Source organism: Cnephaeus nilssonii, assembly GCF_951640355.1.
Source record: "Cnephaeus nilssonii genome assembly, chromosome: 4".
In the NCBI taxonomy this organism is placed as follows: domain Eukaryota; kingdom Metazoa; phylum Chordata; class Mammalia; order Chiroptera; family Vespertilionidae; genus Cnephaeus; species Cnephaeus nilssonii.
Genome location: NC_137075.1, coordinates 88,030,813 through 88,102,080, shown reverse-complemented (window position 1 = coordinate 88,102,080; position 71,268 = coordinate 88,030,813). Strand labels below are relative to the sequence as shown.

The 71,268-nt window shown below is 50.0% G+C and overlaps 1 protein-coding gene across 2 annotated transcripts; it reads right to left on the bottom strand.

Annotated features, from left to right (window-relative positions):
• Positions 1-11,504: 11,504 nt before the first annotated feature.
• On the bottom strand, positions 11,505-52,381 carry JDP2 (Jun dimerization protein 2). Of its 2 annotated transcripts, none has more exons than XM_079769945.1 (4): positions 52,168-52,381; positions 43,070-43,290; positions 20,177-20,281; positions 11,505-12,572 (listed from the first exon to the last, which is right to left on the bottom strand). In XM_079769945.1, exons 2-4 carry the CDS (start codon positions 43,268-43,270, stop codon positions 12,387-12,389), a joined length of 492 nt encoding a protein of 163 aa, XP_079626071.1. In that variant the 5' UTR covers positions 43,271-43,290; positions 52,168-52,381; the 3' UTR covers positions 11,505-12,386. The 2 variants fall into 2 exon arrangements, with proteins under 2 accessions (XP_079626071.1, XP_079626072.1); XM_079769946.1 differs by lacking the exon at positions 52,168-52,381 and adding an exon at positions 51,823-51,951.
• Between the last annotated feature and the right edge of the window lie 18,887 nt (positions 52,382-71,268).

Below are 71,268 nucleotides of genomic sequence, written 5' to 3'. Positions count from 1 at the left end.
TTCTTTTTATTGCTAAACATTTCATTGTCTGAATGTACCACCGTTTGTTTATCTGTTTACCCAGTGAAGGACATCTTGGTTATTTTCAACTAGAGGCCTGGTGCACAAAATTCGTTCACGTGGGAGGGGGGTGTCCCTCAGCCCAGCCTGCACTCTCTCCAACCCTTGAGGAATGTCCGACTGCCTGTTTAGGCCTGATCCTGGGCAGTTGGACATTCCTCCCACAATCCAGGACTGCTGGCTCCCAACCACTCACCTGCCTGCCTGCCTGATTGCCCTTAACCACTTCTGCCTGCCAGCCTGATCACCCCCTAACCACTCCCCTGCCAGCCTAATCGATGCCTAACTGCTCCCCTGCCGGCCTGATTGCCCCCAACTGCCCTCCTCTGCCGGCCTGGTCACCCTCAATTGCCCTCCCCTGCAGGCCTGATTGCCCCCAACTGCCCTCCCTTGCAGGCCTGGTCCCTCTCAACTGCCCTCCCCTGTTGGCCTGCTTGCCCACAACTGCCCTTCCCTGCTGGCCATCTTGTGGAGGCCATCTTTGACCACATGGGAGCGGCCATCTTGTGTGTTGAAGTGATGGTCAATTTGCATATTACCTCTTATTATATAGGATTTTTGGCAATTGTGAATAAAAGTGTTATCAACTTTTGGAGGACATAACTTTTCAACTCATTTGGGTAAATAGCAAGGAGTGTGATGGCTGGATTGTATAATATATGTTTAGTTTTGTAAGAAACTGCCAACCTTTTTTCCAAAGAGCTTGTACCATCCTGTATTCCCACCAGCAAAGAATGATGTGGTCAGTGTTTTGGATTTGGCCATTCTTATGGGTGTGTGGTATCTCATTATTGTTTCTATTTGCCATTCCCTGATGACATATGCTGCTGATCATCTTTTTATATGTTTATCTCCCATTGGTATATCTTCCTTGATGAGGTGTCAGTTTAGATCTTTTGTTCGTTTTTAATTGGGTTGTTTGTGTTCTTATTGTTGAGTTTTTAGAGTTCCTTGTATATTTTGGCTATATGCCCTTTTTCAAATATTTGTTTGGCAAATATTTTCTCCCAATTTATGGCTTAGCCTCTTTGTTTGTTTTTTGTTAATCCTCACCTAAGGATATTTTTTCCATTGATTTTTAAGAGAGAGTGGAAGGGAGGAAGGGAGAGGAGAGAGAGAGAGAGAGAGAGAGAGAGAGAGAGAGAGAGAGAGAGGTGAGAGAGATACATTGGTGTTGCTTCCCACACGCACCCCTGGCCGGGCTGGGGATGGAACCCACACGTGCCCTGGACCAGAATCGAACCTGAGACCCTTCAGTGTGAGAGCCAATGGTCCAACCACTGAGCCAAACAAGCCAGGATTAGCCTATTAATTATAGACTATTTTAATCATTTTTGTATTTTTCAAGTAAATATTTATGTAAAGAAGATGAAGGTGAGCAGGAATAACTCAGCTTAGCCCTCCTGGCCCGGCTAGATTACTCCTAGAGAGGAGGAATTGTCAGCAAAATGACATTCACACCTCTGTGTTATACTTGTGAACGGTTTTTGTGTTTATGTAACTGATTTAGTAAATCCCATTGTTTACCTATAGTTTGTGATAAAAGAAACCCCTTTTTTTGCAAGACCCAATTAAAGAGGCACAGTCCGGTGTGTGGCAGGGATAGAGACTGTGGACGCCAGGGGACCCGCGAGACTCATCTGCTCCTTGGTGGGGAGCCCGGCCAGGGGTGGAGGCCACGTGCAGGGGCTGCCTGCACCCCCACCTACCTGACGCAGAATGGAGTGCGGACCAGGCCCCGAACATCAGTTCCCTGAGAAGCGGAATGCTTCACTCGAGCCTGTTTCATGAGGCAGCTGTGACCTTGGACTCCCCTCTACTCTCTAACGAAGGAAGGAAAGCCTCTAGAGTGCGAGCTGGAAGCTCCTTATACATGCAAAGGCTCAGCGACTTGAAGGGAATGCATCTGAGGGAAATCTCTTCTGGCTTCCCCTTGGCCTTCAAAGAGGAACAGAGCTTCTCAGAAACGCTGTACTGTACCCTAGAAAGGCAGGGGGTTCGGAGGCTCAGGTCCCTGGGCCCAGAGGAGGTTCCTCCCAGGCAGTGTTATGCAAATCTGGCTTCATAGACTCAGCCTTCGGCTCAAGCAAAGAAAGGCAGCGAAGGAGAATAATAACAGCCTTCACATGTGGGCTGTACACGCCACAGTAAGGAGGGCTGGAGAGAAAGCAGCTGGGGCCTTGGGGAGCTTGAGGCCTGGGGCCGGTTGTCCGGGTTTCTCCTCACGGGAAGGATGATACAAGCTGGGACGGAGGGACTGGGACGGGCACCAAGTAGGAAAGGCTCCCCAAGGACACGGCCTCCATCCAGGGCAGCCTCTTGGTCACCTAAGAGGGGCAAGGACAAGATGGCTGAGAAGAAAGCGGTTCATGCCCTGGCCACGGGCCGTCGGGATCAGAGGGGCCAGAACTGCTGTCAAAGATGAAAATGTTGACCTGAGAGTGACATTTGGGGAGCAAAGTGATAAGATGGTCACTACACCGGGGTGTATGTCCAGCCAAAATGAGGTTTTATTTTCCCTGAGATGACATGAACACACTCGAGAGTCCCCTGATCCAAGGTCACCGATTGCCCCAGACCTGGCCCTGTCGGCCTCACCAAGGGACTGTGACCTCCCTAAAGGCAGGGCTTTTGTCGGTCCATATTTGGCTTCCAGCCCGGCTCAATAAATGTTGCTTGGGTTGAATCCAGTGCTGCTAACTGCCTCAGTTTCCTCATCAGCAAAATGGGATGCATAGTTATAACACCCACCTGCCAAGAGCCCAGCATATGGCTGATACTCAACGAAAAGCACTGTTCTCTTCAGTGATGCAGAAGTTCCTTTCTTTATTTTTTTTTCTTTTTTTTTTTTAATAGCTTGGCAAGAGGAGTCTGGGACCCTTTATAATCATCATCTACCCTTTCACTCCAAAAAAGTAAAGTTTTGACCAAGACACCAAAGCGCAATAAATGTGAAGCCACATCATCAAGTACAGGCCTGATGAATTTTAAAGAACTGGTTCCAAGATGACTGAACCCTTATGCACTTTGAGGATATGGGGAGATAGGAGAAGCATGTGTAGAGCCATTTCTTGGGAGAGAACTGTTGAGGGGCGAGTCCTTGCCCTCCACCAGGCAGGAGGGAGGGCCTGCTGCCTCCTTTCCCTCAGGCCCGTGGTCGGCAAACTGCAGCTCGCGAGCCACATGCGGCTCTTTGGCCCCTTGACTGTGGCTCTTCCACAAAATACCACGGCCTGGGCGAGTCTATTTTGAAGAAGTGGCGTTAGAAGAAGTTGAAGTTTAAAAAATTCGGCTCTCAAAAGAAATTTCAATCGTTGTGCTGTTGATATTTGGCTCTGTTGACTAAGGAGTTTGCCGACCACTGCCTCAGGCCATGTAAGGAGGGGGCTGCCATGGGGCATCTTGAAGAAGCACTGGGCGGGCTGGGTCTGTTATGCCCCGAGTGTCTCTGGGCAAGGGACTATGGGAGCTTCCTGGGGGCAGTGTGGGCTGGTGTGGGCTGACCTGGGGCTGTCTGGTAAGGCCACGAAGGATGCCAGGATGTACTCAAAAGAAGCTGGAGGTGAGAGGCACTCTCCTGGGCCTGAGGAAAGCACTTCCTACAGCCCTGTTTCTCTCTCTCCCTTCCTCTTTCTCTAAAAATCAATAAAATCTTTAAAAGAAAGAAAGAAAGGAAGGAAGGAAGGAAGGAAGGAAGGAAGGAAGGAAGGAAGGAAGGAAGGAAGGAAGGAAGGGACTTCATGCACCACACACACACCTCTGGCTGCACTGGGTCTGCAGGTGATGAGGTGACTGCTCATGGCGAAGGGTGTGAGTGCTGAGCTGGAGCTTCAGCCCGAAGCTGCTAGAGTCCTCTTTTCTCTCGGCCCCACGCAAGCCTGGAGGCGTTCTAGGTCCCTGGGAAGTGGGTTAGAGCAGTATTCCTAAGTGAGGTATATATGTCGCCTCCAAAATCCGAAGAGTTCCATGAGGTCAAGGAATTCTAGGGCCTCCAGAGTATCCTTTTAGGCAAATGTCCCCATTTCAGGTGTCGGTGTTCTACATTTTTCCCTTTTAGCACCTTGACGAACATAGAACATTTCTCCAGGTGGACATTCATTCTCCTTAATGTGCCTGCCACCTTCCAATTAGACTGCGGGCCTGCTTCTCAGCAGCGTCCCTGGGACTGGGAGAGAGAAGTGTCTGCTTACACGCTGCCAGGGATGCCTTCCAGCTTTCACAGCCATCTTCAATTGAGAGCTGATTGGACTTGGTTTGTCATTTCTTTTCTTTCAAAATATATTTTTACTAGAGGCCTGGTGCACGAATTTGTGCACGGGTGGGGTCCCTAGGCCTAGCCAGCGATCAAGGCAAATCTGTGGGGTGACTGGTGGGACGACTGGGGGGCCCCTGCTGGCACCCACCTTGGCTGGCCTGGGGCCTGTGGGCTGGGAGGAGCTCCTGCATTGAGCATCTGTCCTCTGGTGGTCAGTGCACATCATAGCAACCGGTCATTCCACCGGTCGTTCTGCCGTTTGGTCAATTTGCATATTAGGCTTTTATTATATAGGATTGATTTCAGAGAGGAAAGGAAAGGGCGAGGGAGAGAGAGATAGAAACATCAATAGAGGGAGAATCATTGATCGGCTGCCTCCTGCATACCCCACACTGAGGATGGAACCCCCAACATGGGCATGTGCCCTGACTGGTAATTGAACCGTGATCTTCTGCTTCATAATCAATGTTCAACCACTGAGCCATGCCAGCTGGGCTCGGTTTGTCATTTCTTTTTCCTTGGCTTCTGAAACAGTTAACAAAAGGCAACCCACTCAAGCTTTGTAGCTACCCCCCTACCATTGAGGTGCCATAGATATTGCTTCACCTTCCACCTGCATCATATGCAATCCACACGGGCAACTGAGGAACAGCCCCACCCCACTTCCTATCGGGCCATCTGACTGGCAAGTGATTCAGCTGTAAACATTTCATCCTGAGGGGCTGATTTCTAGGGCTACTTCTGATACCAACTGTTTTTGCCTGTTCTCCCCAGAGAGCCGGAGACAAATGCCTGTGCTCAGGTGGTTTATTTGGGAAATGGTCCCAGGGAGCAGGGGCGTGAAACAGGGAAGGAGAGAAACCAACACAAGATGCACTGCTGAGCTGGGCCACCTCTCCTGGTCATTTCTACAGGTCTGGCCTAATCCTGCAAGTCCCTTTTAGGAAACTTAGGAAAAGCATCTCAGAACTCTTCACCTGGAGAATGAAAGGGGAAAGCATGTATCCATTGTCCCCTCACCCCAGTGAGTCAACGGAGACCCTACAAACATTGACGCCTCTGAATTCCCATGTTGCGTGTGTACAAGTGCCAACGGGGTGGCCATGGATGTCCCCTGGGGCAGGAAGGGACTCAGGTACAGTGCGTGTGCCTGTGGGCGGCCTTGTCAGTCTGCACCTGTGTGGAGTTGCTCAGAATTGGAGTCAGAGAATTTTAAATGGGGCACAACAGGTGAGTCCACCCAGGTGAGTGCTGTCCTTCAGGGCGGCAGAGGCTGATGCTTCAATGTTCATTTCACTGCAAATGGCCCAAAGCATTAAAAGTCATTTGTTTAAGAATCACCCATAGAGCCAGCTTAGGAGCCAAACAAACCCAGTCTCTCACAATGTTTAGTTTTTTGTTTTGTTTTTTAATATATTTTTATTGATTTCAGAGAGGAAGGGAGAGGGATAGAGAGATAGAAACATCAATGATGAGAGAGAATCATTGATCGGCTGCCTCCTGCACGCCCCCCACTGGAGATCGAGCCCGAAACCCAGGCACGTGCCCCTGGCCAGAATAGAACCCGGGACCCCTCAGTCCGCGGGGCTCAATGTTTAGTGTTTAAGCCAAAACAGTATGCTCAGCTTAAGTAACCTCAACATTAACCATAATTTAGCTCTTCCCCCAAAAAAAGATGATTTGCTAGTATGGAGAACAAGCTCATTTCAAAGTTATAAAAATGTATATAAAGGAGTAAGACTGGCATCAATCTCATTACTTTATGCTTGGTCACACTTTATATGAATAAATGTGTCCGTATCTGAGTTTGTATATGTGTGTCTGTGCATTGTGTGTGTGTTGACCATCGATATGTGCCAAGCACTGTGCCAGGCACTGGGGATGCCCCATGTAGAGACTCCATCTTCATGACACTTACACAAAGAAACAGCCTATCTTGTCAGGGAGTGAGGAGGGCCATAGTTAAGAACCTTCAACTCTTAAATTTTATTGTGTTAGGCAGAACACTGGCCTCCCAAAGATAGAAACTGAATACATTATATCACATGACAAGGGGGAATTAAGATTGCAGATGGAATTAAAGTTGCTAATCAGTTGACCTTAAAATAAGAGTATCCTATATTATCCAGGTAGGCCCAATATAATCACAAGGGTCCTTAAAAGATGGAAGGGAGAAGGCAGAAGACTCACTGTCAGGGCCACATGAAGTAAGAAAGACACAACCAGCCATTGCTGGCTTGGAAGATGGAAGGGGCCACCAGCCAAGAAATGTGGGCAGTCCCCATAAGCCGGAAAAGGCAAGAAAATGGATTTTCGCTCTGGTCGGTTTGGCTCAGTAGATAGAATGTCAGCCTGCGGGACTGAAGGGGCCCAGGTTCGATTCTGGTTAAGGGCACATGCCTGGGTTGTGGGCTCGATCCCCAGTGGGGGGCATGCAGGAGACAGCTGATCAATGATTCTCTCTCATCATTGATGTTTCTATCTCTCTCTTCCTCCCTCTCCCTTCCTCTATGAAATCTCTCTCTCTCTCTCTCTCTCTCTCTCTATATATATATATATATATATATATATATATATATGGAAATGGATTCTCTTCGAGAGCCTGCAAAAGGTACGCGCAGGCTTTCTGACACCTTGATTTTAACCCAGTGATATCCATTTTAGACTCCTGACCTCTAGAACTCTACCATATTAAAATTTGTATTGTTTTAAACCATTATACTATACTAGAGGCCCAGTACATGAAAATTCATGCACTGGAGGTGGGGGGTCCCTCAGCCCTGCCTGCCCCATCTCACAGTCCAGGAGCCCTCAGGGGCGAGAGGCGACCCAGCGATCAGGGGAAGGCAACACCCCCATCACACCTCTGCTGCTGCCACTGCCAGCAGTGCAAGCCTCGGCTGGCCCTGGTTACCTGAGCCTCGGGTGGCCCTGGGTGGCTGGGGGGCTGAAGGGACTGGGGGACTCAGGAGGCATGTGCACGGAGTGGCCAGACCAGCCTGCGGGCAGGCCCGGCCGTGCTGCACGCCTGCCACACCAGCGGGGCTGAGGGGAATGGGCGCCGCCATCTTGTGGCTGTGGGTGCCGCCATATTTGAGGGCGTGGCAGCAGTCAATTAGCATATCCCCTCTTTATTAGATAGGATCTGTTTTAATTTGTTACAGTAGCAAGAGGACATGAATTTACCTGTGAAAAATGGATTCATGTCACTTAAACACTTCCCTTTTGCTTTGCTTTTAGCCTTAAATGTGCAGTGGATTGCATTTTACATAGGCATTGGGTTAAAAAGTCAGCATGTAAATGAAAAAACTGTAGATCAAAATTAGCCTCGAATATGCTTTCAATTGCTCAGTATGTTGAGTGCACGGACCAGGATCCACTGAAATGAGCAGATCAACACTCCCAAGGTGTCCTCGTCCTGGGACCAGCTAAACAAGTCACACTCTTTGAATCCTCTCTCCCTCTAGGCATGGAATTAAATTTGCATCAGTTCAAAGACCCTCTGCTGCAACTCCACTGTAATTTCAGATTTTGCTTTTTTCCCGAGCTGGCTAAGGAACGTGTGGAAAAACAAAACCTTCTATTTGTGTTGTGGCTTGTTCTCTTTTATTATGAAAAATACCAAACATTCAGAGAAGTCTGGAGAGACTATAACCCATGTCTGTGAGCATGTCACCCACCCACTTCTGACAAATTCTAACATTATTCTACATTTGATTCAGATTAGACATAAATGAAATGAAACGTTGCACCTACGGTTGAAACCCAGTGTCCTCCTTACCTTTGCAGATGTCATCCCCTCTTCCCCTTCTCCCACCCCCAGGAGCTTCTCCCATCACCGGTTTTGCTATTTAGAGCATTCCTGGGCAAGCTTTTATACCTCTAGTACTCAGATCTGTTTGTGCCCAACAACAATAAAACACCAATTTACATGTTTAGAAAGGTTCCATAAATGGTACACTGCCTCTGTCCCTCTCCAGTTTGCCCCCTTGACTCCAGGTCAGCATTGTTTCTGAGATTTGTCCACATTGATACCTGTAGCTCTGGTTCATTCTTTTTAACCGCTGAATAATATTCAATTTTATGAAAACACAATTTGTTTATCTGCTCTTCTGTTTCTAGCTATTTAGGTTGTTTCCAATTTCTCTTTATCACAAACAAAGCGTCAGCGAACCTTCTTGTCCATTTCCTTGAGCCCCTACACTCGAGTTCCTCCAAGGTATGTACGGAGAAGGGGAATTGCTAGGTCAAAGGACGTGTTTAGCTTTCGTGTCACTGATTATTGCCAAATTGCCTGACATGGTAGTCCCACCAGTTTCCCACTGGCATGGCATGTGAGGTCTCTTTAATCCGTATCCTGGCCAACATGTACTAGTTTCTGCCCATCTGATTGCAAATAAGCTTTATCCCTCTCACGTTGCACAGTTGATTTTCATGGCCACTCAGCACAGAGGACACCTGGCGGGAGGGCGTAGGGAGGCTCACGGAAAGAATGATGAGCCCAACAAAGCTAGTTGTGGCCAATCAGGAGCCAAACAAACCCAGGAGTCTTGGAACCCAGGCACTCATCACCGTGGGAACCGGATTCGTGGCCAGAACACACACTCTGTCTGCAGCCACCTTTAGAGAATAAAAGGTATTTAGAGAATAAAAGGTATTTGCATAATTTGTACTGTGTGGTAAATATCAACCACTGTCCACACTAACAGAGGACAAGAAATTACCATTTTATGGAGTTTTTTATTTCACAAGACAATACCCTATGCGTTCCTCAGTTGAACCTGACAACCCCATAAACAAGACTTGGATTATATCCCACCTTTCAGATAAAAGTGAGGCTCATGGCTAGTCAGCAGAATATTGGCCTTGAACCCATTTACCTTTAAAGTATGTCTTCTTACGTCCATTTGGAGATGGGTGTCTGAGAGTTGGGAATTCTCAATGTTTCCCCGCACGAGTTTCACCTTAACGGAGGTCACACCACAAACACAGAGCTTTCCCCAAAGGGTGAGGCCCGGCCCTTGTGTTTGTGCACCTGGAGTCAGATGGTAAGAACATCCAGGCTCTGCCACCCAATAGGACTGTGACCTTGGGCAAGTGACTTTTTTTCTGTGCCTCTGCTGTCTCATCTATAATACGGGGATGATGGCACCTACCTCTTGGCAAGGTCATATGGACCGGCTGCAGTAACACACCTAAAGCGACAGGCACAGCCCTGGCTGGCGTGGCTCAGTTGGTTGGGCATTGCCCCATGTACTGAAAGGTCACTAGTTCAATTCCCAGTCAGGGCACATGCCTGGGTTGCTGACTTGATCCCCGATAGGGGGCGTGAAGGAGGCAACCCATTGATGTTTGCTCTCACAATGATGTTTCCCTCTCCCTCTAAAAAGCTATAATAATAATAATAATAATAATAATAATAATAATAATAAAGTGCCAGGAACACAGAATACATGCAAACGTTAGCTCTTATGAAGAAGACTGTGATTGTGACTTCTGGCTACCCCCAGAGGGAGGGGCGGTCCTGGTGAGGAAGAAACACCAAGGGCAGGCCTCGGACCAGCACAGCACTGATTCTGGCAGGCAGCCCATCTGCAGAGGCTAAGCGGGGCCTATTCTGGAGGTACTGACTCGCAGCATCCAAGCATAGGACCAGGGGCAGGCGGCAGGAACTTCTACCAGGTCACTTGAGGGACCCTTGTAAGTCTACATCTTTGTTTTTCTCACAGCTTGAAAAATGTCAAAGGACTTATCAGCCTGCGGATTTACCATGGCTGCCACAGCTGATGGAGTCCACACCAAACGAGTTGGGTGGAGAGAACTTGAGTTGAGTAAGAAACCAAAGATATAATGACCTTTTCTCATTTCCCATCCATCCCAGAAGGCCTCGCTCATGATTTGGGAAGCAACACACGGTCATTGCTACGTGAAACCTCATCATCAATCAGTAGTTATCTAGCCCCAGTGATGGAGAAGAGCGAATACACCACAGAAAGTAGGAGAGTAGGGTTCAGCTCCTAGTTCTGCCTCTTTTCAGGTGGGTGAACTTTCATCTTTGTAAGCCTGTTTGCACAACTATACAATGGAGCTAAAAACACCTATCCCACCTACCTCCTAGGGCTGTGATTGGAAATGAGATAATGCATGAAGTGCCTCGTGAACTGTTGTGTGCCGAGTTGATGGCAATTATTGCCTACCACACTGAGCCATCCTTGCTTTTCGGAGTCATGTATTCAGCTGCGCAGGTGAGGACCTGGCTGAGTTATCCACACCCTCTCTTCTAGGTCAGGCACACATTTCCCTGGGTCACTGGGTCACTCCATGAACATGACATAGCCTGAAACTCTATCCAGCCCTTCCGGAAACTAAATCTGTAAAACCGTGGCCTCACAGGCTTCCTGTTCTAATCAGATGAGACATCCAACCACGGGGATAACCACATAGTCAGTTGGTGACAGGTGGAGAGTCATGGGATCTTGGAGGCAGAGTTCAGACACCAGCTCTGCCCCTCGCTAGCTGGGTGACCCTGGATAAGTCACTTGCCCTCTCAGTTCAGTCATTTGTAAAACGGGGCAGTGATGCCTATTTCATGCGTTGGGAGAAGTAAATGAGACCATATATGTCACACTGTAAGTCAACAAATGGTGGCTGCAAGTTCATCTCCCAGGGCCTCTAATTTGTCACCTGTGAATGGCGGCCATTGCTGCTCCCTGGCACGATTGTTGTGAAGATGAACTGAGACCATGTATGGAGCAAGCCCAGGATTTAGCTCAGGACTGGAAGCTCCACCAACACTGGGCCTAGGTTTGTTTTATTCCCCAGTGACCACCCTGTGCCTTGTAGGGTGCCTGGCACACAAGTGGAGGCACTCAGTGAACATATGTGGAGTGAATAAACCAAGTACTGCAGGTTTCATTAACTTCTCTGAGCCTCGACTTCCTCATCTGTAAAATGGGCACATCAACACTTACCTGGGAGGGCTGCTGTGAAAACCAAGGGGCCTACAGCAGATATTCCACACATTCTGGTACACCACACGCCGGGAGGCCCAAGGAGCATGCCCTGTACCCCATCCCCTAGGCAGACACCACAAGAGGCAGCTGGGTAAGTAAGAGTAATGTTTACTGAGCGATACAGGACTGAGTACTATGAAGGGTTTACCAGGATGGAAATGCACCCCACCCCCGCCCCTGCCACCCCCAAAACCCAGAGACTACAGTACTTAGGAGTTACACGCAACGGCCATAACTGCTGAATATCTGTTCGTAACAAACAAACCATAGCATATTTATACTGTATCACATCGAGTGATTATAGAAATCCATTTATATATTGCTTGTATAAAATCTTTTTTTTTGTAAAAAATATTAAAAAAACAAAACAAAAGAAAGTATAAAAAAACATGTGCAGTTGAAAGCCCTGCCAGGACAGCCAGTCTGTAAACATTCAGTGAGTATGTGCTTTGGAAGGGCGCCCGCGCCTCGTGCCCACAGCAACTCCAGCAGGGCCGGCGAGGGTGCGCCCCGGCTGCCACTCCGGGCAGGACCGAGCTGGACCACGGTGGGTGGGTACAGCAGGGCCTGGCACTGTGCCCTTCTCCAGCCTTGCATCAGGGTCAGGGTCAGGGTCAGGGCTGGGGGCAGGCAGATTGCAGTTTCACTCTGAGTTCCATCCTCAGCCGAATTTTGGTTGCAACTCATGGCTTTTCCTGGCTGCTCGGAGGTCCTTTGGGTGAATGCCCTGGTGGAGAGGCCGGAGAAGTGCCCACAGCTGCCTGGTTGGGCGTCTCTCCGGCCCAGAGCCTCTGTCCTGCCTCCTGCCAGCCTGGCCCCAGGCAGAACAGGCCCCCCTCAGGACTGCTTTGGTCTCAGCGCTTGGTCCTGGGTTTCATCAGCCTGGGTTTCTTCCCCTGGTGTGGCTGATCGGAGTTTCACAAAAAAGCAGGGCCGATGCTGGCTGTGCTGAGCCTCATTGAAGAGTTTTTCATGCAGCAAGGAAGAGCCCTCTGGGGCCCTCCTCCTCCTCCCTTTCCCCGTCTCCTCCTCCTCCTCTTCCTCCTCCCAGCCCATGGTCACTTCTTCTCCAGCTGCTCCAGCAGTGGGTTGCCTTCTGAGTCGGGGGTCTTAACGCTGTCGGTCCTGACGATGCAGGTGGGGCGATGCCGGTTGAGCATCAGGATGAGCTGCTGCCGCTCCTGCTTCAGCTCCTCGATCTGGGTTTTCAGCTCCGCGTTCATGAGCTCCAGCCGCTCAGATTCCTGTGCGCAAACACAGAGACATGGCTGTCAGCTTTCACGGGCTGGGGACCGGCTCTGGGGACAGGCTCTGCCGTTGAGTAGGAGTCAGGCTAGCATTTCCCTGCTTCCTCTAATCCTCACCCGAGGATATTTTTCCATTGATTTTTAGGGAGAGTGGAAGAGACAGGGAAAGACAGGGAGAAACACTGATGTGAGAGAAACACATCAATTGGTTGCCTCCTACATGCGCCCCAACCAGGGCATAGGCCGGGAAGGAGCCTGCAACCAAGGTACGTGCCCTTGACCAGAATCGAACCCGGGACCCTTTGGTCCGCAGGACAATGCTCTGTCCACTGAGCCCAACCGGCTAGGGCAACATTTCCCTGCTTTCTGTCTGCCAGGTTCCCACTGGAGCAAGCACAGAACCTGCTCCTGAGCCCCTGGGATAACTGACTTTCTGCAAGCAGTGTCCGTCACACTGTGACACTGCCCTGTGTCCCTAGGGAGATGAACCCCGGCAGGCTATACCTGGGCCAGCCTGGCTCATGTCCCACCTCTCTTCCCTCACTCAATCCTCTCCAAACACAGTGGCTTCCTTACTGTTACTCAAATATGCTGAACCCTCTCCTGCTTCGGGGCTTTTGCACAAGAAACAAAAGGTGGGCGAAGACTGGAGGCCGAGTGGGCCTAGAACAGGTGCACAGAGGGCCCACAGAGGCGGCCCCTGGGTGGCAGTGACATGGCCAAGTGCTTTGAGGGGAGACAAATGCATGCTGCGGGAATTCTGGCCTATGGAAAGAACAAGAGTGGCCGTGTAATTCCTTCTACAACGTGTGCTTCCTGGTTATTAGCCTATAATTGTTTGAACAGCCTCTTCCTACCCCCTGTTATCTAGACGCTTTGCCCATTGGGAGGCAATAACAGTCATTCCTCTCGACTCAAACTGAGGTCTCCACTAGACCTCAGGAGAGATTCCCAATGACCTTCCAGCTCAGTTGGAGAGGCTCCCGGGAAAGGAAAGAATGTTGGTTTGATTTGGGGATTTATATGTTTATCGTGTGGATGGTGAGGGGCATACCAAGTAAAGCCTCGGGGAGCAACACAATAAAACAGAAAAGCTCCTGAATGATTTTCCTTGGACTGAGTCTAAAAGCTTATAACCAGTTTGAGAGCTGGAATTTATTCAACTTGGGCCAGCAAAGTTTTAGGCCAGCGGTTCTCAACCAGGAGCAATTTTGCCTCCCAGGAGACATCTGACAATGTTTTCGGTTGTCACAACTGGCGAGGGGGCTGCTCCTGGCACCTCGTGCTGGGAGCCCAGGGCGCTCCTAAACGCCTGCCCTGCGGTGCCCAGGGTGGCCCCACAGAAAGAACTGTCTTGTCCCAAGTGTCAACAGTGCTGAGGTTGAGCAACCTGTATTAGACAGAGAACAAGCTGCGGTTGCAACTGTGTGTGTGACAACAGGCCGTGTGGCCCTGGCTCGGGCCTATGACTGCCCTCCACCTGGGGGGGCCCCCACACACCCTGGGCGCTGTCTTCCCCACACCAGCCGGTCTGACTAAGCTGTGCCTTGTGCTCGTCTCTGAGGGGGCAGCGTCAGCGTCCAGGGACCTCGGGACTGCTGAGACGTGCAGTCCTCGTGACTAGATGCTGAGGGAGAACAGCTTCACAGAAAGGGAAAAAATGCTCAGGGGGAAAATATTAAAACTCAGCTGTGGTGGTTTTTAGTTCAACAGGATGAGTTGCCACGGGGAGGCTGGTGTGGGCCACTGTTCTCGGAATCCCGAGAGAAGTCCACCTCTGAGGGCCAGGAGCGACCCCACATGAAACCATGAGGCCCTGACCCGTCAGGCTCCCTGAATCTGAGGAACTGTTGACCTTGGGAAGTTCTCACAAACCCGCTGCCCAGGCTCTGATTCTGGATCATTCTGAGCCTCTGCCCCACCCACCCATGAGCATCTGCTGAGGACCTGTGTGCACAATGAGTGCTCTGGAGAAACCCAGCCCGTGAGCCCCCAACACAGCTCTCGTATGGCTTCCACTCTGAGGGGAAGAAGAATCCATACAGCAGGGCAGAGCCTACTATGTGCCTGTCAGCCAGGCTGCGGCGACTGGAAGACCTTCCTTGGGGACTAAACGGCCAGGTCTGACGCTGGGTTTGAAGAATCGGTGGACTCTCTGGTTGAGTAGAGAAGGTTGGGGGGAGTGAGGGATTTCAGGAAGGGAGCCCTGAGTGAACAAGGGCACAGACATGGAAAAGCTTAAGGTGTGTTCAGGAGATAAAATCGCCCATCGTGACCATAGGTCATTCTAGGACGGAGTGGGGTATGTAGAAAGCTGGGAAGGTGGTGTAGAGCCAGCCTGAAAAAAAGCTTTAGGGTTTCAAATAAGAGTGCACAGCAAGTTTCTTAACTTCTCTGAGCCCTGGTCTTCTCATCGGTAAAAAGGTGATGATCCTGGACTCGCATAGGAAAGGCACTTTGTAAACCCAAGGGTTAGGGAGGCTTAAGGAATTTTACTTTAAGCTGTGAGCAAGAGACTAGGAAGCAAGAGAAGGAGGAGAAGAGGAGGATTTCCGGGAAAGCTTGGCAGGTCTTGGAGAATGAGAGACAGGGACGAGAGCTGCCTGTGAGCCTGGGGGAGGGGGCTGTTCTGGAGAGTGGTGGGGAAGGAGAGAGAAGGGAATAGGTTGTAGGTACAGTGAGTGGAAGTTAGGTAACCCAGATGGTGTGGCTCAGCGGCTGAGCATCTACCCATGAACGAGGAGGTCACGGTTCAATTCCCGGTCAGGGCACATGCCCCAGTTGTAGGCTTGATCCCCAGTAGGGGGCGTGCAGGAGGCAACTAGTCAATGATTCTCTCTCACTATTGATGTTTCTATCTCTCCTTCTCCCCCCTTCCCCTCTGAAATCAATAAAAAATATAATAAATTTTAAAAAATGGACACGTAAGGGTCAGTGTCCAACATGCAGCGTCCAGTACTGCGCACAGATCCACCTCCTTAAAATGAATGCATGTCAACCCAGCCTTATGTATGAACATCTGCATCACACGGAAAGACCAAGCAGGTGTGTGGCGCCTGGCTTCACACATGCGTTTATCCCAGGGACACCGTGGCATTTTGTTGGCTCGAATGTTAAGGTATATCACGGAATACCATCTGGCTGTTCAGAATGTCCCGGACTGCTTTTTGGTTTTATTTCCTGTTTTATTGGTTGGTGCTACATATTTGTTTAGTGTGCACAAGTTGAGTTTAGAAGAATCTCTTCTTAACCATGACTGTAGAGTGGTTTGTGGCTTTATAACGGCAATGACAGTATCTGTTTTCCTAATTAATTAGGACCATGGGCTAGGATCTTCACATGTTCATTACGAAGTGAAGAACTCGGCTTGCATTTTTGTTTAGCATTTTGCCTTCTGGTGAATATGTATTGCCCTAGAGAAAATGAGACCACTTGTTGTTTTAGAACAGAATTAGTACACGTGAAGTTTTGGTCTCCTCCACTTTGGTCAGCAAAGGCAAGAGAAGAAAACAGGGTGAGGGGCTGGGCATCCTGGCTTTTCATCCTGGCTGGGTGACCTCGGCCAAGTCACTCCCCCTTCTCTCGGCCTCATTTCTGTCCTGGAAAATATAATGATTGGCCCAGGGGGTTTTAAGCATTAAGATTCTCTGACTCTATTTTTTATTAAAATCACCCTAAAACTTGGGAAGAAGTCTGGTGCAACCTTCTGAACCCAAAAGACCTGTCTGGATTAAAATCCTGACTCTGCCACTCGCTAGCTCTGCCGCTGTGAACGTCCCCAGTTTCCCTGAGCCTGGGCAACCGGAATGGAGCGCTGGGCAGTAGAGGAAGCCCTGGCTTCTAGTCCTGACTCGGCCAGTGTGTGGCCTTGAGCAGACTTCCATGCCTCCAAGTGTCAGAGTCCTCCTCGGGGACATGGGCTGCCTTGCCCAGTCCAGAGTCACTGTGGCCATGAAGAGTGCAGCGTGCCCCGGAGGGTGAGGTGGGGCTACTGCCACCAGCACGCAGGGAGCCGGTGCTAGCACAGCAGTTCAGAGGCTGGCACTGCAGAAGGGAGAAGCCTGGGGGCCTGCCACTTCCCATGGCAGACAGAGGAGGGCCTGAGGTCACCCTGGGCTGCAGGGTGAAAACAGGACCCATTCAGAGGCCTGCTCCTGCCTCCTGCCTCCTGCCTAGCCCCGGCGGGTCCAGGAGAGAGAACTCTGAGATGTTACAGAAATCTCCTAGGGTGAATCTGGGTGGCCAGGGGTCAAGGTTAGGAGAGTGATTTTTTACATACAGGTGTAGGCGAGTATGTACTGGTATATATGTATACACACACACGTGCGCGCATACGCACACACGTACACACATCCCTTTGTACCTCTTGGCCTTGTAAATACTTTACCCACTAAAAAGTAAATTCTAAGAGAATTCCTCAGGTCTGGACACTGACTGTGAGCATAGCCATCTGTACCCATGCCTAAACCTCACACCCAACCTCTGCTTCCAAGGCCAGGTGGGGATGGGGGGTGGGGGTGGGGGGGGGCGGGGGGAGAGGGGGAGACAGAAGGGAAGGACTGGCTTAGGCCCTGCCAGACCTGTGCAAGCCTCCCTCCTAGACCCAAAGGCCATACAGTTCTCCACATGCTCACAGCTGCCTTCTTCTCTCACCGGGACAATACCACAGCCACACAGGGATCTTCCCACTCTGTTCTCCGCTGCCCCAATCCGTGCCCAGGCTGCAGCCAGAGGGATCTTTCTAAAGTGTGTCTCTCTCCCCTTCTGAAACCCTTCCGCAGTTCTCTAGGACCATACAATTCATCTCCTAATGAGGACATCTGTGAGAGTGCAAGAAGGTGTAATTAATAATGAGACCAAGCCCGGCCAGCGTGGCTCAATGGTTGAGCATCAACCTATGAACCAGGAGGTGATGGTTCGAGTCCCAGTCAGGGCACATGCCTGGGCTGCAGGCTTGATCCCCAGTGTGGGGCCCGCAGGAGGCAGCCGATCAATGATTCTCTCTCATCATTGTTGTTTCTATCTCTCTCTCCCTTCCTCTCTGAAATCAATTAAAATATATTTTTAAAAAATAATGGGGCCAGGACAAGGGGCACACACTGGGATTGCCCCAGACCACCCAGCATAGAGGACCACCTGACACACCAAGGCTCTGAGGCCTGCCTGCCTCTCCTTCCTCCCACCTGTGCTCTAAACCCCAGCCTTTCTTTTCAATTCCTTAACCACAATCTCAAACACCTCTTGCCTCTGGCGTTTGCTTGTGCTATTCCTGGTATCCACCTCCATGCCTGTCCTTCACCTCAGCTAGCTCCTCCTCCTCTTTTATGTCTCAATCAGCAGTCTTTCCTCAGCCTAGACTAGGACAGGGCCCCTCTGTATGTTCTCACAGCTCGCCAGGCTTGCCCAATGCAAGGATCGTACACGTTACTATTCCTCATTTCCCGCGCCGCCCCAATGCAGATACCGCCTGCTTGTCCTCTGTGCAGCGGGCACTCACTAAACACTTCCTGGATGGACAGATGGGTCAGCAAATGAATAAATGAGTCCCAGCTCTACCGATTGCTAGCAGTGTGACCTTGGGCAAATAACTTGACCTCTCTGTGCTACAGGTCAATGTCTAAAATGGGGATAATATTTATCTCACTGGAATGTTATAAGATAAATGAGACACGTGTAATGCCGGGCATGCAGTACATCCTGGAGTGTGAAGAGCAGCTGGCAACATTCACTTGGCGCTGACTGTTTACTGCACTAGTGTGTTATCAGTTTACATTCACTGGCATATCTTGCCTGCTCACTGGCTGACAAGCCCTGGAAGGCCGGGACCTGAGACTTCTCTGTTGTCTCTGCATCTCGCCCAGCTCTGCAGACGCTCGGGGCTGGCACTGAGTATGCGACACTCCATCCATTGTAAAGGCCCATGTGAGACCAGTGTCTTAGAAACTTCTTGAAAACACCCAGCCCAGTGTTGGTCCACCATCTCTTCCAAGGGGGCTCCGAGATCTAGGAGTCTAACCCGGCCAGGAGCTCACAGCCCAGAGGCGTACACACGGCTCCATGCTGATTACAACCATGACCTCAGGTTTGCTCTCTGCTTGTTGCAAGCATGTGAAGAGAGCCATCATAGATCCCTCACTGTCAGAGAAAAACAAGGCCAACCTGGCTTTCTCTCTCCAGCTCCCACAGGAAGGAACACGTTTGCTCCTACATGTGTATCCCCCAGTGTACACAGCACAGTGCTGGGCACCTGGCACATTCTTAAAAATACTTGTCGTCCAGCCAGCATGGCTCAGTGGTTGAGCATCGACCTATGAACCAGGAGGTCACAGTTCAATTCTCAGTCAGGACAGATGCCTGGGTTTCGGGCTTGATCCCCAGTGGGAAGTGTGTAGGAGGCAGCCAATCAATGATTGTCTCTCATCATTGATGTTTCTATCTCCCGTTCTCAATCCCTTCCTCTCTGAAATCAATAAAAAAATATTTTTAAAAAATGCTTGTCAACAAATCAGTGGATGAGTAAAAGAATAAACAAACAACTAAGTGAATGTACAAATGAATTAATGTATTAGAGCCAGTATAGCAGAGTGTTAAGAACAAATACTTTGAAGTTAGCCTTAGCCTCGAATCTCAGTTCTACCACTTAGTTGCTGAGGGACCTGGGCAAGCTTTTTAACCTTGCCATGCCTTAGTTTCCCCATCTGCAGAAAGAGAAGCATGAAGGCATGTATCTCATAGTTATTATACCAACAAAATGAGATAATAGACACATAGCAGTTAGCACAGTGCCCAACTTTACAAAAAGTAGCAACTACTGTTCATTGTTGCATACTGTAGAATAGAGCCTGCCCATGCTATTGTTATTATATATTGTTACCACTATTATTTAGAAATGAAATGAAGAAGGGACTGGGGGTGGGGGAGCTGGAGATCACTGGCCTGGACTTTTTGCTCATGTTCCTTCACTGCCATCTGCCATTTTTGAGAATCAGGAAAGGCCTCTTAGATGGGACTCAGCAGAGAAAGAACAATCGCCTGCTTGGTACATCCCAATGAAAGGGCAGGGGCCTGGTCTGAGGGCCGAGAGGAAAGGCAACCCTCCTCCGGCCTTTGCATCAGAGCTGAACTCTGGTCCCCGGGGGCAGGAGCAGAAGCCAGCCAGCCGGGGGCAGAGCTGGAAGAGCCTCCGGCAGCTGAGGGAGGAGCTTTTCTCTGCCCAGGTGCTGTGTCCACTGCCCACAAGCATGGCGTTATCACCTACTTCACCAGCACCACCCTAGACAACTTTGGTAGCCACCAGGGTACCAAAATGGATAGCGCCAGTCCTGAGCCAACTGGGTCCATCAGCACCAAGGGCCTAACCTCAGTGGAGGGAGCTTGGCTGCTCCCACCTTCTCTGGCACCCCAGGGATCCGGGTGGGCTGGGCTGGAGCTGCTGCAGGCTGCCCTGGGCTGTCTTGATTCAGGATGGGGCATGCGACGGGGGCAGGGAGGAGCAGGTGCACATCGATTCCTGCAGCGCTGATGAGATTCCCGCAGCGCTGATGACGTCTTTTGATCCACACAGCCAGCCCCCTCCCTGCCCGGCCAGCTGCCCTGCTCACCCGCTGCAGAAACTCCGTCCGCTCCTTCTTCTTGTTCCGGCATCGGGCTGCCGCCACTTTGTTCTTTTCCCGGCGCCTTTTCCTCCGCTCCTCTTCCTCGTCTAGCTGTGAGGGCCGAGAGCCACTGATTAGACATTGAGACAGGCCTGGAGCAGAGCTTCCCTCCTGACACACAAACGGATAGATGGGCAACCCCCCTCCTAACTCACATCTCAGCAGTGAGGGAGCTGTCCCTGTCTGCCAGCTCCCTGGCCTCTCAGCTGGTGACGTGGAAATACTGCCCAGCCAGCCCAAGGACCCTCTTGGAGCAGGGGGCACCCCTGGGGGGCGTCAGGGTGCCAGGAGGGCAGGGCTGCCTGGGTTCTGCCAGAGTTCAGGAGGCCCGAACCTGGGAGTCTCCTCACACAGAAGTGGCACCCAACGGTGATGGTCTGCCCTCCTGCCCAGCCCAAGCCCTCTGGGCACTATTTTCCAGGCCAGCCGTTCTCAGGCATTTCCTTCACAACCAGCTTGGGCGTGGGCGCAGCTTTTGCATTCTGCCCCCACCTCCCTGAGGTACCTTCTTCCTCCCTCTTGGTTCTTCCAAACACTTGGGTTTATCTCCTTGTCAGCTAAACAGTCTCCCAGCCGCCTCACCTGGCTCTAACTCTCTTACCTGCATGTTCTCCCCAGGACACCCACCTGTATCCCAGGATCCCAAGGCTCCCTACAGTGCCCTGCACGGGACACAGGCAGAAGGGCCTCCTGAGCCTCTGGACTTACTTCTCCCCAGGACACGTTAGGAAATGCACCACGCATGAAAGAGGGCCCATGACATGGGAAGGAGGAAACTGCCCACCAGCACTGGCTTTCGGGCCAAGCGGCAGCTCTCGTGTCATTAATAACAATGAGAGCTGCTGCTCGCTGCCTACTTTGCTAAACGCTTTAAATATAGGTCACATAATCCTCAAAAAGCTTGATGATGAAGGTACTATTACTGTTCCATTGGACAGATGGAGATACTGAGGGTCGGTATTGCAACTCTCATTTCTGTGACTTCAACCTTCCTGCTCTTGCCCACTGGCCCGGCCCATCAGGATCACTTTGATGGGATGCCTCTCAGGGACCGTTACCTGCAGGAGGATCTGGAGGACACACACGACCAGCCGGGGTGGGGACAGCCTCGGGTGAGAGGCCATTAGAGAGGTCATGGATTGCTCTGGGCTTGCCAACTCTCTCACTTCTCGAGCCCGTGGGGGTGATTCTGGCAGCCGGAGACCTGGAACGAGGTCTCAGCCGAAAGGGCTTTGGGCCAGGAAAATAAACAGCCTCTCTCCCCGCACTCCCAGCATGCTCTGGGAGGTCAGGACCCAGGGCCTGGGCCAGAGACCAGCACCCAAAGCCATTATCACAGCCCCCGGCAGGGCAGCCCCTTCTCTCTCTCCACCACCTCTGAGCTCCTCGCTGCCCCACTCCCCCTCCGCCTGGGAGGCTGGCTGGAGAGGTGCCTTGTCAACACGGCCGCACCCACGCACCTCCCAGCCCCTCAGCCTCCTTTGAAACAGAACCAGAAGTGACAGCTCCTCTGGCTGACCCGCATCTGGGAAAATAGAAACCTGGACAAAATCGATTCCGCCCAACCTCAGCCTCACCCCCAACAAGGCAGAGGTAACCGTGACGACAGGCAGAGGGAAGGAACTGGAGGAAGTGGCAGGCGGTGCAATCTCCCCTCGGCCAAGAGGGTTTGCCCACAAACTGCTAAGGTGATGTGTGCAACCTGAGCGCTGCTCGGCTCTGGGCCTCGAGCCCCTCCCCCAGAGCACCCTGGGCTCTGGCAGAGCTGCCGGTTTCCTAGGAGACACAACCTCTGTCCTTCAAGACCCAGCTTCCTACCCCACCCCAGCGCAGGGCCTCATCCTACATCAGGTTGGGAGCAAACAGAAGCCGCTCTAGCAGCAGGCTCAAAGAAGGCCGGACGCTGGAAGTTTGAGAAATCAACTGGGCCAGGCTGATGCCCACACAGAGGGCTGCTCTACCTACTCCTCCAGCCACAGTGACCCCCTCCTGCCATCACCCTCTACCCCAAACCTCTCATCTTTCTCCAAGCCAGCCAGGCCCTCCTGAGATGGCCTTCCTTTCCCATTTGGAAAACTCTTACTCAACCTTCAAGAGCCAACGTCACCTCCTCCAGGAAGGCTCCTTTGATTCCGGAGAGAATTAACTGCTCTGGCTGTGCTGCAACAGCACTCTGAGTACCCCGCTGTAGAGTCTATCCCAGGCGTCCTCAAACTACGGCCCGCAGGCCACATGCGGGTGTTTTTGCCGGTTTGTTTTTTTTACTTCAAAATAAGATATGTGCAGTGTGCATAGGAATTTGTTCATAGTTTTTTTTAAACTATAGTCCGGCCCTCCAACGTTCTGAGGGACAGTGAACTGGGCCCCTGTTTAAAAAGTTTGAGGACCCCTGGTCTATCCTATCCCCCCATAATTCTCTGTTTACGTAGGTACCTGACTTCCCTGCTGGGGACCTCAGCATCCCCAGCACCTGGCACAGAACCTGGCACTTAGTAGGAGCTCAGCAAACGTTAGTCGAATGAATGAACGAACAAAGGATTATGGAGAAAAATCACACAGGCTTAGATTCTATCATTAAAAATTAATTTACGGCCTGTTTTGGTATCTGCATCACCTTTTCCCCAGTGCTCTGCTGGGATAGCCTCTCTGACTGCAGGTGGCCAGCAAAGCTTGGGGATTGGGTCCTGTCTTCTCAGAAGCACACTGGCTGAAGGCAGAGCCTAGATCAGGGTACAGGGCCCTGGTGGCTGTGGCAGGAATGCACTAACCCTGAGCAGGTCCCCAAGGTATCCAGGCTGTGCACTGAAGCCAAAGCCTCCAGTTCCACAGCCACTTGGCACGAGCTTCCAAGGTCACCCCCAGGCCTTTCTGCACCCATGCCCCACCTTGGCGGACATCTCCCAGTGAGGCAAGAAATGACCCTAACACTCCATCCCCACACCTTCCCGACTGACACTGCTGCATCTCGCCCCAAATCCTCCTGCTGCTATTTAAGAGCCACCAGAGGACATGGAGAAAACAGCTGCTGAGGCCCCACCGGAAATATGGGACTGGGCAGGGCCCCTCAGCCTTCTCCATCCCCACGGGCTAACTCTAGCTCCTTTTGCCTGGGCCTGTGTGGTCTGCACATCCCCACTGGGACCGTTTGGAGACCCGCCCCTCCCCTAGCCCTCCTCCAGCCTTCTTTCATCCCCAGAGTCAAGGCTGCTGCCCCTCCTCCTGCCGCTCCCTGGATTAAAGCATTTGGGACGTGAGTGGGTGAGAGACAGCAGACTGTTCTCATCACACAGTTCAGGCATCTAAAACTGGAACCCCAGAACGGGAGATGACAGTTTCTTCTGCAGACGCAGCTGGAAGAACCAGGCTGCCTGAGGAGGAGGCAACTTGACATTCAATACATTTAAAGAACCAAGAGACGGGGGTTAGGGATGGAGGGGAGCCTATCTTTTCTGTTCTCAAACTTAGTTCTGGCTCTGTTTTTCCCAAATTCCCAGGCAAACCTGGGGCAAAGCTGTGAGGGACTTGGGGATCCATGCCAAGAGGGCCTCCTGCTGAGCTGTCCCACCTCCTCAGGGAGCCTGTTCTCAAGCCCCTGCTGAAGGGCTGGGGGACCCCAGCCCCTGGCCACAGCTGACTGGACAAGGGGCGAGTGGCTGACCCGAGCTGGGCTGCATTTGCCTCCAGGAAATTTAAAATTGAACTGCTGGACTGGAGAGCAAGCAACCTCAGCCATGTGTCCAGAGGGGCAGAAAGATCAAGCTGCTGGAGATGAGCAGAGACTAGAGAACATGTGACAAGAGAGACACACACACTCAGCTCTAGGAGGGAGTCAGAGAGGCAAAGAGAAGGAGGGGAGACAGAGAAAAACAGGGCCTGGACCAGGATGAGGCAAGCAAGGTGCCAGGGAAGCATATTTAAGGAACCACTCAACCCTGGGGCTCATGCAAGGACAGGGTCAGCAGCCAAGAGTGAGTGCCTCCTTAAATGCCATGCCCTGGGCATCTTACTTGCCTCACCCAAGCTACAGACTGGGAAAGATGAAGACAGAGACAGAGAGGAAAGAAACACAGAGAACAGAGACAAAGAGAGACAGAGGGAAAGACAAAGAGGCACAGCCCCCGAGGCACACACAGAGACACAGACAGAGGCCAGTGGTACAGACAGACTGCGTGGACAGACAGGAAGCACACACAGACAAAGAAACTCTCCTGGTCTTCCAATTCCACCCCTGGAGAGGCCTGATTGAGCTTCCTGTCCATGGGGTCCATGATGCACACCCCCGACTCTACCCGGAAAACCGCTGCCTGGAGGGAGTCTGAGAAGGTGCCTGCCTCTTGCCACTGAAAGATGCCAGGACACCAGGGCCCCCTTGGGAAGTCACGTGATGCCAGGTGAAAATGGAGGAGTAGAAGGCGGTCCCCAGTGAGCCAGGGGAGAACCACTGCTACCCAGTGGCCAGCTTCTGGAACAGCTGGAAAGCGGCAGCCCGGGTGCAGAAGGGCCTCTGAACAGGAGAGGAGGGCACCTCAGTAGGAATCAAGTACCTGGGTTCGGAGTCCAGTGGGCTAAATGGCCTCAGTAAACCACCCAGGACAGTCTCCTCCCCACCTTTGCAGATGAGGAAACTACAGAAATCAAGGCTGCCTGGAAGGTGACAGCCTCTGGGCCCCCGGGGCTGAGGCCTCCTGCTCCTCGAAGGGCAGGTGGTCTGTGTGAGCCCCCACACCTGGTAACAGGCCCCCCCCCCCCCGCCCCCCACCTTTCAGCTCCATCTGAGGGCGATGACCATTTTGTGTTTTTCCCTATTTGGGTCTTTTCAAATAAAAACTATTTACTGCACAATTAACAGTGAATGTGTAGCTTTAAAGCGAAGTGGTTTCAAGGAGGGGCCTCACCCTCACCAGGGGGCGGGGAGCGGCCTGCTTCCCAGGCCCATCTGCAGGCCACGTGACTGTCATACGGTGGCACCAGTTGTGCAGATGTGATTGTGAATCCTGACATTTCATAAGCCTTTCCAAAAATGTATCTTGTGGGACCCACAAATAGATGAGATGAGGAAAAGCAATGGTACTTTTTAACCTGAGGCACTGAACGTACAGAAACTGTCATATGGACAAATCAATAGAGAAAAGAGCAATAAAGCTGGAGACAAGCAGACATAGCGGAGGGGGGGGATCAAAACCCCCGGCACTAATCAGAGCAGCGAAGGTCTGGAAGGCTTCTCTCGGGCTGAAACTAGCATGCGCAGAGAGCCAGGCTCTCCTGAGGCTCACAGCGTCAGGGCTGGCAGCATGGGCTTTAGGGTCTAAGAGGCCTGGATCCCCAGCAGCCCTGCTTCGGATTGGCTGTGTGCTCCTGGGCAAGTCTCTCAGCCTCCCTGAGCCTCCATTCCTCACCTGCACGAGGAAGGCACCGAGCGCTGCCGCACAGGTCTGCAATGAGGCCTGGAGCCTGGGACACAGGAAGGGTTCAGTAAACGCCAGCTTCCCTGCCTGCCTTCCCAGGTAGACAGGGAGGCAGGGAGCGTGCGGCCTGGGGTACACCCAGCCTCCAGCTCCCACGGGCAGAATCTGGCATAAAAGGACACCTGAGCCGGGGGAAGCAGGTGACGTTGCGTCAGGGCATGAGGGCTGTCGAGCAGACCTGGAGTAACAGCTCTGAGGCTTCTAAATCCAGCCCAGGCCAGGCCTACTGGGTCCCTCCCCCTGCATGAAGGAGACAGATTTCAACACCAGGGACCCAGGAGCACCCTGGGAAGTAAACACCCAAATACCAAACATACCAGACATTCCCCCATATAAACAAGCTGCACTGGGCAGTCCCTCCCCACTCCCCTGCACCCCCCCTCCCCCCCCCCCCTTCTACCAACAAAAAAGTAGGGCAGTCCTGGGACAAGATCTCACTGGGCATGCCAGCCAGCCTGGGCCCATGAATCCCTCTGCCTCTTCCCACCCCTGTAGGAGGAACGAGGAAACCCCAGGGCCCTTGTCCAATACCCCTGCTGACCCCCTGCAACCCACAGGGGCCAGGCCCTCCTAACCAGCATCTCCCCTGGGGCTGAGCTGTTGGGAGATCTTCTCTAGCCAGGCCCTTCTGCTCCTAATGCCAAGGTCTTGACTTCAGCTGTGAAATATTGGACAGTTTCTGTGAACACAAGACAGGGCCATAAGGGAAAAGTCAAGACAAATGGTCAGCCTAAGGCTGCAGTTGCAAACTCAAGTCACCTCCAAGGGCCAAGTGAGTAACCATGAGTGAGGGAGTAGGGCTAGATGGGGCCATGGCCTCTCAACTAGCCCCAGGGCAATGCAGGCTCAGTGGTGTCAAACCTCTCAAGTTTTCAAGACGAGCTGAAAATGTGGATTTTTAAGTTAACTCCCCATTTGTAATGTTGGCAACTAATTCCATTTGGAAAAGGACACAGAGTGAGCCAAACAAAACACATCTGTGGGCTGCTAATTTATGACCCTTGGCAAGCGACCCCACAGGGGTTGGTCATCAGACACCTGGTCCTAGCCACCGCGGTGCTCTATTCCGCATGACCTTGGGCCAGTCAGCTCATCTCTCCTGTCCTGAGGCTCATGGGTAACAAACACAATAGCTTCCACTTCTCACTAACCTTCAAGCACCTCTGCAAGATGGGTAATAGGGATCTCATTTTACTCTCCATCCCCAAGGTGAAGTGTCTGCCCCAGGTCGCCCAGCTGGGAAAAGACAGGGATTCCACTCCATTGCATCATGCTTCCTTCCAATGGACGGGCTGGACTAAAATCTCCGACCCCACTCTGACATCCATGGGTTTTCATTCATTTGCTCTTCGGGGGCAGTGTTGGCTTATCAACACCTCCCCCGCCCCAATTAAGAGGTTTCAGAAATAGTCACTTCAGAGCCAGAAAGGGGCTCCTGGCAAGCCCCCAGGCCAATCTCTAGATTTTACAGATGAGGAAACTGAGGTCCAGGGAAGGGAGAGGATTGTTCCAAGGCTCACACTTGAGGACAGGACCTGAGTCCTCGTGACCAAGTCCATAGGACAGTGCTGGTCCAACCGCCGGGGCTTGCTGGCTCCACCTGACTGCGCATCACTCCCTCTCCCTGGAATTTTCCTACTTCTCTGACCTCTCCTGTCTGTCTCTTGCCTGGGATCCTTTTCCAGAGCCCTCTCCTTGGCCTGCTGCTTCCCTCACACACCACCTATGGATCACCATTTCCATGTGGTTTCCATCGCCACCTACACAACAATGCCAACCAAATTTTATTTTCAGACCCATACAGCCAACTGGCAGTTGGACATTCAACTTGGATGTCACTCAGCCCCTCAAAGTCTGTATCTTCAATTGGTGACTTTGTCTCTGTTCTCCACCCCACTGGTACCACTGCTCACCCATCCACTGGAATTAGAAACTCAGGACCTACTCCTCACCTGTCCCTCTCCTTATTCCCAATTCTGACCATACAGGGCACCCAATTCTACATCCTACATCTTCCTCAGAGCTGCTCCCCACTCTCCATCCCCTTTACTACCTTCCAGGCCTCCTCTCTCTCCTGGACCACCTCCTGAGTGACCTCCTGACCTTGCAGGACCATCCTCCATCAAAGGCATCCCGAGGGATCTTTCTAAAATGCAAATCTGATCCAGTTATTGGCCTTGGCGATGGGCGGGGGCGGGGGGGGGGGGGGTCATTATCTTCAAGCCCAAGCTCCTTAATGAGTCAAGCAAGGCTCCTCATGACTTGTTCCTCCTGCTATGTTCTCACCTCCTGTCATTCGCTCCCCTACACTCCATGTTCCTACAGTACTAAGCCTCTTTTTACCCTACACTCCCCTAGCTTCAAGCCTTTGCCCCTGCTGTCCCCTTGAGTTACTCTAGGCCTGTACATTCAGCTCAAGCATCACCACCTATAGGAAGCCCTCCTTGATGCTCATCCCCTCCAGGGCCAGGGAGGTGTCCCTCTGCTCTGGGCTCCCATAGAACTCTGAGCTTATCTGGCCCCTACTGTGCTGTATTCTAGACTCAATTCCTACCTCCCCTACTAAACTGGGAGTTCCATGAGGGCACAGTCTGTGTCTGCTCTTTTTGTGTGCCCAGAACCTTGCTAAGCGTGTGACCATCGGTAATGTTCAACAAACTTTTGCTAAAGGGAGGCCTGATCCACAGAATTGGTGACCTGGACAAAACCCAGGACTCCTGCCCCCAAATCTGGTGTCCTTTCCACTTCAACTGCCCCCGATGCCAGGCTCTAATCAAACACAGTCACCTACAAACACCCCACACACTGGATGCCATGCTCACTCAAAGCCTCAAACCAGCCGAGCCAACCACCAGGTGACGGCTCTGAACAAGAGCTGGCAGCGGCGAGGGCTCCACCTGCCAAGATGATTCACTCAGCTCCCCTGGCTGGGGGCGCAGGTGGATAAGCAACCGCTCGGTGCAGTTGGCATCTGCAGGAAGCGGTGGGGAGCAGCAGGGCTGTCCGCTGAGCTCTATCCTGAGGTTCTGGGACTGAGAAGACCTAGAGGTCCTAGGCGCCTGCGGCACCCGCAGCCCAGGGACTTGAGTTCAGAGAAAGGGAGTGAGTCTGCCCAGGTCCCTAGGTCAGGCAGTGACAGTACCAACCAGAGCACGCTGCTTTCTGCAGAGGCAGGGAGCGCCTTCTTTATGAACAGAAAGCCTGACTCTGCTGTCATTGGGCATCAGAGCCCACAGGGGGATCCATCCGAAAGGCTTCTCAGTCTGCTCACATCTCAGCAGGATGCAGCATTGACCTTGGCCCTCCCAGCCCACCCCCTTCAGTGAAAACCTTCTCCAGGGTTCAGAGAACCCATAAGACAATAGGCCGCTGGGGCTCAGGGCTGGTTTACAGGAACAGAACAGGGAGAGGCCACTCTCTCAGAAAGCACTGGGGGACAGCTCGCTAGTCTCCACTGCTGAGAAAAGACGGCATTGTGTTCGGAACAAAGCCCCACAAAGCCGCTGGCAGGGTGACACCCGTTTGCGGATGGTCCTGTTAAGGACAGAGCAAACACTGTGACTACAAAAGTGAGGTAGAGGCCAGGAGACAAGGAAAAATCACCCTGGCGCGGGCAGAAAAGCTAACATTGAAGAGAAAAGGGGACTGTGATTAACTGGAAGTTCTTTTGCTGGAGAAAAGCTATTTGGAGAACGATGGCTCTTTTTTGTTGAAATATGTCTATTTCAGGCCCATTTTGTACTTATGGTTTAGTTGAGGTTTCGTTTCCCAGTAGGCAATCAACCGGTTTTCTTGCCCAGTTGACAATCGCTTCCAAAGATGAGAAAAGGAGAGAAATGGTGACCCTGACAAGGCTCTCCCCACCTCCAAAAGACTGGTACAAAGCAGGCTGTATCTGGCTTCAGAGAAAAAAATCTGTTTTCTTTTCAAAAAGAGTTAATAAGACAGTGGAAACTGAGTCTTCAACAATAACACAAACAAGCAGTGTAATACACCTTGATTGCACTGGGGCAAAAACACACACAAAACAAAATAAAACCACCTGAAAAACAGAGGCAGGAGCTCCTGCAAAACAACCACTTATAATTCAATGAAAATGCGGTTGTTGCAAAGAATATCTATGAACAGGGACATTCTGAAAGCCCCGAGTTCGCCAACATGGGAGAATATTTCAAGTCCCACCATCCTATTAAAGCCTAGGAAGTCATTTGTCTTTCATCGTGAAGGTGAAAGCCAAGGTCCTTGGCTTAATTATTCTCCACCAACGCAGTTCCGTTTATCTGTATGCAGGCTGTGCAGCTAACATACGGAGTTCAGCCAACTTCTTTCAGGCACAAGGCACAGATAACAGACAAATCGCTGAGCAGAACCAGCGACCTCTACTTTGAGGGTACTGAGCTAGTAAAAATCCCACCCAGGTGACGTGGCCAAACGAATTCACAACCAGGGATGCCTGGCTTGGAGGATGGAAAAATGACTTCATCATGAATGATGTATGTGATGAAGTCGATACACATAAAGTTCAGAGATGGGGGAAGGGCTTCAGAGCACCCAGGCAGACTGGGGAGGAGGAGGAGGCACAGAGCAGAAATCTCCCTCCCCTCGCCCCCCCAGTTCTTAGACCAGAGCTGCTGAGAACTCCCAGCAAATGGAGGCTGCTTTGGCATCAGAACAGTCTGTCTGATTCTCCCTTCTTTAACAAAAAAGAAGCTGGCCTACTGATAAACGCGGCAGCTTAATTAATTAGGAAGTCCCTTAGGATGTGAATGCTGTCAGCAGGGAGGATCTCTAACCTGGAAATAACTGCTTTGGAAATGCTTCAGTGTTTGCTGACTCGGAGCAACCTTGCCTTACAAAGATCCGGGTACCACACGCGTTAATGAATATCTGATGGTGTGAGGGTCCCTCCAGGAAGCTTAAGATAGGTTTGGAGAAAAATGTGGTGCTGGATCCTTGAAGCCATTCTCAGAGACATCATTCACAGTCAGAGCTGGGACGTTTAGGTCCTCTAAACGCAGCGTCGCCTGGAGGACTTGTTACATCACAGGTTTCTGGGCACACCGGCTGGAGGGTCGGCTTCAGACCCAAGAATGTGCACTTCTGACACGCTCCCAGAGGCTGGCGCCGCTGGCCTGCGGACCCCGCTCTGAGTAGTGCTGATGTAAGCCAGTGGATTTCAGATTGGTTTCAGCAGTAGAAGGCTCTTGTTGAAATGATACCATAATATATTAAATAGATAAAGGCCGTATTTGAGGGGCTCACAGTTGTATTATATACTTATAGTCCATCAGTACAATGAGTTGTGGTTGATGCCTTTAACTCAGAGGTTATGGGGGATGGTTACAGATTTCTGACAGCCTCAGAATCCAAATTATTTGTCTTATGTTTTCCTTGCACACACAGATCAGTAGTTACAAGCAGTGTGTGTGTGTGTATATATATGGATATATGTACACACACATACAGTCATGTGTTGCATAACGTTTTGGTCATTGATGAATCGCATCATGATGGTGGCCCAATAAGATTATAGGGGAGTTGAAATATTCCTATTGCCTAGTGATGTCATAGCCGTCATAACACTGTAGCACAAAGCATTACTCAGGTGTTTGTGGTGATGCTGGTGTAAACAAACCTATTGTACTGCCAATTGTATAAAAATATAGCACGTACAATTATGCATAGTACACAGCATTTGATAATGGTAATAAACGACTATGTTACTAGTGTATGCATTTACTATACTTTTTATCATTATTTTAGCGTGTACGTTTTCTACTTATAAAGTTTGCTGTAAAAGAGTATGCTGTGTTATGCTGACAGCAGCCTCACACATCTTGTGTTTACTTTGTGTCTTGACTGCCTCATTTTCTTTTGTGTTTGACCTACTCTTATGTTGTTTTCTACGAAAACATGCTGTACAGGCTTGTAGCCTAGAAGCAATAGGCTATCCCACATAGCCTAGGTGTGTAGTAGGCTGTACCATCCAGGTTTGTGTAAGTGCCCTCGATGATGTTCGCACAATGACGAGATGGCCTAACGACGCATTTCTCAGAACCTATCCCCGTCATTCCTTAAGCAGCGCTTGGCTGTATATGTAAATAATGTTTTATCACCTGGCCTTCACTCTCAGGATGCTCATCAGTTAAAGGAAAGTAGCAGGAAGAGCTTTGTTCAGAAGTCTATGCAAAATAGATTATGCTGGCACCAGAGGTCACCTTGGCGGTGCTCTCCAAGGTGTTAGGTTTGATAACTAATAGGTATGGGCATGTGTGTGGATTTTGCTTTCTTAAAAAAAGCAAAAACAAATAGATAAAGTTATGCTCTAAAAATGAGACCCTAGCAACTTACTTCATCTCTCTGAGCCTTGATTCCCTAACAACTAATAATACTAATAACACCTACCCCATAGAGTTATTGAACAGATCAAAGGAGATCATTTCTATAAAAGTAGCTTGCAAACCATAAAGTGCATTGCTCAAATGAGCCTTCTGTCCTGAACGCAGATATCCTCATTCCTTCAAAGACTTGCGCCAGTTTATACTGTACCAGGGGTTTCAACCAATGGCTAGAACCACCTGCCGGCCCCACCCAGACCAACTGAATCAGAATCTCTGGGCTCCACGTCAATATTTTTTTAACTGCTCTCCAGGGGACTCTAATGAGTAGCCAGGATTACTCCATATTTCCTCCTGAGTTCCATACAAAATCCTGCCAAATTGCTCTCATTGCTTCTAGATGGCCACTAGCAATAAAAAGAAAGAGGAGAAAATGCCCCTAACCAGAGTCTGACTTTTCCACTGCTGTTGGCCGGAAAGAGGATTTTAATAACTACAGCTACTAATTCTGGAGCACCCATAGATGCTAGGCGATTTACATAAATTATCCCTTTTAATCCTCCCCACACCTCTGTGAGGTAGATATCATTCTTCCCTGTTTCTAAAATAGCTTTGCCCTGGTCGGTGTGACTCAGTGGTTGAGCGTTGACCTATAACCAGAAAGTTATGGTTCGATTCCCGGTCAGGGCTCATGCCTAGGTTGTGGGCTTGATCCCCAGAGTGGGGTATGCAGGAGGCAGTCGATCAGTGATTCTCTCTCATCGCTGATGTTTCTATCTCTCCCTCTCTGAAATCAATAAAAATATTTTTTAAAAATAAAATAGCTTTATTGAGATACCACATACTATACAATTCGCCCACTTAAAGTATAAAATTCAACAGCTTTTAGTACCTTCACAAAGTTGTGAGTATCACTGCAATCATTTTTAGAATATTTTCATCACCTCCAAAAAACACCCCACACCTCTTAGCTGCACCCCACACACAACTTCTCCCATCTCTCCCAGCCCTAGGCACCAGGTACCTGGTTTTCCTTTCTGTCTCTATGGGTTTGCCTATTCTGGACATCTCACATCAATGGAATCCTGCAATATGTGGTCCTCTGTGACTGGCTTCTTTCACTTAACGTAATGTCTTCAAGGTTCATGCATGTAGTGTGGATCAGTGCTTTATTCCTTTGTATGGTCAAATATCCCACTGTATGGACATATCGTATTTTATCTATGCATTCGTCATTCATTGGACATTTGGGTTGTTTCCATTTTGGAGAGATTATGAATAACACGGCTGTGAACATTCACGTACAAGTTTTTGTGTGAGCATGTTCTCCTTTCTATTGGCTGTATACCTGGGAGTGTAACTGCTGTCATATGGTATGGGTCTATGTTTAGCCTTTTGAAGAGCTGCCAGACCCAAAGTGGTTGCACCATTCGACATTCCTGCCAGCAGCTGGAGGGTTACCGCTTCTCCCATCTTCACCAACACTTGTGATATCTGTCCTTTCTGATTACAGCCACCCTCGTGGGTGTGAAGTGGGATCTCACTGTGGTTCTGCTTTGCTTTGATGGCTAATGATGCTGAGCATCGCTTCCTGTGCTTCTTAGCCATTCACATATCTTGGGAGAAATGTGCTTTCAGACACTCTGCCTATTTTCTAATTGGCCTACTTGTCTTTCTATTTACTGAGTTGCAATAGTTCTTTACATAGTCTAGATCAGTGATGGGCAACCTTTTGAGCTTGGTGTGTCAAACTTCGCCAAAAAACTGAGCATAACTCGGGTAGTGTGTCACTTTGAGGAAAAAACATTATTTCGCAAATGTTTCATCCTCAGGAGCGGCAAATGTTTCATCCTCGGCATGCGGCCGCCTCAGCGGCCGCGTGTCATCAGAAATGGCTACGCGTGTCAGTGCTGACACGCGTGTCATAGGTTCGCCATCACTGGTCTAGATACAAGTTCCTTATCAGATCTATAATCTGCAAAAAATGTTCTCGTATTCTGTAGACTCTCTTTTTGCATTGTGTCCTTTAAAGCACAAAGTTTTCCATTTTGATGATGTCCAACGTATCCATCTTTTATTTTGTTGCTTGTGTTTTTTGTGTCATATCTAATCCAAGGTCAAAGATTGATGGCTGTTTCCTTCCAAGAGTTTTGCAGTTTTAGCTCTTACATTAGGTCTTTGATCCATTTTGAGTTAATTTTTGTATATGTTGTCAGGTAGGGGTCTAGCTCCCCGCCCCACACACCTTTATAATGGAGGAAATGGAAGCTCAAACGGCCAGTTACCTTTCCAGAGCTACAGCAGCCCTGCGTTGCGGCACTGCTTCCAAAGAGCCAAGGTTTGCTCTTGGTGGTGGTTGGGAGAGGAGGAAGGGGAAGAGCTATGGAGGCAGATCCCCCAGAGGAGCTTGCCACCCAGTACATGCACATCCTCTCTTCTTAGTACAGGGACCCAGCCACTGAACCGAGCACAATGAGCACCAGCACAGGGCAGGATGTGAGCAGCGTCAAGGGGTCGCTAAACCCAGAGGAGGCCTGTGAACTCGCTCCCAGCACCTCTGCAGCCTGCTCTAATCGGCCCAAAGGTCCTCCTAATCACTGAGCTCTAGCCTCAGGCCAGGTTATCTGTGTCTTTTGTTTTTTTTGTGTGTTTGGTGGTGGTTGTTGTGAATCCTCGCCAGAGGGTATGTTTGCATTGATTTTTTTTTTTTTTTAAGGGAGAGAAACATTAATGTGAGAGAGAAACATTGATCAGTTGCCTCGACTGTGCACCCTGACCAGGGATCCAACACACAACCTAGGCATGTGCCCTAATTAGAACTCGAACCACAACCTTTTGGTGCACAGGACACGCTCCAACCAACGGAGCCACCCAGCCAGGGCTGTCTTGTGTCTTTTGGACACAGAAGAGGGGAAAGAGACTCGGCTGACTCCAGAGTTGTTCAGCCAGAGGAGGTCACCTGTGAGAGGACTCAGTTAGTTTCCCAACCCTGAGTCCTTGTTGACAGTGGATCTGGAGACACCAAAGTAAGATGACCAGCACTGACAGGAAAGGCCACTTGGAAGTGCTGTTAAAAAATTGATGGTTCTTGCCCAGCTGGTGTGGCTCAGAGGTTAAGCATCGACCTATGAACCAGGAGATCACGGTTCGGTTCCCAGTCAGGGCACATGCCTGGGTTATGGTATGGGCTCCATCCCCAGTGTGGGGCGTACAGGAGGCAACCAATCAATGATTCCCTCTCATCAATGATGTTTCTATCTCTCTCTTCCCCTCCCTTCCTCTCTGAAATCAATAAAAAAAAAATTTTTTTTCCCCAAAAATTGATGGTTCTGGAAATCCAGCAATGACCTTAACACATGGGAAACAAGATAAGAGGTTACACGAGGCAGCTGAGGGGAAACCAGCGGGCTGAAGAGCCTTCTCATTTACAGTTTGTGTGGAAACGACAACTCGGCTGCATCTAATCTGCATAAACAACCAGAAACAGGAAGGTCTGCTCACTCTCCTGAAACCCAGGTTACAGGCACAACACGCTGGAAAGGCCGACGCGGTCAGACTTTGTCGTGTCACTCTCTGCAAACGGACTCAGTCTTCCTAAAGTCAGTTACCGATGCCCCGCGCTGTCGTCAGTCATCCTTACACACGGATGAAAAAGCAGATGCTCAGAAAGACCAGCTGACTTGCCCAGGGTCATACAGAGAGCGAGCGAAGGAGCCAGACTCTGAACCCAGAAGCTGGACCCAAGCCCAGAGCTCTTCCCAGGCCCCAGAAGCAGTGCCTCTGGGTAGAAGCCAGGATGGTGTCCTGCTCCCATGACACCTGGGCCCCTCCACACACTCAGGCCGCTCACCACCTCCAAGGGCAAAGCGCCCTCAAGGAAATGAGAGCCCGAGTAACAGTGTTTGAATAAATTATAAAACTAATTTGCATAATTGACACATTCGAAAAGTAAATCATAATCACATCTCACACTTCTTGTGCATCTCAGTAAGTGCCAGGCATTATGGGAAACCCTTTAGCCACATGCATTCATTTAATCATCACAGCAACACTGAGAGGTCGGGACTAATATTATTCCCATCTTTAAGACAGAGACGCTAAGAAAGCAGTGCAGGACTCTCTGAACTTTCCAGAGGTGTTTGATTTCTGCTAAGAACATACATGTCCAGCCATATCCCCACCATCAGCTCTCCAAGGTGACCCCATGCGAGGATGACAGCAGGGATGGCCAACCTCTGATGTTAAATAAGAGCTTCAGAACCCCTGTGAGTGCTTAGGGCATAGTCTCAAATCAGACGCAATTCCACAGGGGGCAGTGTTAAACAGTCATAGCTGCTCTGAGCTATCACTCATTCTCCTTCAAATTAAACTATCAAAGGGGGGAAAAAGCTAACAGCTTTTTAAAATGTGCTAACAAAGTGACGGAATTAAAGTGGAAATTCAGGATTTCAAAGACGAGTCAGGAGATTCTGTTCCAAGAGAGGGACAGATTGGCTCTCTCTGCCAAACAGGCAGGAGACAGAAAAAGCGTCTGAGTCAGGGGGAAGCAGGCCAGCGCCATTCCGGAGAGCCGCAAATTAAAAACCAATTATGCAAGGCTTGCTAAAAAATCTCAGTGGGCTGCCTTTATGTGTTAAATCACTAAAAACACAAGCATGCTCACGCCAACATTTACCCAGCACGTCAGCTGGTTGGGGGCAACTTTTTATGCTCAGGCCAAACATGCTGAACATTTTGGTCTTTTTGGTGGCATGAACTCTGGAGAACCACCTGTGGCTGCGAGTGAGCACACCTTCCAGGGCCACCCTACAGTCCACAGGTTCAAATTCACGTTTCCTGCAAAGGTGAAAACTTTCTAAATGTCCTCAGAGACCCTGGAGAAGTTGGAAAATGACCAGTGCAAAATCCACAGACAGCTAAGTCTCCTCTCGGGCTCTGAGGACCTGGGGAACGAGGACCTGGGAACGAGGACCTGGGGGATGAGGACCTGGGGGATGAGGACCTGGGGAATGAGGACCTGGGAACGAGGACCTGGGGGATGAGGACCTGGGGGATGAGGACCTGGGGAATGAGGACCTGGGGGATGAGGACCTGGGGGATGAGGACCTGGGGAATGAGGACCTGGGAACGAGGACCTGGGGAATGAGGACCTGGGGGATGAGGACCTGGGGAATGAGGACCTGGGAACGAGGACCTGGGGAATGAGGACCTGGGGGATGAGGACCTGGGGAATGAGGACCTGGGAACGAGGACCTGGGGAATGAGGACCTGGGAACGAGGACCTGGGGAATGAGGACCTGGGAACGAGGACCTGGGAACGAGGACCTGGGGAATGAGGACCTGGGAACGAGGACCTGGGGAATATGCGCTGGAAGGGCAGTCTGCGATGGAATGCACAGAATCCTGAAGGTGAGGCCCTCGGAATGTGCCCTGACAAGGATCAGAAGAGCCTGAGGAGATGTATAATGAACAAGGTCTTCCCTGAGCTTCCTAAACATACCGATTCCCGGGACTGCCCTCAGACATTCTGAGTCCATGGGCCTGAGCGGGGTCTGAAATTTTTATTTATAAGAAATTCCCCAAGAGGTTTTGGTGATCAGCCAAGTTTGGGAATAGTTGGTTGGGTTTTCATTGTGTTTTTTTTTTTTCTGCCTCAAGTCGCTCAAGTTCAGAAACAGAAAAGCAAATGGACAATGCTTGGAGGTAAGAATGGAGAGATATAGAAATCAAGGCAGAGGACGTGTAAGTGGCTTGCCAAGCTGACACAGCTAATTCATGTTCAAAACAACAAGCCTACATATAAAACTACAGTCTATGCAAGGCAGCGCACACAGGCTGGTGGAAATAAAAAGAAACGTAAGATCTAGTCCCGACCCTTGGGACCTACAAACAGGACTCAAACTCAAAAGCAGGCTGGTGACATGGTGTGAAGTGGGCTGGGTATAAGGCAAGAGGGAGCAGTGGGGTCTGTGGTCAACTGAAGACTGCATGCTGATACAGTGAGCATCTACCACCCAGCAGTAGCTTTCATTGCATATAAGGGTGTGGGCCTAGAGTGGCCAGATAGTCTGGTTTTTTAAAAGAAGCCAGAAAGTTCACATTTCCTGGCTTTTAAATATAGCAACTCATTCAATTTTTTTAAAAAAAAAATACTGTGAGGGCCAACAAGATTCATCTGTAGGCTGACTCCTGCCCATGGAATGACAGTTTGCAGCCTCTTTCCTAAAAGGTCATCCAGTCCAACTTCCCTTGAACTTGAGACCCCTCTAGAGCCCTGCAGTGGCACAGAGAGTGAGGGGTCCCATCTAGCAGGTGGTTAAGTAAGTGCCTGGTTTGTACATGAGTGTGGAAGGGTGGGACGTGTGGCCTTCCCATCTGCCCCCTGCCCCCACCAGCCACACTGAAAATGCATTCCAAGCTCAGAGGCAGGGTGCGGCCCCTGCAGCCACAGCAGCCCACTCATAGATGACCCAGGAAGGACCACAATCTTCAGGCCAATGGGGACTGGTTAAGGAGTCCAGCTGGAACGGGCTACAGAATAAAATGTGTAGAAAGAAAAGCTCTAGAGAAAGCCAGGGAGCAAAACTGTCTTGAGAAGGAATATTGGAAAGGAAAGAACAAAAAGGCAAGGAAGAAGAGGAAGAGGTGGGTGGAGAGAGGTAGAAGAGGGTAAAGAGGGGATAAATGGTGATGGAAGGGGACTTGATTTGGGGTGGTGAACATACAATACAATATACAGATGATGTGTTATAGAACTGTACACCTGCAACCTATATAATTAACCAATGTCACCCCAATCAATTCAACTTCTTTAAAAAGGCAAGAAAGAAGCATGTGCTCACTCTAAATATCCCATAACCCAAAATATAGCATCCCCAGATCCTAGCCAGCCATCGAAACCAGCAGTCTGCCCACTCGCCACCCACCTGGTCTGCTTAATTTTTCTTCACAATATTGCCTACTCCATGACCTTTTATTTCTGGATGCCCCCACTACACTACACAGTTCCAAGAGAAAGGGGGGGGGGGGGAGCTTGTCTACTCTGTTTATGGTTCAGTTCCCAGTGTCTGGCACAGTGTCTGGCACACAGTAGGTGTGCTTAGCAAATATCTGTTGGACAAATGGACTGCAGGCAAGCAGTTGGCACCAAAACAGTTTAGCATTATGTGTCAACCACCTAATAATAACATCAGCACAAAACACCTATCGTTTAACTTAATGCATCCAGTGTTCTTTTACCAAATTGCTTCGTGGATTTGCACATGGCCCCAGAGACTACCGGTCTCCGCGAGGTGGACAGTCCAAGAGCCTGCTCTGACCGGGCTGCCTGCGCGGCCGCTCAGCCCACTCGCTCTCCAAGCCTGGGAGACAATGCGGCCACAGAACTGCCAGACTCAGCACTAATGGGGCCATGTCATCAAAATGATCCAATGTTCCGGGCCGGGCTCATTCCACCCCACCCCCTTCCTCAACCTGATAGAGAGGCAGCCGCAGCATAAGGTTAATAAAGCTTTGGCTCTGAAGTCAGCTTTCCAGCTGCATGACCTTGGCCCTCTCCAAGCCTTGTTAACCTCCTCCATCATGTGGGCATAACAATCATAATAGTAACAGCAATTACTTCCAAGGGTTCTTGTGCAAGTTCAATGAGACGTTTCACAAAGAGTGTCCAGGACGGTGCCTGCTGCTTGGCTCAGTGCATCCGAGACGTGGCTATTGCAGCAGCAGCCTCGTCATCACCCCGGACTCCAGTTTTGCCACTTTCCTGAGTGACTTGACCCCCCTCCTCCTTGGACCTCATATTCCTCTTCTCTAACATGGGAAAAACCCAGTCACCAGGATGGATCAGGAAAGGAATAAACGAGATCATGCAGGTTAAACAGCACACGTCCTAGTATATAGTCAATATTTTATAATTCAAGGAACTTTACTAAAATGCCTGTGTGAAAATCCACCGAAGGCAGTTTGCCATATGCAAAGAAGTATTTGGGGCATGAGGTTCTGCAGCGACAAGGTTCTCCCCCCACCGCTTTCTGTGGTAGTTGCTCTAAGAGTAAGCACCAGCACCCCAAACCACCCACCCCTGCTGGAAACCAATCATTGTCACTAAGAGAGAAATGTGAAAAGGGAATCCGGATGGCTGGTCAACCTTAATTGCTCTGAAAGGACGGAGCTGATCACCCATTGTTTAGTTGAGACTTTGGTAGCTAAAGCAGCCTCCACCTGTTAGTCGTATGTAAATTCTTGCTGATCGGCTATTATTGGAACTTCTTGCCTAAAGGATATGGGTGTATCTCATAACCTTAATAAAAGGGATAGCAAAGCCAGAGCGGTGTGTAGTCCTCCCCCTAGAGGTGGACTCCCGCCTGGCCCCCCATTTCCCAAATTAATTCTTTTCCAGTCTCTCTTCATTTGTGTGCGGCCTTCTCCAGAACCTGAACCCTGAACCGGGACCCTGAACCACGTGGGATGTGAAAGGGGCTCCCACACACCCCCTTGAGTTGAACCCAGAAAGCATTTGGAGGTCAGTTCCCAGTGCAGGGCTGACCTTACCTCCCGCCAGCACAGTCTACTTTGCCCCCCCCCTCCCCCCCGCCCGCGATGCTGCAGGGCGACAGGAGGGAGAGGCATGCAAATGCGCCCCGGCAGTGGCTGGTTACTTCACGGCCCGGATGGCGCGTGTTTGTGGGCGCCTGTGAAGACAGCACTCACAGGTACAGGGCATATGCCACCAATGTGGGGGAGGCTGCGAAATGTAAAAAATACTCAACCCAAATAAAGGCCTCCCCCACCCCCACCCCCACCCCCACCCCCACCCCCACCAAAAAAGGAAGGGTTCTCCAGCACCTTTTGTAGAGGGAAGAGGTGGTAACTCCACTTCCCAGGCTAATCCCTGGTGGGCCAGCCCCTGACGAAGGCTTTCATAAACACTGAAGCCTCCTCAGCAGCCCAGTGATGCCCCTCGGGCACTGGTTTAACGGGTGATTATACTGTGGAATGACCCCTGCAATTGCTGCTTTCGAGATATGAGCCTGGGAAGGTGAATAGCAAGGGACCAAAGGCAAGGGCCCTCGGGAAAGAAAACGGAAGTCCCCAGTGCAGGGTGAGCATTAGTGCTGGGAACGCCCCCAGCCCACTTTCCCAGGGCTTGCGATTTGGCCAAAGGCCTGAGGTCCCCACCCGACAGCATAGCTGCCCACCTGGAAGGGAGAAGGAGCCAAGTGCTATCGACAGCACGTTGATCTGCAACGTTCATTCACAAGAATGTCATTACCGTCAACTCTCATCTTGAAATCATTAGTGGGCATCTATAATGCACCTAATCCAGGTGTCCCGAGTGCAAATGTCTACAATAGGGGCCAAGCAGTTAAGTAAATGAAGGCAGCTGGTGGTAACCAAAGCAAAACCGACAGTGGAAGAAAAATGTAGATAATAGGGAGGTGTGGGGGCCTGTGGCAAACGGGAAAGAGGAAAGACGTGAGGGGGTCTCGGCATTCCGTGTAGCTGTTGCCATGCCAGAACAGGGCACCTGTGAGCAGATCTTTCAAGTTTTGATTAAAGTCCAACTTTTTTTAAGTGAAGTGTTGCTTCAAGTTTCTTTTAAAACATTGTGCAGGCCAAACAAAACACATCTGAGAGCCGGATCCAGAATGCCAATGGCCAGTTTGCCACCCCTGGCCAAGCCCCCAGTGGCCCTTCTCCGCAGTTTTTAATGGTATTCCTGGGGAGAGTGAGGGCCGAGCAGTAGCCGCATAACGTCCCCAACTCTCCTCTGCCAGGACCCAGTCACCTTTCTCCACGCAAGAGCCCCTCTGTTTGGAATGTCCAGCCCTCCGAGCTCCAACCTAAAGCATGAGCCCCCTCCAGGGCACCTTTGCCTGTGAATGCTCCTCATCAGAACTGCTGAGCACCTGATACGCAGCTGCTTCCCACGTCCTGTCCCCCACACCTGTCCCCAGCCACCTCTCCCCTCCCACCACTGGCTCCTTCTCCCTTCCAGGCGGGCAGCTATTCCGTCAAGCCTTTGGCCAAATCACAAGCCCTGGGAAAGTGGGCTGGGGGCGTTCCCAGCACTAATGCTCACCCTGCACTGGGGACTTCTGCTTCTCACCAGTCCCCAGGGAAAAGCAGCTCTTCTGCCAGCGAGGCTCATGAGAGCGACAGCTGCAAGGGACCCGAGGAGGGAGTGCTCCATGTGTGGGTCCCCTGCAAACATCTAAGGCAGACGATATGGGTGTCTGAGGCCAAGCCCAGCTCTGGCAGCTCCTTGAGAAGACAGGCCACACCATCCTTCCTCCAAGTTCCCACGTTCAGCTGCAGCCTGGGGCCAAGGGTGTTAGAGCAATGACATGACTAACGATGGTTTTCAAGATAACGCAATATTAGTGTTCTCTTGTATACTTTTCAAAGCATGTGCACAGTTCCACGATCTCCCTTGATCCTCCCGACACCCCAGAGAGACTGCCAATATATTACTATTACTATTATTATTTTTAAAGTTATCGCATTTTTTATTTTTTTTAATCCTCACCCGAGGACATTCTGAGGGGGTTGGGGGGAGGCATATCAATGCGAGAGAGAAACATCAATAAGTTGCCTTCTGTACACTCCCTGACTGGGGATCAAACCTGCATGTGTGTGCCCTGAGCAGGAATTGAACCAGCAACCTTTTGGTGCACGGGACAACGTTCAAACAACTGAGTCACTCCAGCTGGGCCCAATATGCTATTATTCATTTTTGTTATGAATCACTCTATCCTTGCCCCTCAAAGAATCAGAGAGGTTCGGCATCCTGTCCTCACCAGGGACCTCTCAAACTTTACCATGTCCATGAACTCCCCAGGGGAACTTATTAAAATGCAGACTCTATTTCAGAAGGTCTGGGGTGGAGCCTGAGCTTCTGCATTTTTCACAGGCCACCGGGTTGCATGGATGCCACTGGTCCTCAGACCCCACGATGAACAGCAACGCTGAGGTCACACAGCGGGTGTAGGGCTAGTCCCGCTCCTGGATGCTGCCTGAGAACAAGGCTCACTCACCTCACTTTTCACAGGTTGAGGCCTCTTGCCCAGTTTCACCTCCAGGAAGTGCAAAGGGGCGATCATGGCCCCAATGTTGCGGATGTCAGCGTATTTCAGCTCCTCTGCAGTCAGGGCCGAGCTGGGGAGTCCGGTCAGGGGGCCGAGCCCTGGCAGAGAGCCCGCAGTCACGGAAGGGTCCGGGATCTGCCCAGGCATCATAGCAGGAGTGGCAGTCCAGCCTGGAGTAGGCGGGAGGAGAAGACACGTGCTGTCAGCCAGAAGAAGAGCTATGAGGGGCTGAAGGCCCCATGTCTTGCCAGGACCTCATCCTTTCTTTCACTAATGTCCCCCTCACCCCTTCCCGTCCCAGTGTCTCTCTCTGCCCTTATTTTATTATAGAGGGAATCGTAATCCATTATTTCATATCAAGGTTTTCCTTGACACTTAAAGTAATGCTTAATCCAACTGTCGGCTCATTGATTCAGCATTCGCCATGTGCTCGGCACTGCGTAATCCGCCTACAGCCCCATAGGACTGGGTCAGTGCCCATGACACAGAGGAAAAAGCCGGAGCTTAGGAAGATAACTCACTCAAGACTGCACACAGTTAAAACTGGAAGAGCTGGGATTTAAACCACAACCTACTGCCTCCCAAGAGGATGGTTTATAACAGTGGAATCTCAAGCATCTTTGCACCTGTTTAAGAGGGAGCTATTTTGGGCCTGGCACGGTGCCTCCCCTCAAATCACACATCCCGTTCTGCATACTTGTTAAGACACCCTGAATATGAAATGAAGCAAATCGAAGTTAAAGGTGAGTGTGTGCCTCTGGTGTCTACGAGGAGGAGATTGAGGCAAAGGAGATGCAATTAATTAGCCTGTGCTTTCCCCAGCGGAGCCCAGTACCAGAAAAGTCCTCCGGTCTCCTGTTTCTCAAAGCAAACACGTATTCTGGCTGTGCCAGACCCAAAAGGTTTGCAAGGGAAGACAGATTCAGGCATGAAAGAAAGACAGAAATTAAACAGGTCAACGTGGAGAGAATTATTTCTTCCCTCTCTTTTCTGGGAGAAGCTCGTGGGTAAGAAGTGGTTACTTCAAGGCACAGCTGGCGGTGCAAAAAGCTCGTCTTCCAATAAAGCCAGACTTATTGGTCCCTGACAGGGCTCCTACCATTCATTCATTCGCCCACTTAACCACCCATCCATCGGACTATGAGCAAGAAGGCACATCCTTTCTCCCCATCCTGAGCACCCAGCGTCCCCCAGGCCATCTCAGAAAAGGATCTGAGACTCATTCTCATCAGCTTATAGTCTTAGGGCTGGAGGAGGCCCTGTGCTCATCTAAACCACATCCTCATTTTGCGCACGAGGAAGGTGAAGGTCAGAGAGGGTGAATGACTTGCCAGGGTCACACAGCTAGCACGGGAAAGAGCCAGAGCTGAACTCCTGGGCCCTGGATTTTTAGATCCTGCCCTTTTTCCCCTCCTGGGTTCCAAGGGAGTTAATGCAGAAGGGATGACCTTCTCCTAGCAGTTGTTCAGAGTGGAGGATCATTCTCCTGCACAGAGGACCCTCTACTTTGCCTCCCATGAAGATCCAGGTTTGGGAAGTTCCCTGAATAACCCCATGGCAGTTTGGGTGGGAGCCCCGACATAGAAATGACCCCTGAGACGTCAATGTGCTGTGACTCTCCCTAAGCCTGAGCTGGACTTGAGTCCAGGATCAGGAAGAGAGTCTCCCCTCTACTCCCTGGAGCTGGGCCTGCAATGCAGAGGCCCACAGGGTGCCACAGCAGGAGGCTGCTCCAGGGCATGGTGGATGAGCTGCCCGGCTCCCCAGGCTTCCTCCAGGGAAAACAAGAAAGGGGCCAGAGTGAGGACTCATTCCCGTGTGGCAAAGGGATGCCTGGCAGGCAGAAGGAGCTGGTGATAGGCTACCTGAGCCAAACTGACAAAGGAAACTCACATTTCCTTCTCAGAAGAGGAGAAAACCCTACAAAATCCCCTTTTCTAGACCTCAACAGATGCCCCAAGGAGTCAATGACCCCCAAAAAGATGCTTAATTGAGCTAAACAGACAGGAGATGTGAAGCTGGAATATGCTCTGTGCCTGGTGCTTCAGTTGAATACAAACCCCTAAGAGGGGCCGGGGGTGCCACACGCCAGCAATAATGCAGAGCAAAATCCCCTCCTTGGCCAGGAGCCCCCAAACCTCCCTGAACGGGAAGGACCCACTCCTGCATGGCAAAACGTGCCACGTGGCCACTGAGCGAATGGAGGGGTGATTTCAGGGGGAAAGCAGCAGTCATGGCTGGTTGACCCACATGACCCCGGCGTGTAGCATCATTTCTGGCACAAAAAGAGTAACCCACAACTACTTATTGAATTGTAAATACGTGAATGAAGGAAGGAACAAATGATAAACTCACGGTGGAACAAAGTTCAGTGAGTGAGGTCGGGATCTACCTCTGGAAGTCTGCATGCTCGTCACCAACCTCCAGATTGTTCGTTCCCACAGTAGGCCCCGAGAAAAACAGCCCAGAGGCTCCTGTGTGTTTCCCTGCCTAAGCCATCTCTGAGAGATGGAAGCCAGGCCCCACTGTTCCGGGAATGATAGGCTCTGCCTGCAGCTTCTGTTTATTTTCATACAGATGGTATAAATGAGACACTAACAAATGAGCCCAAAATATCTGCTACTGTGAAATCCCCCCTCCGAGAGGGGTAACCGCTCTCTGGGAGCAGCAGCCTCATAAATTCTTGCCATTCCTGCTTCCCTGTGAACCCAGCCCAATGACAAGCCTCACTCAGGGGATCAGGCTCCAGGCTTTCCTTTGCAGAAGCAAAAAAAAAATAAAAATAAAAATGCCCCTCTCTTTCCCTCCCCCGCCCCGAAGGGCGCCCCTCACTGCTCAGATACAAACCACAAAGTCCTTAACACATGCCATTCCTAGGAGACAACCACAACAGCTGACATTCACCAGTGAGAAGTCATCCTAATGGCAGAAGATGGAGGAGGTGGAGCGGCTGCCTCTCATAATTGGATCCTCATTAACTGGGAAGAGCTGGCTGATGATCCAAGGCTGCAAGGCAACTTTGGTGATATGAAAAATAAAACAATTTGATGTGATTTAGAGATCTATAAGGGGGGAGGGGGAGGGGAAGGGGGAGGGAGAGGGGGAGAGAGAGAGAGAGAGAGAGAGAGACAGAGACAGAGACAGAGACAGAGACAGAGACAGAGGCAGGGAACCAATAACAGCCAGGAGGAATTTACCCACTTCAAGGAAGACATAGGAAAGATGACAAGAGGTGAAATCATCTCCCAACTGGTTGTTCCATACGGAAACAATTTAGTAGGAAAAGGGGAACTAGGCACTAAAAGCTTTAGGGGAAGAACCCGGAGTTTTTTCCCCCCTTGAGGGCCCAGGAGGTCCAAAAGGCAGATAAACACCCTCCGTGTTTCCATTAGTAACTGGGATGCATAAAGAGCAAGTGCTATACATTGGCAGAAGACCAACATTGGCAAATGAAGCTTTTGCCTCAAAAGACAGGCTTAGAATCCAAAAAGACTTTGGCAATTTGGGACACTGACCAGGAACAACTTGGAAACTAGCCAAGGAAGAAAAACTGGGTAATGGACAGATCAAGATGGGACTGACAAGCAAGGCATGAAGAGGACAGAAAGCGTGCAGGAGGTCACAGCGAACGCTGCTGCTGAGCCCAAGAACATGAGTGATCTGATGCAGGTCCCTAAAAGCCAGCTTCGGAGAACCAGGGTCTGAGTGGGTCCATGGGGAAAGAACCTGAAGACCTGGTATTGGTATCTCTCCATTCTGACTTCCTCAGGGATGGCAGGCACACAGTCAGGGGTGCTGCCTTGGGTAAGCAGAAAAGCCAGGAAACATTTCAAGTCCAGAAAATGGACCCTATTGGGAGATATTAACATGAAACATCATTTTTTAGCTGACAGGAAAAAAAAAAGATACATGTAATTTGAGTTTTTCCCCTCTTTTCTTCTCTTGTTTCACTGTATGTAAATCTATAAAGTATATATTTTTAATGGGAGTATCTACAAATAACAGTCTTGCTTTGATGGATGAATTTTTATTAGAAAGTGCCAATAATTGGCATCTCCATCTAGAATGGCAAAGATGGGTTAAAAAAAAAAAAAGATAGGTTAAGAGAAAGTTAGGATCTGCATCATGAAAGTTAGGATCTGTCCATAGAAACAAAAGTTTAAGGGAGGTTTCAAATCCCTGGGCCTCTTTGAGAAGGTCAGCTCCCCTCCAGGCAAACAGCTAGCTAGGCTGGCATAAGGAGCCAGGAATGTGTGCGAGTGCAAGGTTCGAAATAGTGGAGGTGAGTGAGGACAGGTAAGGAGCAAGGGAGTTATTTCACAGGATCAGGCCCTAGGAGCACTAGTGGAGTTGGAAGAGCAGGTAGCCAGCCTGGCTGGTGTGACTAAATGATTTGAGCATCAACCTATGAACCAGGAGGTCACCGATTTGATTCCAGGTCAGGGCACATGCCCCAGTAGTGGGCTCGATCCCCAGTAGGGGGTGTGCAGGAGGCAATGATGTTTCTCATCAATGTCGATGATGTTTCTCATCAATGTTTCTATCTCTCTCCCTCTAAAAAAAAAAATAAAAACTCCTATATAATAAAAGGCTAATTTGCAAATCGACCGAATGGCAGAACGACCGGTTGCTGTGATGTGCACTGACCACCAGGGGGTAGACATTCAATGCAGGAGCTGCCCTCCGGTGGTTAGTGCACTCCCACAGGGGGAGTTCCGCTCAGCCAGAAGCCAGGCTCATGGCTGGAGAGTGCAGCAGCAGTGGCGGGAGCCTCTCCCACCTCCTCGGCAGCACTAAGGATGTCCGACTAATGGGGAGCAGGCCCAAGCAGCCAGTTGAACATCCCCTGAGGGCTCCTGGACTGCGAGAGGGTGCAGGCCGGGCTGAGGGACTCCCCTCCTCCCTGCCCCCCCCCCCCCCGCCCCAGTGCACAAATTTCGTGCACCGGACCTCTAGTATATATATATTTAAAAGAAAAAAAAAAAAGAGCCAATAGCCAGTACCTGGGAATCACCAATAGCAGGTGGGCAGTCTTAGGAGCCGAGCCTGGGAAGATTCCCAGGAGGACACTGTGTATGTGTGTGTGGGGGGGGAGTAGGGGGGAGGTGCCAGGCCAGTGATCACAGAACAAAGTAATAACTATCATGAATCTTGGAGAATTAAACAGTAAACTTGTTCTTGGAGATAAGGAATGATCTGAGATGATCTCTCGCCTGGAGATCCAGAAGGCAAGGAGCAAATGGGTGGAGAAAGCCCGAAAGCCCCCTGAGAACAAGGACAAGCTGGAAAAGGCCCTCTCCAGATGGCTGTCCCAGCTCTACAGGCAGGAGAGTGAGACGGGTTATGGGGGAGGAGCTTTGGAGCCAGGTCAGCTTCATGTGCAAACTAGCTCTGCCCCTTACTCGCTGTGTGACTTGGGCAAGTTCCCTAACCTCTCTGGGCCTCACTTTCCTCAGCTGTAGAGTGGGAATAATAGTGTTATGTGCCCTGTAAGGATTAAAGTGGTGAAAACTTGGAAAGTACCTGGAACAGTGCCTGCCCCAGTGAGTATGAAGTCAGTGTAGCCACAGAGCCTTCCTTCCTGAAGGGCACAAGCGCTGGACGACCCCGCAAGGTCACTTCTGCAGGGTTCCCACCTAACGCTGGTCTCCTTTCCCTACAGCCATGAAGAGGACTCCCCCAGAGGATGCTCTGCTCTCCCACTTTCCAGCTCTAAACCCCAAGGGACCAGGACCATCCTGTATCCAGTCGGTTACTGCAGAGTAGAAACAAAGGGGCAGGTCAGGGCTGTGTACAAAGGTGAGGAAACCAGGCCCAGCACTTGACCTTTGCCCCAGTTTCTCCAAGGTCTCCTCCATCCTCCATTCCAGAACACAGCTGCATAGATGGCTGGCACCACCAGCTGGCTGGGTCTCCACCCCCGCCTCCAGGAGCAGAGGGCTAGCATCTTCTGTGTCCTTCTGCCTACTCTATCCTTGTACTGCTTAGAGGGGGGTCGCTCCTCAGATCTGCCTAAGAAGAAAAAGAGGGGTGATAGCGGTCAGAAGCCGCTGCCAGGCATGGGCACACGGGCATGCACGACCCCTGCGTAGGCATCCCAGCTGTGGAAGAAACTGGAACCTCTCCCCCAGGAAAGGTTCTTCCCAGGAGACCAGAGAAATGCTTTCCACAAGGCCCTGTCGGTAAGCACTATCTCCCCTGCCTGGTGTAGGTGTTCAACCAATACACAGGAAGTTACTTCCGCCAGGAATCCTTATCCCGAGCTGCAAGATGAAGCTGGGAAAGTACTGCCACCCGACAAGCCTCTATCCTCTCTTCCCTCTTCACCCCATCTCGGCTCCTTGGCTGCAGGAGCTCACAGCATGATACACTGCACAGTCATACACGCAGAGTGTGTGATAAATCCGTTGGCCCTTTTTAAAAAATGCCACTGGTCCTGCTGAAGCTTTGAAGACGAAGCTCCTCGACTGGAATCCCAAGTCTTTTTTAAGAAAACAGACTTAAAAAAGCCCCAGGACGGTGGGCTCTGACCGGGCCTCCCACAGCCAGCAAAGAGTGTAAAGAAACACGGGCTGAAATTCCAACCTGGGTCGCTACGGCATTTGTCTCCGCTGAGCTCCGAGAGGCCAAACCACACACACGCACAAGAGTGCACACACACATACACACACAGGCACACGGAGCTTGGCAGCCCGTAAGTTCCAGAGCTGGTAACACAAGCCACGGAACCGACTGCCAAGACAAGCAACAGAAAGAGCCAGGCCCAGTTTCATTGGCCACCATACGCTGCATATGGCCCGGGACGCAGCCAAAACAGTGTTCTCACCCTCCTCAAAGGCATAGGAGACCCTCTGTTTTCAAACACACCTCCACAGAGCCTTAATTAAAGGAAAATGGAAAAATAATGTGTCTGCTGCTCTCCCCCTGCCTATATAGGTATGCACACACACACACACACACACACACACACACATATTCATACACACTCACTCTATTTTTCTCTTCCTCCCATTTCAGTTTCAAACATAATTCATTCGCATGGAAAAAAGCAAACTGCATCCTGCAGCAGAAAAGCAGAAAAGAATGTTGCTTGCCCTCAGCCCTGGCTCTGATTGCTCAAGTTGAGCTGGGGCTGAATGAATACAGAGCAGGCCAACCTGAGTCTGCACTGACCCCTCTCTTCCAGAGCAGAGCTGGAAAGAGAAACACTGGAGAGAGAGAGCCCATTGCAACACCGGCCGACCCACGACAAACAAGGCCTGGAGAGCCTGGCCCTTCTCCTCCTGCCAAGGGTTCTGCAGGTTGGAAAAGATGCCCACACAGCTTGCAAACAGGTGGGGGAGACAGACGCTGGTGGCTGCAAAAATCTAGGCAGTGAGTGAGTGAGGAGATCCTGGTCCAAATCCTTCCCTAGGGGACACCATTACCACTTATCAACACGGCTCCTTAGACGTGGCTGCAAACAACGCAGGAGAAAAGTCAGAGGCCTCCACACCCATGCCTTCCAGCAGCCTTTCAAATCTCACGGCACCCAGCTAGCTCTTCAGGAAGATTCTGGAGCTGCCTGCAGCTCTGAACCAAAGCCAAAGTAGAAGGGGAACAGAAGAGTCTTTGAGAAATCCGTCCTCCCTGTTTTAAACAAGGCAAAACCTTAGCCAGCCAGAGGCACGAGAATAGACCTCGCTTCTCTTCCCAGGTCCTCAGGTTAATCAGAGCCATGCTCACACCTGATACCGGGCTAAACTCTCCCCTAGAAACCTGCAAAGGAAGATCAGGCAGCCATCCAAGCTGCAGCCAGATTTGCTGGAAAGATGAAAGCAATGGGAGGTGTTTTTAAAAACCTTCAGGAAAGGGAGGTTGGGGAGATGATATGTGAACACAATTCATAGCAAGGCCTTACAGGGCAAAGCAGGCACCAATCGTGGCTCAAAGCTTCTATTTCTGATGCTCCCCAAACCTGAGGAGAGCCCACCAACTTGGCTGCATGCACCCTCAGTCTGCACGCCCTTTTTTGAGTGACAGGCCTGGGGCTCATCTGCGTTAAGCACATGTGGTCAGGACGCAGCCTGATGCCCTCGATGCCAGTAGGGAGGGCTGCACACCGGGCCAGGACCAGGCAACCTTGCAAGTGGAGCTGACCAAAAGGGTGAGTTAATTTCCTTCCACCAGCCTCTTCATTTCCAGCCGCATGCATGGCCCATCCATCCCAGCAGAAGAACCAAGGCCTCCCCATCTTCCGGGCCTCCCAGGGTCTGGGGTCCTGGCCTTAGGACCCAACCCCTCAGCCTCCTTTTGAGGGGAGGGGCATAAGAGAGCCTTCTAAACTGGGATGGTCAGGAGAGAAGGGGCTGGTTACCTAGAGGAGCCGGCTTGCCTCCTTATGTAACCTGGCTTAGGAGCCCTCCCAGGGAACGCAAAGGGGACCCGGGCCACCCCCTAGGCCTCCTCCCATCCCAGAACCCGGGAGCAATGCCCCCAGAGAAGCACTCTTCATTGGATGGAGAGAGGCCCGGGCCTTCTCCAGTCCTCAGGGAGGCACGCTTCCTCCCTTCCAGGGGGTGGGGGCGGCACACTTGCCAGCCGGTCACTGTCATTCTCCCCCCCCCCCCCCGCCCCCCAAGAACCCTGCAAGTCCCTGGCCTTTCACCCTCCCATCTGCACCCCCAGGCCCGTCTCCCCCAGGCAGTGTTCTCCCCACTCACCCGCCTTCCCCGCCGCCCGAGGCGAGCGCCTCTCGGCAAACGCACGGGGGAGAAGAGCGCCGGAGGGAGGCGGAGAGAGAGCCCCGGCTGCCTGGGAGCAGACTGAACCTCCCGTCCCAGGGCGGGAACCAAAGGGACGCCACCGGCTTCCAGGCGCTTCTCGGGAATGGCCCGGGCTGCAGCGACCTACGCCGGGGCTGCGGGAGCCTCCCCGCGGGGCGGCGGGTTCCGGAGCTCGGCGCGCTCCGCCCGCGCGGGGGCGGGCGTCCCAGGTGCCCGCTGCCGGCGCGCCCCACCCCGCCCGGCCCGGGCGCCCCCCACGCGCTCGCGCGCGCGTGCACCCACCGTGCAGAAGCCGCGGGCGGAGGCGGCGTCCCCGGGGCCGGGGCCCGGCTGCAGGCGCCGTGCCCGCTCAGCGCCGCTGCCGCCCGGCCGCTGAGCTCCGCCCGGTGCCCAGGCCCGTCCCGGCCCGGGAGCCGCCGCGGCGCCAGCCCCGCCGCCGCTGCAGCGTCCGCCGCCGCCAGCGCCTCCCGTCGCGGCCGCCGAGCGTCCCTCCCGCAGGCTGTGGCGGGCGGCGGGACGGGTTGCATCAGCCCCGGCTATATAGCGGCCCCTGGGCGGCGGGGAGGGGTCGGGAATGCGGAACCCGCCGAGCTGCCAGCTCCAGACGTCAGAGGGGGACGGAGAGGAAGGGAAGGAGGGGACAGGGGAGGAGGGGGTGTGGATCCGGCGCTTCACACCCACTGACCTTCACCTCCCCCGCCGCCTTTCGCGCCCTCCTCCCGCGGCTGCTCGCACCGCTCTCCCCGCAGGGGCGGCTTCGGCCCCGCGGCACCCGCTGGGGCTCCATCGCCGGCCCGGGCTCTCCCAGGAGCGCGCGAGAAAGCAGGACGCGGCGAGCGGTTATGTAAGAGCATCCCCCCCACCCACCCCGCGCGCACAGCGCCGGTGGCCACCCGAGACCGAAGACAGAGAAATGAGAAGGCGGCAGCAGGACCAGCCGAAAGCCCCGGGAAGCAGACGCAGTCTGGGCGAACCATCTTCCTTGATCCTTAGCGCTCTTTGCCAGACCGAGAGAGAGCATTTCAGCACATTTTCATCCTTGGACACTTCACGACGGAGCCAGTGAGGAAGTGATCTCGCAAGCCGGCTTTGTTTTCCCAGGGAGAAGGATGAGCAGGAGATTAAGGCATGTGGGTGCCTCTACCCCACCCACTAGCCCACCTGGCCGCCGTACGTGCCTTCAGCCCGCGGTAGTTTGCTGCAGGAGGCCTGCCCTCCGCTGCTTTCTCTTTCGGGGAGGCCAGCACTGTTTGACCTGGGCCGTTTGTCCCGCTCCATCAGCTTCTCCTTTCCTCGCCTGGACAGAGCACACCCAGGCCTCCTCCCGCGGCAAACGGCCTTCTTCCCCATTACAGCTTCCATGGCCCACTCGACTCCCACCTTGCATCTTCCCAGAGTGGTGGACGGTTCAGGCAGACTCCAGAGGACATGTGTGCTCCATGATGCCCTCCAGCATATACAGCCCGGAGACCTCAAGCACACGTGTGGCACCTGAGACCTTGGCACCGTGGTTGGCATCTCCTACCTCCAGACGCCCTGGGGGCTCCGCCAACCCCCCCCCCCCGACCTTTCTGTGGGAGCCAGATAGGGGTGACTGTTTATACGCAGTGACTGCCGGCCTCCTTCTCAAGAGTGAGGTCAGGTCATCACCCGAAGAAGAAAGGAAGTGAAAGAAAAAGTTCATGCCTTCTTGGAGCGCAGATGTTCAGAGTGAAAGAAACAACAGTACTTGAGACAGATGGGAGCAGTAAGCAAAACCAAGTGAGCATGCCTCTGCAATGCAAGTATAGTGAGGTGTTCTGTTCCTTCTCTCCCCCGTGCAGTGAAATCCTTTCGGGGAAGAGGACTGGGAAGGCAGATCACATCCTGATGACATTGCCTGGCCGTTGTCACCTTCACTCAACGCATTGAAGTTAGTAAGTAAAAAGAAAGTGAGGCCCTGATAGAATCTACCATGCAAAATGAGTGGTAATTTGATAGGTTCGTGGACGAACATGGCTCTCAGCATCCGAAAGGCCAACTACACCTCTCCTGCAGCATGAAGATCGAAGCTGGGTCCTATGAAACTGCCTTATGATGTTTCCCCCATGAGACGGAGGTCTGGACATTTATATGGAAGAAAACACTGAATAGGGACAGCATACATCTTTGTCTAGGACTTTGGAAACACTAACCTGATCTATGTGTGGGGACTAATAATTAGTATATGTGGTTAGAGCACGTCCTTTCCAGGGATTGTTTTTGCATGTAGCTGGGCCACTGGTAGTCCACCTAGGCCTTTGCTTCCCCCACCAATTAAATATGCTACAGGGATGGCACCAAGGGATGACTTGGGGGTCACTAGCCCCCTCCATTTCCCTGTTTTATCCATCCAGTCTCCTCCATTATTTGATGAGGATGGTTTTCAATTTTATATAGCACGCTATATAAACATAGCTTCAGAACCTCCCTTCTACCACATAGCCCCCACTCGGCCCCTCTCCATGGTCATTGCCCCTGGACGTGGCTGGAGGGCGAGGCCATACGTGGGCCCATTTATGTAGACATTGGCCTGCTTCTCCCTGCTTTGCTTGGATGGAGCTCCTCTACCACTGGCTCTTAGGGATGGACAAGTGACCCAGCCTAAGGCTGTTTGAACTTGGGTTTCCTATCACTTGCAACTAGAAAAGCCCTGATTAATACACCCAGCCCTGGCCAGTGGTCTGGTCAGAGATTGCCAAGTATCCCAAATTAGTCCAGTGAGACTAGAAATTTTGTGGATCTGCCAGGAAGAGAAGCAGCCAGAAACTAGACCTGAAATTGCCAGAAGCTACCACATGGAGGGAGTCCACTGAGGCTGACGCTAATGCAAAGAAGAGGAGAGCCAAGCAATGGAAGGAAAGAGAGCTCCAGTTCAGATAGCGTTGTCTGAGCTCCTGAACCTGCCATGCCTGGCACTCTCCCCACCTCTGGAGGTTTTAGTCTAGGAATCAGTAAACTAGATCTTACCTAAGGCAATTTGAATTTAGGTTTCCTATTACTTGCAACTAGAGAAGACCTGGTTAAGACATTGGATTTTGCATTTCTGACTTATTTAGACAATTACATTTTTTTTAAAGTTGAAACTTTATTATTTTTTTATTATTTTTTTAATCCTCACCCAAAGATATTTTTCCATTGATATTTAGGGAGAGTAGAAGAGAGAGGGAAAGACAGAAACATTGATGTGAGAGAAACACATCGATTGGTTGCCTCCTGCACGCACCCAGGGACCAGGGCCTGGGCCGGGGAGGAGCCTGCAACCCAGGTACATGCCCTTGACCAGAATCAAAACCGGGACCCTTCAGTCTGAAGGCCAACATTCTACCTACTGAGCCAAACCAGATACAGCAACAATTACATTTTGAAGCTTAATAGACATTGATGAATCCCAAGCTCTTTGCAAACAGGAAAATATGCACCGGCAAGATAAAATAATTAATTCCCTAGAGGTGTTCCTCCATTATCAAAGGAGGAAATGATAGTTCTGAGTAATTAACCAGTCTTTATACCAATTTTTTTAGAGCTCTATTATGTGCCTGTGAGGTACATAAAGTTTAAGACATGATCCCTCACCAGTCCCCACCTCCTGCCTAGTTAGAAAGAATGGCCTGAACACTAATGACGAGCAAGACAAGGAGTAACTAAGAGCTAGTATGTGGCATTGACTATAAAGACTGTAGTAGTTTAGGTAGGATTGTTGCACAGAGAAAAATCATTCATTAATTGAACCATTCTCTACGCAAACTGGGCAGACCCAAAACTGCAGACTAGTAGTTGGCAGGCTGAATTTGGCGTTGTTTGTTCAACCTTAAATTCTTTATATATCCTACATAATAAAATGGTAATATGTAAATTACCATCACTCCGCTACGCCCACGATTGGGCCAGCAGGAGGCGCAGGGGGTGGGACTCAGGGTGGCCGGGGTAGCTGATTAGGCCAGCAGGACGCTGAGCTTGCGCGCCGCGAGCTCAGCGTCTGTGTCATGGCTGCGCCGGAGGCTTTCGGAAGGCCTGGTGCACCGGCGGACAGCTGGCCAGCTCCCCCGCGATCAAAAGCCAAAGCGGGGGAGCTGGCCGGCTGTCTGCTCCGGCACAAGGCCTTTAGAAAGCCTCCGCTGCGCCGGAGGCTTTCGGAAGGCCTGGTGCATGATTAAATCATGCACTGGGCCTCTAATATATATATATATATATATATATATATATATATATATATATATATATATGATTTCTCACAAAAAATCTAAATTTTTAATTTCTCTTGAAAACAATCAGTCAGGCAACGTGCCATAGTCAAGTTAGGAAAGGTTATGCTGAAGTTGCAAGTATCCTCAAAACTCAGTGGCTTAACATGAGACAACCTTGGATCAAGGTGATAGATTGCCCAGGATGGCTGCCCTACAGGTGATGGCTCAGTTGCACCTCCAAATCAACATATGTAGCCATGGTCACAATGGAGGGGAAACGGGGAGAAGTACAGAGGGCCAGGCACCAGCAGTTAAATGTTGCCTCCAGGAGTGATATATGTCACTTTAGCTTACATTTCATTGGCCAAAGCAAGTCACATGGCTATTCTTAATTTCAAAGAGGCAAAGACACTCAGTCCTGTGGTGTTCCGTGGAGGAGAAGGAAACCATGTGTTAGTGAACAATTACTATCTGACACAGCACACACTACCTGACGGCAACAATGGGCTACAGCCCTCTGGAAGCTGCTCTCTTGAGATGGAAATTGACCCCCAGTTTGACACAGTCTCCACCCGGCCTGCCAGGTCATTTCCATGGCCTGCCTAGCCTCTAGGGGCATTTGATTTTACAGCTTCTGATACAGGTAAAGCCAATGTCGTTATCAGTCTTCCAGGTGTCCCTGGTGTTCCATGGAGTTAAAACATTTGCTTTGATTTGCTAATTTAAAAATAATACTATAGAGAATTCATAGGTGAAGGGCAGATGGTATCATAAGAGCCAACAAAAAGTTGAGGCTAGCTGTTATATTTTCTGCAAATGGCACAGACCTGTTTACAATGGTTTTTTTCCTCCTGCTCTTCCCTTGCTCAATCAAACACCTACAAGGAGAGACCAGGATAAATGAGCCTCTTGAAAAAAAATCAAAGTCAGGCAACATGAGAAGAGAAGTGGCATGTAGTGATTTGGGGTGTGTGGGGGGAAGCGTCTAGTTTAAAGTTTAACATGTATATGGCTGAAATATTTGAGAAGAAAATATGTAAGTTGGGAATAAGAGGACTTCTCTTTCAAGAATTTTATTAAACAACAGGCAACATGTCTAAAGGTTTAGTAGTAAATCAGCACCCATAGAAATGCAGCCGTCGCTGAGGAAAGCCCAGTATCTTTAATCTCCTAACACAATAAGTCTTTGGAAGGTGAAGAGATAGTCAATTCTCTGGTCAAAATGCTGGGCCTGGTGGGGTTAGGGAAAGGAGGAGTGTGGTGGATGTATGTTCTCCTCAGTATTTCTTTCTGGGTTTTTTGTTGTTGTTCTTTATTTGTTTTTGGTGGTTTTTTGTTTTTGTTTTAGCATTCCTTTCTTTGGAGAACCATTACTCTCCCTCTCCCTGTGGCTCTGGAGAAGTGCCAATCCTGGTGTCCCATCATCCCCAACCAAGTGTGGGTGTATGGCCTAAGCTGGCCAATTAGAGTAGTTAGTCCATTTCCAAAGCTACAGTGATTGGTTCAGGGATTGGCTCATGACCCAAACAGGGCCAATCACAGTCTTCCTTAAGATTTGATATGTGAATATTAAGGAAGAGGGGAGCAACCTTCCTTTTTAAAAAAAAAAAAAATTTTATTGATTTCAGAGAGGGAGAGAGAGAGAGAGAAACATCAGTGATGAGAGAGTATCATTGATTGGCTGCCTCCTCCACCCCCCACACTGGGGATCGAGCCTGCAACCCGGGCATATGCCCTGACCAGTAATCGAACCATGACGTCTTGGTCTACGCTCAAACACTGAGCCACACAGGCTGGGTAGCAACCTACCTTTAAAACGCCTGTTCAAGAATGTAGTTTGTGTCTGTCCACCGCCATTTTTCTTGTCATCTGACTGAGAACGTAACTAATACACAGAGGAATAGAGATCTAAGACATGTAAAGAGAGAAACAGCCATGAGATAATCATCTGAGTCTCTGAACCTAATGTACATGTTGAATTGGTCTTTGGACTTCACAGTGATGGAGTCAATACATCCCCTTTCTCTCTCAGCTAAGATGGGTTAAGTTTTCTGACACTTGCCACCAAAAGAAGGCCGAAGAACACATGAATAAAATGGCCCGAAGTCAATCTTGTACAGGACTGCTGAACTGACACCGTGGAATTTTATCTGCTTGCTATTCTTGCCTCATCCATCAAATGCCACTCAACCATCTGAAACTAAATACAGGACTGCACTGAGTTGCCTTCTCGAAGCTCAAGGTTCAGTTAGTCGTCTGAATAATTTAGTCAGACAGCCTTGTTTAAATGTTTTCTATGAGCCATGTACCATGTGCCCACCCCACCCCCCTATTTGAGAAGGCAAAGCAAAAAAGTTATTATCTCTGCCCATAAAGGGTGACAGACAAGAGGCCCAGGAAGACGGATGATATTCATAAAAATGGGAAAAGGAGGACTTGAGTGATCTAGGGAAAGCCTAATGCATTCTGCTTCCAGAATATTATGTGTCAAAATTAGTCCTGAAAACACCTGGGGAGGAGATGAAAGCTCCATGTTGGGGGTATCACTGTGTAAGCCATCCACACGTGGGTGCTCCCTGAAACTGACACCAGGAGTGCAGATAGAATCGCCAAACTCCTTCAGATCAAAGATGATTCTTAGGTATGTTAAATTTCAAATAACGCGTAATTAACAAATATATTTTGAGTTAACGAATGAGTGAACAGAAGCTGGTCTAGGACTCAGTCTTAGGAGATGCTGACAATGAATAAGCTGGAGAAATCAGAGAAGACAAAGAAGATAGCAGACAAAGGGTGCCCCAGAAGATAGAAGAAAGGTAGGCACAGACATGGACTCGGAGGACATCAAGGCTCTTCAAATCCCCTTGCTCTGAACAAGGGAGTGAGCTTGCCCACTGCTATGGAAGCCAAAATAAGTTGTCAGTATGGTCAGATATAACAGGGAACTAAGATCTGAGATGAGTCCATTGCATTTATTCAGATCTGGAAGGGACAGTGTAACTTTAGGGATGTATATTCGAGAGGCTTGAGATTATTATTAAAAGAGGAAATTTAGCCCTAGCCGGGTTGGCTCAGTGGATAGAGCGTTGGCCCATGGAGTGAATGGTCCCGGGTTCAATTCCGATCAAGGCAGGTACCGTGGTTGCAGGTTCCCCAGCCCTGGTTGGGGTGCGTGCAGGAGGCAACCAATCAATGTGTCTCTCGTACATCGATGTTTCTCTCTGTCTCTCCCTCTCCCTTCCACTCTCTCTAAAAATCGGTGGAAAAATATCCTTGGATGAGGATTAACAAAATAAAAAAAGAAGAAGAAGAAGAAGAAGGAATTAATCTGAAAATGTAGACATTATGCTACAAAGATGTTTATTTATTCAAATCTGGAAGGTACATTGTAACCTTAGGGGCGTATATGCAAGAGGTCTGAATATATTAAAAGAGGGAATTTAACCTGAAAATGTAGACATTGTGCTACAAAGATGGTTCCATCTAGCACCTCCACAATGTTGATTCTGGAGGGATTCAAGATCCTTCTGCACTCTTTCCTTTCTTCTTAATCCCTGTCCCTTCACTCCCAGAAGGTGTTATGATGGAATGGTCAGATTCTTAGATAAAACATTCGGACCTCAGTTTCCTCATCTGTTAAATGGTAATATAATAATAGTGCCTAGCCGAAACCGGTTTGGCTCAGTGGATAGAGCGTCGGTCTGCGGACTCAAGGGTCCCAGGTTCGATTCCGGTCAAGGGCATGTACCTTGGTTGCGGGCACATCCCCGGTAGGGGGTGTGCAGGAGGCAGCTGGTCGATGTTTCTCTCTCATCGATGTTTCTAACTCTCTATCCCTCTCTCTTCCTCTCTGTAAAAAATCAATAAAATATATATTAAAAATAAATAAATAAATAAATAATAGTGCCTACATTAGAGAGTTGATATTATAGGCCCTGGCCAGGTAACCAGGTAACTCAGTTGGTTAGAGCATCATCCCCATATGCCAAGGTTGTGGGTTCAATCACTAGTCAGGGCATACACGAGAATCAACCAATGAATGCATAAATAAGTGGAGCAACAAATCGATGTTCTCTCTCTCTCTCTTTCACTCCCCCCCCCCTCAAATCAATAAATAAAAAGTTATAAATAAATAAATGTGATACTTATAAAGCACCATATGAATACCTACCACATGGTAAGAGTTCAATAAATTGGGCTGTATTCATCATCACCATCAACATTACATTTTAGCCAACTCAAGCCCTACTGTTACGTGGCCTTCTTAGATCTATCAAACCCTCAGTGATTTCTCCCTCTTCTAACCTTAAGTAGCACTTCCCTGCCCACCTAACACGAATTGTATGCTATTTTAAACTGTTCTGTTTGTTCATATATGTCATTCTGTTGTGCTTGAAGTTACCTGAGAGATTAGGGACAATGTCTTACATTTTTAAAACTCCTATAGCACCTACCATGTACTGAGCTTATGACTGGCACTCACTGGGTACTTAAATAAACGATGGTCAGGGGCCAGGAATTTTTTTTTTTTAAATCTCCAATAATGTCAAAAACAGTCTGGGCTCTTGGCACTTAAAGAATATTGGTTGAACAGATGCTGAGCAGAAGGCAGTGCTCAGCCGCCCATTGTGCAGCACACACTGGTAGAATACTAACGTTAGGAAGGGGCCGTATTTTATAGATGAGGAAATTGAAGTCCACACTGATGACACAGATCGAGCCGAACAAAAGTTATGATGGGATTAATTCTCAGGACTCTTTTTATGCTGCGTGTTTTAAAACAACCACCAATAAAAAAGTTATTTCAGCAAATGTTTATTGAAGGGAGGAAAAAAGTCCCTTAGGTTTTCTGCGGGAGGTGGCGTTTCCTCTTACACTCAGCAATCTTGGTGGTGTGGTGGAGAGAGGTGTGGGAAGGAGCCAGGGGGCCCAATGACTGGGCTGTTGTGTGGCCTGGGTGGGTGGGGGAGGGCTGGAATGTTCACTTCTAGGGAAGCTCTTCCAGGCCCAGGCAATCTGGGCCAGGTTTTGACACCTGCTTTTGTAAGCACTCGGCCTCAGGTTGGCTCCTCAGTGCCTTCCAGACAGCCCCTCTGTCCCAGCTCAGTACCTGGGCTGGGGGAGCCCCAGGCCCAGCCCACAGACACTCACGCCAGGGGCCAGGAAAGTTCCCTACCCTCAGAACCTGCTGTCCTTGGGCAATGAGAATAAAATGCTTACAATTAGAACGCATCTCAGGGAGCCTCAGGAAATCTAGGAAGGCCAGTGCCCTGCCCAGCGAGGCCTCGGACAAGGGCTTCTTTGGTAGCCTGGCCAGGCTCACAGGCTCCCTTTCAGGTTTTATGCCCACATTTCCCCTCCCCTCGCCTCCCACCAGTGTTGCTCTATCTCTTAAATACACCTCCCTAATCCTCTCCTTCCTCCTTTTTAAAGCCTGCCCTTCCTTTCAAATACTTCCTCAAATGCCAACTTGTTATTTGTGTGCCCTCCCCTTCAAGAGCCCTCCCCAAGAGCTCTGGCTGAAAGTATACTTTAGACCTCAGGGCCGGACTTTCACTCATACGTTCATTCAACAAATATTTGCTTAACTGTATGTGCAGGGCGATACAATCCTGGACCAGGCGGCCCGGTTCTTTGGTGACTAAACAATTACAAGGGTGCAAAGGAGAATGACAGGGTGTTATGAGACAGGGAGAGAAACCATCAGACCCAACCTTTGTCTACTTGTCAGGAACTGTATTCAAGTCAGCTTGGCGTCCGAGACCTGACCTACTCATGGGCACGGGGGCAGGTGTCCTTCATAAAGCCTTTCTGGGGCTTACATGCTCCTTCCTCCCATCAGGCCAAGTTCCAGTGTGGCAGGGGGTCTCCTCAGACTCCACTGTCCAGCCCTAACTCTCCCAGACCTGTTCTCCATGTTGGGGGTCTCAGGCGGTCATCCATCATCATGTACACAGCTTTCATCTAGTTACCTGGTCTTCTAAGGTTAACACATCAAGCCGGGCAAGCGAGCATAGCAATAAAGAGTGTGGACTCTGGAACCAGATGTTCCCTGTTTACATCCTGTTTCTGATGCATACTAGCTGTGTGGCCTTGGGCAAGTTACTTAACCTCTCTATGCTCCCATTTCATCATCATTAAAATGGAGTGTATGTGATAATACCCAACCCAGAGGGGTATTCTAACCATTTAAATACATAGATACACAAGCAGTTACTGCCTGAAAAGCACTTAGAACCGCGCTTAGCATGAGTAAGGGCTTGGGGAGGGAGCTATTGGATGTTAGAGTTTGGATTTGCCCCCGACAAGGTGTCCAGCCGTGGCTCCTGGAACCCAGCCTGGGTCAGCGTCTCAGGCTGCTGCTTGCCTGGGAGGAGAGGCTGGAACTTTTAAAAAGAGACAAGGTACTGGCAGCACTGAAGACTGCCCGGAGCTAACTAGACAAGGGCACTGAAGCCAACTGGCTGTGCAACATGTTGATCTCAATTCCCTAATGCGGGAGCCATTCCAATTGTCCATTGCTCGGGCAATGAGAAGGGAGCACAGAGGCCTGGCTTTGAGCAGGGCTCACCTACCTCTAGTCTCTTATGTGGCCCCAGACAATGATCATTTCCATGCTTCAATTCCATCTTTTAATGACAGAGGGTAATATTCATAGAGTCATAGCGTTTGAACTAAAATTGACCTCAGAGAGTCCATCTTGCAACCCTCTTATTTTCCATCTAAGGAAATTGAGACCCAGAAATATCATGTGACATGGGCACAGGGGCTAGATTCAAATCCCAGCCCCACAACTTAGTCTCTTCTCTGAGATTCATTACACTCTTAGAAAAGTGAAGATAGGGCCGGGCTGGTGTGGCTCAGTGGTTGAGCATTGTCCTATGAACCAGGAGATCATAGTTTGGAGGTCATAGTTAGATTCCCAATCAGGGCACATGCCTGGATTGTGGGCTCAATCCCTGGTGTGGGGCATGCAGGAGGCATCTGATCAATGATTCTCTCTCATCATTGATGTTTCTATCTCTCTCTCCCTCTCCCTTCCTCTCTGAAGTCAATTAAAAAACATTTTAAATGAAGATAGGAATTCCTACTGCATAGGTCATGATAAGGACTAAATGAGACCACATATGATGCACCTCACCCAGGGTCTGGGTAGGGTTGAGTAAGTATAAGGCCATTTTCCAGTGTCACATGACCATCCCTTTCTTACCTTTTTCACTGGGTTGACAAAAGAGTAAAGCAAAGCAATAGAAGATTCACTGTGAAAATAGAAATGTTATGTAATCGTTAGCCTTCCCATTAAGATTTACTGAACCCATTTGGGGAGCTGGCCAGGGTACTAAGAACTTAGGGGTTAATGTCCATGTGTGAAACTTACTTTCTGGTTCTTGGAGGTGTCTCATTAGGGACTGGGCCTCTCAAAGAAGAAACACCTTTTCCCAGCCTGAGTGCTTGGTAACCATGGTCTCATGAAGAAAGCTCACTGCTATTAATGTAGCATGCGGCCTGGCCTTGGCTTTCATCCTTCTCCGAGAGCAACTGGGGGGCCTGAGTCCACAAATGTTACCATTGGGCCAGCCACTCGGGCACAACCAAGCGGGACAGCTGCTCCCTCTCCATGAGCAAAGCTCCCTGCTGTGTGGAAGGGCAGCCAAGTGCCATCAAACTGCAGACCCAGCCTCGGTGCCATCAGAGATGAGCCAAAGCTCACAGGCCCAGAGTCAAAGGCCGTTAGCCAGGTGCTCTTTAAAAGAGGACCAGGAGCAATAAAGTAAGAATCAAAATAAAATGAGTCTGATAGAAATACAGTTAAGTCCTCACTTCACGTGGGTAGGTTCTGCAACTTTAAGCGAAATTATGACTAACAAAACCAGTTTTACCATAGGCCGGTCAATATAAACAAGAGGTAAGTTCCTATGGCATCTCATCAACAATATGGTAAAATGATGTTGAATGAAAAGTTATTCCAGGACCTGAGCTCTGCCCCAGTGGAGGAAGACAGTTTCATCCATATTCACTTTCTAAGGTCAGAGAAACCTCTTCCTTAGATCTCCCCTGGCATGTCATTGGCCAGACGTAGTCACGTGTCCATCTCCAAGCCAATCCCTGGCCAGGTTGTTCAGAGGATTGTGATTGGATTAGTTAGTTAGACTCCACAGAAGTACCTGAACTAAATGAATTGAGGCTCTGTCTGCAGGAAAGGGGGAGGTGGGCTGTGAGAGGCACAAGCAGTGATAACCTACTCCAGCGACCAGGTCACAGCCAGAGGAGAAAGTGTTAAAATGTAAAGGATTGAATATGGCTTTGAAGCCAAAGAGCTGAGTCCAAATTATGCCTCTTACCAACTGAAAAGCCTTGAGTGGGACTTTGGCCTCTGAGAGCCTCAGATTGATCTAACAAGGCTGCGGTAGGTCAGGTGAGGTAATTTAATGTTCATGCAAGCCTGTGGCGGACTTTAACCTCCCACACTATAGGATGTCCTCTATCTCACAGTTGTCATTAGCAATGAAAGTGGGGTGACACAAATAGATCTTCTATGGAAGGGAAAGTGTTTGTCATTGCCTATTGGGGGCACTCACTCCTTGGTCTTTACAGGCTGTGGCTCAGTGACCCTTTTTTGGCCAAGGTCAACTGTAGTACTTGTTCTTATGTTAATAATTCTTTTTTTAAAAATATTTTTTTATTGATTTCACAGAGAAGAAGGGAGAGGGATAGAGTTAGAAACATCAATGAGAGAGAAACATCGATCTGCTGTCTCCTACATGCCCCTTTCTGGGGATCGAGCTGGCAACCAAGGTACATGCCCTTGAACAGAATCAAACCCGGGACCCTTCATTCCGAAGGCCAATGCTCTATCCACTGAGCCAAACCAGTTAGGGCTATGTTAATAATTCTTTATCTGAAAGCAATATATACCATAGAATGTACAACATCAAAAGTAAATCCTAATAAAAGGGTCTTTTATTAGAGTCTTAGGACCTAAAAAGTATGTGTCCTTTTTTAAAAATCCTAAATTGCAATGTAAACTACTTGTATTAATATGTACATGTATACATTCCAAACACAACTATGCCATTAGAGCTATTTGGAAGAAATCCAATAAATATTAAATGCATTTAAGTACAAAAAAAGTGTCGAAGTTCATCAGTGGTTCTCAACTAATCTCTCAGAGGCCATGATGCTCAAGGCTGGTTGCTAGGATCAAAAGATGTTAAGATCGCCGAAACCCTGAACACCAACCTTAGTTTAATCCTGCACAGAGCTTTCTTCCCCAGAGTGACATCAGAAACAAACAATGCCGGTGAAGGAAAGAACGGGGACTGCCAAGTCACTCAGGAAAATGAGACATGGATTGAGCTCTGTTTTCCCTGCCTGATCCACCTGCATGGTCCATTAAGAGGCACTTCCTCTAGGCCTTGGGACGTGTGTGGGCTTGAAAGCTCTGGCTCTGCTAAGATCTACCCCAACGCAGAGTGAAAGGAAGTCATCCCATCAGGCCTCTCACTGTCTATCCCAGTGCAAGGGATTGCTGTGGCCAAAGGGTAGTGACAGCCAATCGATTGGAATCAGCTCTTTAAAAGGCTCACTCTTTGAATAGCTAATATTGATTGAGTGCTTACTATATGCCAAGCACTGTGCTAAATGCTTTGTATTTATTAATTTACTTAATCCTCACAAAACCCCATGAAGCAGGCATTATTATTATCCGCATTTTACAGATGAGGAAACTGAGGCATTTTATTTGTTTTGTTTTAATTTTTTAAATAGACTTAATTAAAAAAAAAGTTTTAGATTCACGGCAAAATTGAGGAGAAAGTACAAAGATTTCCTATATATCCTTGCCCCTCCCCACCCCCGTCACCTCCCCACCCCCGACACACAGCTTTCTCTACTATCAACATCCCCACCAAGGTGGAACATTTGTTACAGTTGCTGAATCTACAATGACACATCATTATCATGCAAAGTCCAGTTTTCTTAGGGTTTACTTTTTGTGTTGTACATTCTATGGGTTTGGACAAATGTAGAACAGCAGGTATCCCCATTTGTAGTATCGCACCGAAGAGTGTCACTGCCCTAAAACTTCTCTGTGCTCCACAGATTCTTCCCTCCCTCCTCACCCCTGGCAACCACTGCTCTTTTTACTGCCTCCATAATTTTGCCTTTTCAAGAGTATCATAGGGTTGAAATCATACGGTATGTAACATTGAATAATATTCTGTTGTCTGGATGTACCACAGTTTATGTACCCATTCACCTACTGAAGGACATCTTGGTTATGTCCAAGTTTTTGGAATAAATCTGCTACAAACATTCTCATGCAGGCTCTTGCGTGGACGTAAGTTTTCAACTCATTTGGGTAAATGCCAGGGAGCACAACTGCTGTGTCGTAAGGTAAGACTATGTTTACCTTGTAAGAAACCAGTGGTTCAGAGACCCTTTTTGGCCAAGGTCAACTGTACTACTTGCATTCTCACCAGCAGTGAGTGAGTTCCTGTTCCCCGTGTCCTCCTCAGCACTTGGTGTCACCAGTGTTCTGGATTCGGGCCCTTCTAATAGGTGTGTAGTGCTATCTCATTGTTGCTTTAATTTGCAATTCCCTAATGACATAGGATATGGAGCACCTTTTCATATGCTTATTTGTCATCTACATATCTTCTTTGGTGAGGTGTCAGTTCAGGTCTTTTGCCTATTTTTTAATAGGGTTATTCCTTTTCTTTTTTTTCCAAATATATTTTATTGATTTTCTTACAGACAGGAAGGGAGAGGGATAGAGAGTTTGAAACATCAATGAGAGAGAAACATCGATCAGCTGCCTCCTGCACACCCCCTACTGGGGATGTGCCCGCAACCAAGGTACATGCCCTTGACCGGAATCGAACCTGGGACCCTTGAGTCCGCAGGCCGACGCTCTATCCACTGAGCCAAACCGGTTAGGGCAGTTGTTCCTTTTCTTATTGTTAAGTTTTACAATACAATGTTTTTAAGAGTTCCGTGCTCCTCACGGAGGGAGTGCATTCCATCGGGCAATTTCCTTGGAGAGCAGTTAACTCCCCAGATACAGGAGTCACACCTGGCCACCTGTCTGCCCCTCCCCCACACCATCCTGGCACACGTTTAGCAAATGTGTGTGGGAGGGAGGGAGGAATGACTGTCCTCTGGCCTCCAGGCACCCTTTCCAAAGGAGGCCCTTCTGACTTCTCTAATCTGCGAGGGAGGGAGAGAAGAGAATGAACATTCTAGATATTCTATGGTGCAATAGTGGGGGCAGAGGCCAGAGCAGAGTGTAATTCTTAACCTTGCCAGCATCCCCTATGGAGCTTGTTAAAAATTGGATGCCTAGCCCTAGCCGGTTTGGCTCAGTGGATAGAGCGTCGGCCTGCGAACTGAAAGGTCCCAGGTTCGATTCTGGTCAAGGGCACATGCCGGGGTTGTGGGCTCAATCCCCAGGTAGGGACTTGCAGTAGGTAGCCGATCAATGATTCTCTCTCATCATGGGTGTTCATGGGTGTTTCTATCTCTCTCTCCCTCTTCCTTCCTCTCTGAAATCAATAATATATATATATATATATATATATATATATATATATATATATATATAAAATTGGATGCCTAAGCCCCATCCCCAGACATTCTGATTCCATACATTGCATTTGTGTTTACTGTGTACTAAATCCTGGGAGAAGCCCTTCACACACATAATCCTTCCTTATGCAATTCTATGATGTGGCCCGTATTAGCATTCTCAGCCGGTGAATGAGGAAACCATGGATCAGAAGGATTAAGGGACTCACCCAGGGTCACACAGCTAGCACGTGTTGGAGCGGTGTGCAAATAAAAACAACCCAGAATTGTCGGCCAGCCTCTGTCCCTCACACGTGAGCATGCACGAGAAAGCTGCTCACAGGGTTACAAGAGTTATCTGTGAGGACGCGAATTAGAGCCCATCAGCTCCGCCAAAAAACAGACATGGTGACCCCGAACCTTCGTTCTCACATGCACACTGCTCAGACACCGCTCACTCCTTTACTTTTCTAATATTTCAGGGAATTTTTATTGAACAGTGACATGCAAACAAAAGAGTGCACACATCTCAAGTGTTCAGCCGGGCGTGTGTTCACAAAGTGGACACACCTGGTAACCTGCTCCACTACTTTCAGGTAACATCTTTAGGCATCTCCAGTTACCTTAAGGGGTCTCCATGAAGACTTCAAAGCAAACATGTTTTAATTGAATTTCATATCACAGATACATATCCTTTTACAAAAGGGATATTTACAAAGACAAAAGAAACAGCCACCTCCAAAACAGAGAATTGCAAATCCCCAAAGACTGGAAATCACTGTGTTGCTATTCTAAACCAAATTTGAACTTTTTAGCAGGAGGCTGATATTTATTCCAGATAATTAAATCCTAACAAGGGTGCCTCTCGCTCAGGGCATGCCACTCAGCATGGCAGGGTGGGGCGGGCCCCTCTCTCCCAGCCACACTTGTATGTCCTCTGGCTACGTTTCTACATCTCGCCCTGTGCCCTGCTTCCCCGCGGTCTGCTCACCGGACCCAGACCGAGAGGCAGAGCGCTAGCGGTTCCAGCTCCACACTCAGACAACTGGGCTTAAATCCAGTTCTGCCAGAGCTGGCTCTGTGACCCTGGGCAAGCCACTGACCCCCCCTCCCCCCCCCCCCCCCCGGGCTCTCAGAGCCCTCTGTGCCTGATGTGGCTGCACTGAGGGTAAATGAGGCGTGGAACATGCTTATCACAATGCCTGGCATGCTGCTGACCTACTCTTTAGTCCCTGTTCCAAAACCTGCATCCCATGTCCTGGGAAATAATCAGGAATGAGAGCAGTCAATGCAGATCCAAACCAATGTGGGGGGAAGGGAGATGGTGCAGGGCAGTCCATGGAATATTCCTTCTATATTCAGGGGACATTTGTCACCTGCCTTCAGGCTCCGACTCAGAACGTCAAGGGGCCGTTTCATTCCTGCAGGTCAGCAAAGAGACTTCCGCCCTGAGACAGAAATAAAAATATTGATTCTTGAGGTTGAGTGCAGGAAGCCTAAGGTGTCAAGCCAGAAATGCAAAGGTCCCTATTCTAGAGGGTCTCCCAGCTCAGCTTAAATGGAGGCTGTCAGCCAGGAAGTTATCAGCCTGCCTTCAGAAACACCCAGATCACCATGAGATTGGCTCAAGGAGAGGTTGCCATGACAACCCAGGGCCCAGGACTTGAACCCTCTCCCCACCCACCACCACCTCACTTGTGCACACACCACAGGGTCAGACCCGCCTTGGAAGGACCGGGCTCTCTAAGACTCAGAAGTTGTGTCTGGTGATTAAGAGAGAGCATGTGGCCCTGCCTCTCCGCCTCTCCACTCAGCACTGCAGGCTCAGGGCTCCTGGAAGCCTTCTGAGTCTGTATTTGGGAAGAGGGTGGGGGATGAAGATGCTCTAAGGATAATTGCCCTCCCAGAGTAGCTGCTGGAAGTGATCAGCCTTAGGGCTCCTGGGAAATCAGGTAGGGAGCTAACCTTGGACTGATCAAGGCCCCAGGGAAAGAGGCAGTGGGCCAATTAAACACTTTCAATCTGCCCCTCTCCTCCCTGCCCTGAGGCCCTCCTTCTTGCTCTCCCACAGGACTGCTCCATTAACCCCCCCCACCCCCTCCCACTACTCTTAGGCTATAAGATAAAGGTTAGGGATTAATACTTCCCAGAGGCGTTTGCATTTTAATGGAGACTCTTAAAAATCAAAATGCTTTCAGTCTCAAGGAATAAATCTCTTAATAGGGAATATTTGGGCTCCTCGGGGGCTTGCGGGGGCTGGGAGGAAAATATTTGAGGGGTCAGGTGAGACGCACCCTAACCAAGACTATAATTCAAGCTTAAAGTCCACCAGATTTGGGTTTGAGTCCTTCCTGCTTGACCTTGGTAGAAGCCTCAGTTTCCAGGTCTGTAAAATGGGGTCATAATGCTTAATGTCTATGTAATGACCAAATAACTCTACTTGGATAGATTGTGAGTTAAATGTCATGAATATAAAGCAACAACCAGGAACATATAGGTGCTCAACAAATGTTAACTTCCTTCTTTGACAAGCCAAGTAGACACTCCCCACTATTTTCTCCTTCTCCCTACACTCCTGCTGGCCTGCTATCTGCTACGAATAATAGAAAACCATCTAACAATGGACTAAACAGGCATTCATTTCCTTAACTGAGAAGAATAAGAGATAAGAAGCCACTGGCTCTGGTTCTGTGGCTCAGCAATGGCAGGACTATTGTCTCTGATTCTTTTCTTTTTTTTTTTTTAAATATATTTTATTGATTTTTTACAGAGAGGAAGGGAGAGGGATAGAGAGCCAGAAACATCGATGAGAGAGAAACATCGACCAGCTGCCTCCTGCACACCCCCCACCGGGGATGTGCCCGCAACCAATGTACATGCCCTTGACCGGAATCGAACCCGGGACCCCTCAGTCCACAGACCGACGTTCTATCCACTGAGCCAAACCGGTTTCGGCTTGTCTCTGATTCTGTTGGTCTTTCCCTCGTGGTTAAAACGTGGCTACTATCTCTCTCTCTCTCCCAATTTTTTTTGGGGGAGACAACCAAAATTTTTGGTGGCCTTAAAAAAAAAAAAAACACGTGGCTACTGAAGCTCCAAACATCGCAGCTCAATTCCAGGCAGGAAGAAGAAGAGAAAGGAGCAAAACCAACTGTGAGGTCTCCTTTTATAAAAAAGGAAAAAATCTCCCAGAAACCTCCACAGCAGACATCTCATTGGCATGACTGTGTCACTTTTATGTACTCGGGAGGCTAGGAAACCACACCAGCCTCTAGAATGAAGGCAAGGAAGAAAGAAAGAAGGAGGAATCAGCAGCTGAGTAAGCCAAACCACAGTGCAGCCCACTGCTGTGCTTCAGGTTGAATGAATGCATGAAACAAGGGAACATTGAGCACCTCCGGTGCCCTGAGCTGAATGTTGGGGAGGATTGATGCTGGGGGGGCGATGAGTGCTTGGCATGTCTATTGCAGGGGGTTGTGGGAGCAACACCAGAGTTTGTGGGGAGGAGCTAACAAAGACTTCCTGGGTAGGTGCTGACAATGACCAGGAGTAAGCCAGGTATTTGGAGTGGAGGGAGGTGGGCAGGCTGCCCATGCGGTGTTCCAGGCAGAGG

What these genes read in the sequence shown, in the direction of transcription:
- JDP2 (XM_079769945.1), bottom strand. Translation starts at nt 43,270, where the DNA reads ATGATGCCTGGGCAGATCCCGGACCCTTCCGTGACTGCGGGCTCTCTG. An exon ending in CTCAACCTGTGAAAAGTGAG is followed by an intron (nt 20,282 to 43,069) that starts GTGAGTGAGCCT and finishes CGGCCCTCACAG; the next exon opens with CTAGACGAGGAAGAGGAGCG. An exon ending in GGACGGAGTTTCTGCAGCGG is followed by an intron (nt 12,573 to 20,176) that starts GTGAGCAGGGCA and finishes GTTTGCGCACAG; the next exon opens with GAATCTGAGCGGCTGGAGCT.